The 72,089-nt window shown below is 41.1% G+C and overlaps 1 long non-coding RNA gene across 1 annotated transcript; it reads left to right on the forward strand.

The window, feature by feature from the left end:
• The first annotated feature begins 23,504 nt into the window (after nt 1-23,504).
• Nucleotides 23,505-44,687, forward strand: LOC140737967 (uncharacterized). The gene is made up of 2 exons (XR_012101270.1): nt 23,505-23,738; nt 41,504-44,687. It is a non-coding gene; the product is annotated as an uncharacterized lncRNA (long non-coding RNA).
• Nucleotides 44,688-72,089: the final 27,402 nt, after the last annotated feature.

Below are 72,089 nucleotides of genomic sequence, written 5' to 3' on the forward strand. Positions count from 1 at the left end.
CTTGGCCCAAAACGTCAGCTCTGCTCCTTTCCATAGATGTTGCTTGGCCTGCTGAGCTGTTTGGTTTGTTGGCTTTGGAGACATCAATATTTTTAAAAAGGCTACTTATCATTAGGGAGAAGATAAGTTTGCTCCATAGGAGCAATTTTGCAAGTTCTACGTCCCAAGTGGGAAAATATACGAAGTTGAACCATACATCACTTGATACACTTGCTTGATGAGAGAAACCCTTTCATCGCTAAAAAGCCATGCTACCTGTTGCTGTACTTAGGCTACTCAGTATCTTGATAACAGAAATATTGAATTGAATTGACTTCATATACAGAGGAAAACTCTGATTTCAAACCTCCGCTGCCCTGTGGCCATACCCACTTATGGGAAAGGCTTCGGGAGTAAACCCTGAGGACAAATCTGGAGCTGGAGTCCCTAAGGCAGTCCAACATTACTTTCAATCTGACTCTGGCAACTGCGACGTCACTGGTGCCCAGCTGTATCAGCCCTTGCCCTCCCCTTGGACAACATCAGTGTCATGGAAAGGGGAGACGTGCTGCTTGGGCAACTGCCGGTCTTCCATGCAACCTTGCCCAGGCCTGCGCCCTGGAGAGACTGAAGCAAGACTTTCCAGGCACAGATCCATGGTCTCCCGAGACTAATGGATGTCATCCATCATATACATGAGGAATAAAAATCTTTACGTTATGTCCTGGTGAGACCACACCTGGAGTATTGTGTACAGTTTTGGTCTCCAGGGTTAAGGAAGGACACCCTGGCTGTACAGGAAGTGCAGCGTAGATTCACAAGGTTAATTCCTGGGATGTCTGGACTGTCTTACGCAGAGAGGTTAGAGAGACTGGGCTTGTACACGCTGGAATTAAGAAGATTGAGGAGGGATCTGATTGCAACATATAAGATTATTAAGGGATTGGACAAGATAGAGGCAGGAAATATGTTCCAGATGCTGGGAGAGTCCAGTACCGGAGGGCATGGTTTGAGAATAAGGGGTAGGTCATTTAGGACAGAGTTAAGGAAAAACTTCTTCTCCCAGAGAGTTGTGGGGGTGTGGAATGCACTGCTTCGGAAGGCAGTGGAGGCCAATTCTCTGGATGCTTTCAAGAAGGAGCTAGATAGGTATCTTATGGATAGGGGAATCAAAGGATATGGGGACAAGGCAGGAACCAGGTATTGATAGTAGATGATCAGCCATGATCTCAAAATGGCAGTGCAGGCTCGAAGGGCCGAATGGTCTACTTCTGCACCTATTGTCTATTGTCTATTGTCTCTGTCTAAATGTGCAATGTTTAGTAATTTATAATAAATAGTATCTACAATAGGATAGTCAATATAACATAGAAATACAGTTGTGGCAGCATGAGTTAACCAGTCTGATGGCCTGATGGAAGAAGCTGTCCCGGAGCCTGTTGGTCCTGGCTTTTATACTATTGTACTGTTTCCCGGATAGTAGCAGCTGGAACAGTTTGTCATTGGGGTGACTCAGGTCCCCAATGATCCTTCAGGCCCTTTTTACACACCTGCCTTTGTAAATGTCCTGAATTGTGGGAAGTTCACATCTACAGATGCGCTGGGCTGTCCGCACCACTCTCTGCAGAGCTCTGCAGTTGAGGGAGGTACAGTTCCCATGCCAGGCAGTGATGCAGCCAGTCAGGATGCTCTCAGTTGTGCCACTATAGAAAGTTCTTAGGATTTGGAGGCCCACACCAAACTTCTTCAACCGTCTGAGATGAAGGAGGCGTTGTTGTGCCTTTTTCACTACACAGCCAGTATGTACAGACCATGTGAGATCCTCAGTGATGTTTATGCCGAGGAACTTAAATCTGTTCAGCCTCTCAACCCCAAATCCATTAATGTCAATAGGGGTTAGCCCGTCTCCATTCCTCCTGTAGTCCACAACCAGCTCCTTTGTTTTTGTGACATTGAGGGAGCGGTTACTACTTTCCCTTCCGCAATGCTTACAAAGTGCTCCTTCATGCCCCCCCTTTGGAAAATCAGATCATTTCCCCATTTTGCTGCTGCCAAAGTACAGGCAGAAGCTGAAACATGAAGTGGCCATAGTTAAAACTGTCCATTGTTGGTCTGACCAATTGGCCTCCATGCTACAGGACTGATTTGACGACGTCAGCTGGAAAGTCTTCCATGATGAGGATGTCTTCGAGTTCATGGATGGGGTCACAAGTTTAATCCAGAAGTGCATCGAGGATATTGTCCCCCGATTTCCAGGATGATGCTATGAATTCCCAAACTCTTTCAAGAGACTCTTTTGATGCTTTCTTAATGAAACTTAGAATGTTAGCAGATAATTCCATCACTCACTTATCATAAATTTGATGATTTGTGGAATTAGGAGTCCAAGCTAAAGGCATGGCTACCTTACGACAGAGTTAATTTCAGAAATTTACACATATACAAACCCGTGAAACTAACCCAAGTCAAACAAGTAATATTGGATGGTGAATGCCAGTGAGCCACAGGGTGACACAGACAAATGGCTCAGAAGTTACAATTATTACTGAAAAAGAACTGCCTTGCATTTGGGATAAAAAGTGTGTCCAATGTCAATTGAAAAATATCTTCTCCAAACAATGTACAATAGTAGTCCAGAGAGTGGATGACATTAAGTATGATGGTCAGGGTCGCATTCAGATTGTCAGTTGAAGGCAAGTACATGGTGCTAAGAAGAGCAAGTCCTGTGGAAAGATCACCAATCAAGAGATATCTACACCTTGATGCAAGGGCAAGTGCAGACACCTCACAAATATGGGAAAAGAATAATATATCAGTAGGTAAACTAACATAGAGGTTTCACCCCAATAAGATTATGTTGCTTTTCAAAGCAAGCAGCCACTTCAGCTGCATTGTTTTTAGATGAAGATACAAGTGTTTTTCATGGAACAGGGCAACAAAAAGACCAAATGAAAACATCTGTAGATACTGGAAATACGAGCAACTCACACAAAATGCTGAAGGAACTCAGCAGGTCAGGCAGCATCTCTGGAAAGAAGTACAGATGATGTTTGGGGCCGAACCCTTCGGCAGGACTGGAGAAAAAAAGCTGAGGAGTAGATTGTACAGAGGGATGGTCTGACGGAACATGGAGTTAAATGTGCAGAAAGAATAAGTAAATTTAGGAAGGACAACAAAATTCAAGGGGCATATAGCCCGATGGGAGTTCGGGGAGCTGGGTTAAGCACAATAGGCAGCGATTTAAACAGAGAGAGGAGAAATGGGCTAAAAATTCTATATCTGAATGCACAAAGTGTCAGAAATAAGGCCGATGAGCTTGAAGCTCAGGTGCGAATGGGTAACTATGATGTTGTTGGGATAACGGAGACATGGCTGCAGGGAGATCAGACCTGGGAAATGAATGTACAAGGGTATACGTGCTATCGTAGGGACAGAAATGTGGGCAGAGGGGGTGCGGTGGTCCTGTTGGTGAGGAATGAGATTCAGTCCTTTGCAAGGGGGGACACAGGATCAGGAGAAGTAGAGTCTGTGTAGATAGAACTGAGGAACAGTAAGGGCAAAAAGACCTTAATGAGTGTTGTCTACAGGCCCCCAAACAGTAGCATGGATATTGGGTGCAAGTTGAATAGGGAGTTAACATTGGCATGTGGCAAAGGTAATGTCGCAGTAGTTATGGGGGATTTCAACATGCAGGTGAACTGGGAGAATCAGGTTGGTGCTGGACCCCAGGATAGGGAGTTAGTAGAGTGCCTACAGGATGCATTCTTGGAACTGCTTGTACGAGAGCCGACCAGGGACAAGGCTATTCTGGATTTAGGGTTGTGTAATGAACAGGATTTGATAAGCGATCTTGAAGTAAAGGAGCCATTAGGAGGTAGTGACCATAATATGATAAGTTTTTATCTGCAATTTGAGAAGGATAAAGGCAGATTGGAGGTGTCAGTGTTGCAGTTGAACAAAGGAGACTATGGAGCCATGAGGGAGGAGCTGGCCAAAGTTAAATGGACGGATATCCTAGCAGAAAAGACAGTGAAACAGCAATGGCAGGTATTCTTGGGAATAATGCACAAGGTGCAAAATCAGTTCATCCCCCGGAGAAGGAAGGATTCAAAGGGGGGAAAGGGGCCATAGTGGTTGACAAAGGAAGTCAGAGATTGCATAGCATTAAAAAAAAAAATATGACAGAGCTAAGGTGAGTGGGAAGACAGATGATTGGGAAGTTTTTAAGGAACAACAGAACTTAACTAAACAGGCAATATGGGGTAAAAAATGAGGTACGGACACAAGCTAACCAGGAATATAAAGGAAGATAGCAAAAGCTTTTTTAGGTATGTGAAGAGAAAGAAGATAGTTAAGAACAATGTTAAGCCCTTGAAGAATGAATTGGGTGAAATTGTTATGGGAAACAGAGAAATGGCAGAAGAATTTAATAAGTACTTTAGATCTGTCTTCACTAGGGAAGACACAAGCAATCTCCCAGATGTATGGATGGGCCAAGGACATAGGGTAACAGAGGAAATGAAACAGGTTGACATTAGGAAGGAAACGGTGATGAGTAGACTGATGGGACTGAAAGCTGACAAATCCCCAGGTCCAGATGGTCTGCATCCTAGGGTACTAAAGGAGGAGGCTCTGGAAATTGCGGATGCATTGGTAATCATTTTCCAATGTTCCTTAGGTTCAGGATCAGTTCCTGAGGATTGGAGAATGGCTAATGTTATCCCACTTTTTAAAAAAGGAGGGAGGGAGAAAACAGAGAACTATCATCCTGTCAGCCTGACATCGGTGGTGGGGAAGATGCTAGAGTCCATTATTAAGGATGAAATAGTGGCATATCTAGATAGCAGTGATAGGTTTGGGCCGAGCCAGCATGGATTTACCAAGGGCAAATCATGCTTGACTAATCTATTGGAGTTTTTAGAGGATGTAACCAGGAAGTTAGACGGGGGAGATCCAGTGGATGTAGTGTACCTCGATTTTCAGAAGGCATTTGATAAGGTCCCACATAGGAGATTGGTGGGTAAAATCAGAGCCCATGGCATTGGGGGGAAGATATTGACATGGATAGAAAATTGGTTGGCAGATAGAAAGCAAAGGGTAGTGGTGAATGGGTGTTTCTCGGAATGGCAGGTGGTGACTAGTGGGGTGCCACAGGGCTCAGTATTGGGATGATAGCTGTTTACGATTTACATCAACGATTTAGATGAAGGCATTGAGAATAACATCAACAAGTTTGCTGATGATACTAAGCTGGGTGGCAGTGTGACATGTGATGAGGATGTTAGGAGAATTCAGGGTGACTTGGATAGGCTGGGTGAGTGGGCAGATACTTGGCAGATGACGTTTAATGTGAATAAGTGTGAGGTTATCCACTTTGGGAGTAAGAACAGGAAGGCAAATTATTATCTGAATGGTGTAGAGTTAGGTAAGGGGAAAATACAAAGAGATCTAGGAGTCCTTGTTCATCAGTCACTGAAGGTGAATGAGCAAGTGCAGCAGGCAGTGAAGAAGGCTAATGGAATGTTAGCTTTTATTACAAAAGGAATTGAGTACAAGAGCAAGGAAATCCTTTTGCATTTGTACAGGGCCCTGGTGAGACCACACCTGGAGTATTGTGTACAGTTTTGGTCTCCAGGGTTAAGGAAGGACATCCTGGCTGTAGAGGAAGTGCAGTGTAGATTCACAAGGTTAATTCCTGGGATGTCTGGACTGTCTTACGCAGAGAGGTTAGAGAGACTGGGCTTGTACACGCTGGAATTAAGAAGATTGAGAGGGGATCTGATTGAAACATATAAGATTATTAAGGGATTGGACAAGATAGAGGCAGGAAATATGTTCCAGATGCTGGGAGAGTCCAGTACCGGAGGGCATGGTTTGAGAATAAGGGGTAGGTCATTTAGGACAGAGTTAAGGAAAAACTTCTTCTCCCAGAGAGTTGTGGGGGTGTGGAATGCACTGCTTCGGAAGGCAGTGGAGGCCAATTCTCTGGATGCTTTCAAGAAGGAGCTAGATAGGTATCTTATGGATAGGGGAATCAAAGGATATGGGGACAAGGCAGGAACCAGGTATTGATAGTAGATGATCAGCCATGATCTCAAAATGGCAGTGCAGGCTCGAAGGGCCGAATGGTCTACTTCTGCACCTATTGTCTATTGTCTATTGTCTCTGTCTAAATGTGCAATGTTTAGTAATTTATAATAAATAGTATCTACAATAGGATAGTCAATATAACATAGAAATACAGTTGTGGCAGCATGAGTTAACCAGTCTGATGGCCTGATGGAAGAAGCTGTCCCGGAGCCTGTTGGTCCTGGCTTTTATACTATTGTACTGTTTCCCGGATAGTAGCAGCTGGAACAGTTTGTCATTGGGGTGACTCAGGTCCCCAATGATCCTTCAGGCCCTTTTTACACACCTGCCTTTGTAAATGTCCTGAATTGTGGGAAGTTCACATCTACAGATGCGCTGGGCTGTCCGCACCACTCTCTGCAGAGCTCTGCAGTTGAGGGAGGTACAGTTCCCATGCCAGGCAGTGATGCAGCCAGTCAGGATGCTCTCAGTTGTGCCACTATAGAAAGTTCTTAGGATTTGGAGGCCCACACCAAACTTCTTCAACCGTCTGAGATGAAGGAGGCGTTGTTGTGCCTTTTTCACTACACAGCCAGTATGTACAGACCATGTGAGATCCTCAGTGATGTTTATGCCGAGGAACTTAAATCTGTTCAGCCTCTCAACCCCAAATCCATTAATGTCAATAGGGGTTAGCCCGTCTCCATTCCTCCTGTAGTCCACAACCAGCTCCTTTGTTTTTGTGACATTGAGGGAGCGGTTACTACTTTCCCTTCCGCAATGCTTACAAAGTGCTCCTTCATGCCCCCCCTTTGGAAAATCAGATCATTTCCCCATTTTGCTGCTGCCAAAGTACAGGCAGAAGCTGAAACATGAAGTGGCCATAGTTAAAACTGTCCATTGTTGGTCTGACCAATTGGCCTCCATGCTACAGGACTGATTTGACGACGTCAGCTGGAAAGTCTTCCATGATGAGGATGTCTTCGAGTTCATGGATGGGGTCACAAGTTTAATCCAGAAGTGCATCGAGGATATTGTCCCCCGATTTCCAGGATGATGCTATGAATTCCCAAACTCTTTCAAGAGACTCTTTTGATGCTTTCTTAATGAAACTTAGAATGTTAGCAGATAATTCCATCACTCACTTATCATAAATTTGATGATTTGTGGAATTAGGAGTCCAAGCTAAAGGCATGGCTACCTTACGACAGAGTTAATTTCAGAAATTTACACATATACAAACCCGTGAAACTAACCCAAGTCAAACAAGTAATATTGGATGGTGAATGCCAGTGAGCCACAGGGTGACACAGACAAATGGCTCAGAAGTTACAATTATTACTGAAAAAGAACTGCCTTGCATTTGGGATAAAAAGTGTGTCCAATGTCAATTGAAAAATATCTTCTCCAAACAATGTACAATAGTAGTCCAGAGAGTGGATGACATTAAGTATGATGGTCAGGGTCGCATTCAGATTGTCAGTTGAAGGCAAGTACATGGTGCTAAGAAGAGCAAGTCCTGTGGAAAGATCACCAATCAAGAGATATCTACACCTTGATGCAAGGGCAAGTGCAGACACCTCACAAATATGGGAAAAGAATAATATATCAGTAGGTAAACTAACATAGAGGTTTCACCCCAATAAGATTATGTTGCTTTTCAAAGCAAGCAGCCACTTCAGCTGCATTGTTTTTAGATGAAGATACAAGTGTTTTTCATGGAACAGGGCAACAAAAAGACCAAATGAAAACATCTGTAGATACTGGAAATACGAGCAACTCACACAAAATGCTGAAGGAACTCAGCAGGTCAGGCAGCATCTCTGGAAAGAAGTACAGATGATGTTTGGGGCCGAACCCTTCGGCAGGACTGGAGAAAAAAAGCTGAGGAGTAGATTGTACAGAGGGATGGTCTGACGGAACATGGAGTTAAATGTGCAGAAAGAATAAGTAAATTTAGGAAGGACAACAAAATTCAAGGGGCATATAGCCCGATGGGAGTTCGGGGAGCTGGGTTAAGCACAATAGGCAGCGATTTAAACAGAGAGAGGAGAAATGGGCTAAAAATTCTATATCTGAATGCACAAAGTGTCAGAAATAAGGCCGATGAGCTTGAAGCTCAGGTGCGAATGGGTAACTATGATGTTGTTGGGATAACGGAGACATGGCTGCAGGGAGATCAGACCTGGGAAATGAATGTACAAGGGTATACGTGCTATCGTAGGGACAGAAATGTGGGCAGAGGGGGTGCGGTGGTCCTGTTGGTGAGGAATGAGATTCAGTCCTTTGCAAGGGGGGACACAGGATCAGGAGAAGTAGAGTCTGTGTAGATAGAACTGAGGAACAGTAAGGGCAAAAAGACCTTAATGAGTGTTGTCTACAGGCCCCCAAACAGTAGCATGGATATTGGGTGCAAGTTGAATAGGGAGTTAACATTGGCATGTGGCAAAGGTAATGTCGCAGTAGTTATGGGGGATTTCAACATGCAGGTGAACTGGGAGAATCAGGTTGGTGCTGGACCCCAGGATAGGGAGTTAGTAGAGTGCCTACAGGATGCATTCTTGGAACTGCTTGTACGAGAGCCGACCAGGGACAAGGCTATTCTGGATTTAGGGTTGTGTAATGAACAGGATTTGATAAGCGATCTTGAAGTAAAGGAGCCATTAGGAGGTAGTGACCATAATATGATAAGTTTTTATCTGCAATTTGAGAAGGATAAAGGCAGATTGGAGGTGTCAGTGTTGCAGTTGAACAAAGGAGACTATGGAGCCATGAGGGAGGAGCTGGCCAAAGTTAAATGGACGGATATCCTAGCAGAAAAGACAGTGAAACAGCAATGGCAGGTATTCTTGGGAATAATGCACAAGGTGCAAAATCAGTTCATCCCCCGGAGAAGGAAGGATTCAAAGGGGGGAAAGGGGCCATAGTGGTTGACAAAGGAAGTCAGAGATTGCATAGCATTAAAAAAAAAAATATGACAGAGCTAAGGTGAGTGGGAAGACAGATGATTGGGAAGTTTTTAAGGAACAACAGAACTTAACTAAACAGGCAATATGGGGTAAAAAATGAGGTACGGACACAAGCTAACCAGGAATATAAAGGAAGATAGCAAAAGCTTTTTTAGGTATGTGAAGAGAAAGAAGATAGTTAAGAACAATGTTAAGCCCTTGAAGAATGAATTGGGTGAAATTGTTATGGGAAACAGAGAAATGGCAGAAGAATTTAATAAGTACTTTAGATCTGTCTTCACTAGGGAAGACACAAGCAATCTCCCAGATGTATGGATGGGCCAAGGACATAGGGTAACAGAGGAAATGAAACAGGTTGACATTAGGAAGGAAACGGTGATGAGTAGACTGATGGGACTGAAAGCTGACAAATCCCCAGGTCCAGATGGTCTGCATCCTAGGGTACTAAAGGAGGAGGCTCTGGAAATTGCGGATGCATTGGTAATCATTTTCCAATGTTCCTTAGGTTCAGGATCAGTTCCTGAGGATTGGAGAATGGCTAATGTTATCCCACTTTTTAAAAAAGGAGGGAGGGAGAAAACAGAGAACTATCATCCTGTCAGCCTGACATCGGTGGTGGGGAAGATGCTAGAGTCCATTATTAAGGATGAAATAGTGGCATATCTAGATAGCAGTGATAGGTTTGGGCCGAGCCAGCATGGATTTACCAAGGGCAAATCATGCTTGACTAATCTATTGGAGTTTTTAGAGGATGTAACCAGGAAGTTAGACGGGGGAGATCCAGTGGATGTAGTGTACCTCGATTTTCAGAAGGCATTTGATAAGGTCCCACATAGGAGATTGGTGGGTAAAATCAGAGCCCATGGCATTGGGGGGAAGATATTGACATGGATAGAAAATTGGTTGGCAGATAGAAAGCAAAGGGTAGTGGTGAATGGGTGTTTCTCGGAATGGCAGGTGGTGACTAGTGGGGTGCCACAGGGCTCAGTATTGGGATGATAGCTGTTTACGATTTACATCAACGATTTAGATGAAGGCATTGAGAATAACATCAACAAGTTTGCTGATGATACTAAGCTGGGTGGCAGTGTGACATGTGATGAGGATGTTAGGAGAATTCAGGGTGACTTGGATAGGCTGGGTGAGTGGGCAGATACTTGGCAGATGACGTTTAATGTGAATAAGTGTGAGGTTATCCACTTTGGGAGTAAGAACAGGAAGGCAAATTATTATCTGAATGGTGTAGAGTTAGGTAAGGGGAAAATACAAAGAGATCTAGGAGTCCTTGTTCATCAGTCACTGAAGGTGAATGAGCAAGTGCAGCAGGCAGTGAAGAAGGCTAATGGAATGTTAGCTTTTATTACAAAAGGAATTGAGTACAAGAGCAAGGAAATCCTTTTGCATTTGTACAGGGCCCTGGTGAGACCACACCTGGAGTATTGTGTACAGTTTTGGTCTCCAGGGTTAAGGAAGGACATCCTGGCTGTAGAGGAAGTGCAGTGTAGATTCACAAGGTTAATTCCTGGGATGTCTGGACTGTCTTACGCAGAGAGGTTAGAGAGACTGGGCTTGTACACGCTGGAATTAAGAAGATTGAGAGGGGATCTGATTGAAACATATAAGATTATTAAGGGATTGGACAAGATAGAGGCAGGAAATATGTTCCAGATGCTGGGAGAGTCCAGTACCAGAGGGCATGGTTTGAGAATAAGGGGTAGGTCATTTAGGACAGAGTTAAGGAAAAACTTCTTCTCCCAGAGAGTTGTGGGGGTGTGGAATGCACTGCCTCAGAAGGCAGTGGAGGCCAATTCTCTGGATGCTTTCAAGAAGGAGCTAGACAGGTATCTTTTGGATAGGGGAATCAAGGGATATGGGGACAAGGTAGGAACCAGGTATTGATAGTAGATGATCAGCCATGATCTCAGAATGGCAATGCAGGCTTGAAGGGCCGAATGGTCTACTTCTGCACCTATTGTCTATTGTCTATTTGAAGGTGGGGGGGGGAGGGGAGAGAGAAACACCAGACAATAAGTGAAACCTGGAGGGGAATGGATGAAGTAAAGAGCTGGGAAGTTAATGGTGAAAGAGACAGAAGGCAATAGAAGAAAGGAAAAGGTGAAAGGAGCATTTTGAATGTTGCCTTATAATCTTGCCATCCTTTCTGTTAATACATTCCAGACCTTAACATTCCACTGTGTTAAAAATTACTCATTTCACAACTTAGTTTTTGACCAATTATTTTACTTCCATGATTTTTGTTCACCATTGCAGTTTGTTCTGAATGTCACTTGCCCCAGTTTCTTGGCTCGTGAACACCTCCTTCTCCATTTCTCCCATCAACCAAATTCCTCTCTCCATGCCTCCTGAAAAATGCGAGCATCCATTGTTTTCAAGGCTATGACACACTTTCTAAAGTGCATAGCTTAGACTGTCTACCGTGATCTGTACCTTGTGTTACTACGGGTGCAAATCAGCATACCTTTGATGTTCACATCAACACAATGCAGCATAAAAGCTGGAGGTGCAGTGGAGGTCGGTCAGATTCCGATTCTGATTTAGATTCAGAATTATTTATCAAATATATATCGCATCCGGCAGTAAATGTCATTTGCAGTAAGAACCAACACAACCTAGGGATGTACAGGTGACAGACTGCAAGTGCCGCTAGGTATTCCAGCACCCCTGTATCTGCCTTTCTCCTTCCTCACTGGACTCAACATTGAGTGCAACTACAGCTCACAAACTAACCGCAATGAAAAATCAAACACATGTTGTATTTCATTCACCAGCATTACATGCAAGGTGACAAAAGCAACAACTCCACTGATCTAAATGGGGCTATCAACCTTTATTCAAATGGGAAAGATAGTTAAATGTTTTGGTTAACTTCGTATATATTCTTCCTGTGTGAATCCTCATAGTATCTTGCAACCTTGTGACCTCTATCCCAGTGAATATTTATATATCCTTCAAGAGAGTAAACATTCACAAGGCATCAAGCTCCAGTAGTATACCCAGTCAGGTATTTGAACCTGTGCTGAACAACTGGTTGGAGTATTTAAGGACATTTTTTAACCCTCACTGCTGTGGTCTAAAGTTTCCACCTGATGTGAGAGGATAGTAATGATTCCAATGCCCAAGAAGAGCAGGGTGAACTGTTCAATGACCGTCACTAAGTTGCACTCAATTGCTTCAAGAGATTGGTGATGGCTTGAAGTAACTTCTGCCTGAGCAAGGAGCTGGAACTGCTGCAGTTCACCTACTGATACAATGGGTCTACAGCAGATGCAATCTCACTGGCTCTCCACTCAGCTATAGAGCATCGAGGCAACCACAAGACATATTTCAGACTACTGTTTATCAATTTCAGCTTGGCATCAAACACTTCAACATCATCATTCCCTTAGTTCTAATGATCAAGTTTCAAAATCTAGGCCTCCACACCACCCTCTGTAACTGGATCCTCAATTCCTTATTGGGTGACAACATTCAATGCGGGCCAGTGATAATACTTCTCATTAGCTGGACCACTCTCTCCACACTCTATACATACTTGGCAGTATGGTTAAGCACAGCTCATATGCTGTCTACATATTCACCGATGTTATTGGTAGAATCTCAAATGGCGTTGAGGAGGCTTACAGGAGTGAGGTAATTCAGCTGGTTTAGTGGCATCAAAAGAACAACCTCACTTTCAGTGTCAGCAAGACCAAGGAAGTGACTATGGTTTTTAGGAAGGGCTAGTCAGCAAAACACACATCTGTTCTTATTAAGGAGTCAACAGATGAAGTTTTAAGTTCCTGGGGATTAATATCTCAGAGGATCTATCCTGCACTCAACACATTGATGCAATGTGCAGCTCTATTTCAAGTTTTACAAATTTCTGTAGATGTACAGTGGAGAGCACTTTGGTTGCATTGGCTGCATCACTGTCTGGTATGGGACTTCCAATGCTCAAGATCACACAAAACTACAGAGAGTTATAGGCTCTGCCCAAAGCAAGTTGGGACTATACATACACAGCAAAACATTGAAGTATGCAAAGGATCTCAGATCTGACTCAAACGTAAAACAAAGTCTTTGAATTAAAAGAGAAATTGCTCAAGTATTGTTCTTGTACTGGGAAATATTTAGAGATCTTCAAAGGAAGAGAAAAATGTTGCCTTTAACCATGTTCTGCAACACAGTCTGTATCCTTCCCCATCTTATCTTCCATCACCTCTCTCACTACCATTCAGGAGTTATCCCTGCCACTTATCTTACACACCTTTTGGGTTTATCCAGATGATTTTGCTGAAGAGTAGTAACTCTAATGTATCACTATCATCTGGTATATTAAAGTAAGTTTATTAACAACCTTGGATTATTTTTACTTACTTGCAGTTCTGACCAATAATGATATTAGTGGTTTTCAGGATTTGCAACCATTTCCACAGCACTCTTGTAAACAGATAGCCCATCCACAATTTTGTAGAAATTGAACATAGAATGATTTCATGGAACATTGAACATAGAACATTTTTGAACACAGATGTCTTTATTCTTCCTGAGAGAGGTACATTTTTTGACATCCTTTTCCACCCTAAAGCATTCTCTTTTGCATTGAAGACTTGCACCAAGCATCCTCTTTCCGCAAGTAATTTTAGAAGTTTAGTGGGATATGTGTGTGATTCTTCATCATCCACAGATCCAGCCTCCCCAGTTAATTTCACATTATGATGAAAGAACCTCATCTTAAAATTCTCAAACCATTCACTTTAAAAAGCCATCAGATGGTGTAATGGCATCAGCAGCGAACTTTGAGGCAAATGGTCCTGGGTTTGAATCTGGCTGACTTCTTGTATGCTTTCCATCCATGCTGGGTTGAGTGTCAAGCTAGCAACTTCACCTCATCAGAAACAGCAAGGTTGCCACCTGATGCACCACAAGGCTCAGAGAGGAACAGCATTTAATATTAAAGGGCATTTCACTGTCCCCCACAACCAAAAAGCTAAGGACTTATTGAATGCTATAAGCTTCAATAGATTTTCATTTTCAACTACTTTTAGGGTAACTTTAACTTTAATGTCTTCCACCTCACTGTGAAACAGGGACACCTCTTTTTCCCTCATTAGGGAGAGAGAGAGCCTGTGGTATGTTAAATTACCAGGTGAACGAGTAGTTGTGGGATACTGCAAGTCTGTGTCATTATTGATGCTTTGCTACACGATTGAGTGCTTGCTGGGGGGTGATGATGCTTTTTTGCTGGTAGGAGAGGGGGGATTGTTGCCTTGATGCTGCTTTTGTGTGGGAGAGGGGAGCTTTGGAGTTCTATCATTTAACTGTAGTTCATTCCTGTGTTTTCATGGATGTTTGCGAAGAAAAAGAATTTCAGGATGTACATTGTATACATTTATCTGATATTAAATATACCTATTGAAACCCATTTTTATTGATCTAATCCAGTCTAGCTTTTTTTTAAAAAAAAGTGTCTGAATATCAGACACACTTAAAGCAGCGAAAGTTGCCTTTCAATGAAGGAAGCTGGTAGCTGGTCCTCAGATTCTATCAGCCTCGTGTCTGATCAACATTTGAAGCCAAGCTACATCATGGAAATGACATGTGGTAGTAACATTGAACACAGCCCATCCTGTTGTCCACAGCTTTTGCTGGCAGAATTTCAAATGATGACAAGGAGGCGTACAGGACTGAGATAGATCAGCTGGTTGAGTGGTGTCACAATAACAACCTTGCATTCAACTTCAGTAAGACCAAGGAAATGATTGCAGACTTCAGGAAGGGGAAGTCAAGGGGACACACACCAGTGGAAAAGGTGAGCAGTTTCAAGTTCCTGGGTGACAACACCTCTGAAGAGCTATTTTGGGCCCAACATACTGATGCAATTTCAGAAAAGGCACAACAGTAGCTATATTTCAGTTTGAGGAAATTTGGTGTGTCACCAATTACTCCAGCAAATATTTGCACATGTACCGTGGAGAGCATTCTAATTGGTTGCAACACTATCTGGTATGGAGGGGCCACTGTGCAGGGCTGGGAAAAGCTATCAGAAAGTTATAAACCCAGCCTGGTCCATCATGGGCATTACTTTCCCCAGCATCAAATACAGCTTCAAAAGGTGATGCTTTAAAAAGGCGGCATCCATCGTTAAGAAACCCCCCTCCTTATCACCAGTACATGCCCTCTTCTCATTTGCGACTAATGTCTGTGATAATAAACCTGATTCTGATTTTGAACAGTGAAGCAATGCCAGAAAGACTCCTATGAGTACCCGTTTATTCTTCAGTTTAATCTTTTCACAGAAATGGGGTCACATCCATAAGATTCAATTGATTAATTTGTAACTGTAGTTAGATAGGAAGCAAACAAAAAGTAGACTTAAGTTGTCACGCGCATTACCACTTGTGGTGAACTACATATACCTGTCTGGACACGCCCCTCTGCTGACTGCACCTGTGGCTCCTCCCACAGACCCCTGTATAAAGGTGATTGGAGGCACTGCTCCTCCCTCAGTCTCCAGGATGTTGTGTGGTGGTCTCTTGCAGCTAATAAAAGCCTATCGTTCACCTCCCCTCTCAGAGAGTTATTGATGGTGCATCACCACTGAAGAAGTGGATAAAAAAAAATCTAAGCATTTTGCCAAGGAGACAAAGGCAACTCAGTCTCTACGCAGTTCCACTGCAGTTGGGACTCTGATCAACTGCTGCTTGGGCTTCCCAACCAACAAGAGATTCATCAGTTAAATAAAGACAGAGCTGTTAGCTCCCCAAAGCAAATATTTCTGCACTCCTTGTGGGCCAGGTACAGCAGAAGAGTTTTTCTCAGGTCTCTCAATAAATCACTTATATTAAATTCATAAGCCACTTCCCGTTGCTGAGTAGCAACCAGATTATATGGGAAAGTGGATCAATAGGATTAAAACACATTTATGAAAAGTAGTTTTTTGAAGGACAAAAGCAATTCTTGATTTTCATACTCTGCCTCATTCAAAGCAAAGATAAATTAGTGAGGCGCTTATGTGTTGAGGCATGATGCAGCACAATAACAGCACTGAGTATAACGAGCTGTGGGACTAAGTCGCTTGCATTCAAAGATAACCTAAAGAATTGATAACACCAAATAAGGTAGACTATTGATAATGTAGAACCCCTCCACTATCAGATTTCTATGAGGACAATGAACCCATGTACACTACACCAGTGTTTAAAATTATATAAACTGCATATATAAAATTAAATAAATAGTGCAAAAAGAAAAGACAAAAAGAAAAAATATCTGAGGTCGTGTACATCGGTTCATTGGCCATTCAGCAATCTGATGGTGAAGAAATATACATATACAGTATATATATTTCTTATTGAAATTTATAGTTCTTTTTAACATATGTATTGCAATTTACTGTTGCTGCAAAAAGATTAATTTTCATGACATATTCCCGTGATATTAAAACTGAACTTGATTCTAATTCTCATTCTGTTTAAAATTAGTACTCAAGGAAACTCTCTTGCAGTCGAAACCAAATTGCAAATTTGATGTTAGAACAGGGAAATCTTTTGAGATACTGCAACATGCACATTTATGTAAAACCACAAAAGTTGAAAAAAATCTAGTTTGAATTGTAAACACACATTTTGGTCAGAGGATTAGATCAATATTCTAAACCTAGGGAGGAATATAAGATGAAGATGATTTAATATATCCTTTGGTACAGAAGTTATGATGCATGGATAATCATAAACGTGGAGTGCTGTTTGGAATATTGGTGAGGTAATGCTTTAGTTTTCAGATCACGTGCAGAACAACGTGTCTGGATTGACAATGTGTATGCAAATATTGATTTTGAAATGTACCTGAACATTGCAGAATAATTTAACATTAAGAATTTTAAAATATTCAGACAGAAGCTGAAAACTAATTGTTATACAGAGCTTGAAAGCAACCTTTAAACCCATCCACACTATTCACATTGGGTAGTAAATGGTAAAAGCAGAACTCGAAATACAAAGCAATGAAAGAAAATTGGTCCAAGTACTGAGAGTTGAAGATTCTCTGGGAGAACTTTGCATCGTGCTTTTCCTCAGCATGACCCCACCTGAACACTGATTTCTTTTTTTGTCATCCAAAATGATGCAGTTAACATTTAGGCAATGTATCATAACATGCAGTAGATAATTATACTTGCCAATTCCATTACTTTTTAGATTTGAGCCCCTTAAATTGCATAATCAGTCAGAAAACCAGAAGAGGGAACCACTGCCTTAAAGGCCCAGAATAATATCTGTAGTATGCACATACATATGTAGCAGAAAGAATGTCTGAGATCGTATTGATAAGGATTGGTAGCACTTGCACCATCAGTTTGTTGAAAATATGAAGAGCAGGTGGATCATGATAACAACCAGAGTGCAACCATAATGTTCCATTATTGCTGTCAGTTTTCAGCTGAATGGTCCATTAGCCTCACAGTTCACTGTGACAATAGGGTTCTTACAGCAAAGCTAGTTAAAGGGATCATCAATTATTTGAGATTTCTTGTTTGTTTTTCTCTTTTTTTCTTCTTGCAATTCAGCAGGGGTTCGTTGCTTATTAAATTTAGTTCATATTGAAGTTTTCAATGAGTGCTAATGAACAAACCTCTCTTGGCATCATCCATCAGCTCTCAGGGAGGAATGGGAGGGAGAAGGCCATAACCATCATTGTTTCCAGGGGACATTGCTTTTCCATGATCCTCAATAAGGAATAATGTATAAGAGATCTGTTTTCCATACGATTCACTGCACTGTCGTCGTAACTGTTGAAGCAACAAACTGTTACCTCAGGAAAGGGAAATTCTGTCTTTTACTTATGTTTGCTAAAATGACTTATACAATGGACTTTTATGCATCAGTATCCTTTCACATTGGAGGTAAAGTTTTTTTTTAAATATTTCAGTTGGTCAGTGACTGAAGTATTAAGAAAGTTATTGATACTCTCTAACCAATGAAAGTTGACCTCATTTAACTCACTAAGTAGATGGAAGGAGCACATAACTATGCAAATATTACTGGCTTCCTTTGTGCAGGGTATCATTGACTGAATATGAGTTCTTGGATGCTGCATATCAGGGTTAGAAATTTAAAAAAACCAAGATGCTAGAAATCTGAAAGTAAGGAGAAAATGCTGGAAACACTCAGTATCTTTGGGAAACAATATTTAATGTTTCAAGAGAGAAAGCAAGTTAGTTTTTTTTTAGTAGCTACTACCATTTTCAATGTATCAATGTATTTGAGCTATAATGGTACATCAAAATGGTAGTTAATGGGTGATCAGGGCATCATTTGATACCAAGCAACATATGTACAAATGCTTTTCATCTAACAGATCAGATCATTGATTTGAAGAAATATTACCTCCACCATCGATACAGCACTATAGGAGTCCTGCAACGCCCAGCAACATGGAACTCCAGGCTGCAGTGTTCTGTCAATTCCTGAACTCGCCATGAAGGCAAAGATAGCCTCTACCCTGACAACATGTTTGGGTAACCTCCAACCTCACAGCATGTACATTGATCTCTCCAACTTCCTGTAATTTGTCGCCCCCTCCACCTTCTCTCCTTATCTATTCCCCACTCTAACTCCCGTCACACCCCTTTTCTTCTCTTTTCTGGCCTATCAGCTTCCTCTGATAACCCTTCCCTTTCCCCCATGTTCCACACTCCTTTCCTACCAGATTCCTTATTATTCAGTCCTTTACCTTTTCCAGCTATAACCTCCCAGCTTCTCACTCCGAATCAGTGACAGCTGCTTTCATTGGTGTGGGACCATTTCCAGCCTTTGACTGAGGGAATGACATTGAGAAATTGTGTGTCTTCATCCCTACCTTCTTGTTTTTCATGGACTGTGTAGATTGATTGCATATCCTATCCACCTGAAATTAAAATGGATGCATAGGTCGCATGGATGCAAATAGATCCCCATTTACAACCATCTGTTTATGGGGAATTGAGATGAGAAAATGAGGATTGGGTTTGACAAAACTGTTACTGTTCGTAGTTTAGTGCTCTCCCCACAAACAAGCATTTCAAAATTGCACATTCCAATCATGACCAGTAATATTTCCCCCAATGTTAAGGTTTGTAGATAAACCAATCACACCGATCTGCATGAATAACATACGTTCTGTGTAAAATTGAGCAGGCATGTCTAATGACCCAGAATGATACTTATGGTGATTTTAATGCATTTTTAGTATTAATCCTCTATTTCTTTTTAATGTGAACCCTGGAAACTACACTGGCATTGTTTACTTAATACCAGCAGAAGAAAAGCCCTGGTGAGGTAACCTAATGAGATTTCCTGTGCAATTAGCTAATTAGTTTTCCATCTAACATAGATGGGCCTATGTGGAATAAAATAATGAAGAAATCATTTGGTGATATTAAACTTAAGTTTGAAGGAACGTACGTGTCTACTTGCAACACATAGCACCTATTTCTAATTATGTTGCCCTTGATTTAGGTGTAAGATCTATCTAATGAGAAATTGGATCGGATATTTTCAAGCAGAGCAGATGTTTTCCTAATGTCACTCATACAGATGACAATATCCTTATTTTGCACAATATTTATCTCTGCTTTACCAACAGAAACTGATGCAGTAAAACAATGAGCATATCCCTCTGCAAGTGAATTTAACTGCCTGACTGGGAGAATATTTTGCTTCTTCCTGCCTTGGTTTCAACGGCACAGGCATTTGTTACACCATTGGTTCTTGTAGTAATTTACTGCAGGCTTTCAATATATTGCACAGCACAGATATGCTGTAACCTCTGTCTGAAATCAAGACTCATAGTGGCTTGCAAATTCTCAAAATATGAGAATCCAACTGTGAGGTTGATTGCAGGGGAGGGCTGTGTTTGTAGCCACGCATACTGCAGACATGTTGACTGTCACCAACTTTATGGCAGCCTTTTATGCTGCAGTTCTGTTGCCGATATTGCAGGGCATCCTGAAGACTACACATCAGCTTCCAATATTTCCCAGCAGGAATGGCATGACAGCTGAGATCCAAGTACGCAGTTTTCATCATGTTGAACATATCCACCATTAGGAACTATTCAGATAGCTTTCTGCAACACCCATTTTATGCTCCAACTGAGGATGAAATCCAGTGTCTGGGAAGTAGGTTTACAGTCCTCATGCCAATTGGAATTTTTAACTGTACAGGAACATTCATTTTACTAGATAACTAAAGCTTCTGCCTTTATCATTAGTTATCCAGTTTGTAAATGACCCAATACTGTGGGTGGCAGAGTAGCAGAGTGGCTATTACCTCACACTGCCTACAATCATCGATCAGGATTCAGTTCCTGCGGCTGTCTGCAAGGCATTTATACTTTCTCCCTGTGACCACGTAGGCTTCCTCCTGGTGTTCCAGTCTCCTCCCAGATTCCAAAACACGGATGGTCAGGATTAGTGAGCTGTGGGCGTGTTATGTTGATGCTGGAAGTATGGCAACACCTCAGGGCTGCCAGCTCGATCCTTGCTGATTTTATCTGATGAAAAAAATTACATATTTCACTGTAAGTTTTGATGCTTCAACATACTTGTGATAAATAAAGCTAGTCAATATGATCATTCCCACAATTCTGATTGAGAAGTTGCAGAACCTTGGACTCAGTCCCTCTCTCTGCAATTGGATCCTCAGTTTCCTAACCAGAAGACTACAATCTGTGCAGATTGATGATAACATCTCCTCCTCGCTGACCATCAACACTGGTGCACCTCAGGGGTGTGTGCTTAGCCCACTGCTCTACTCTCTATATATACATGACTGTGTGGCTAGGCATAGCTCAAATACCATCTATAAATTTGCTGATGATACAGCCTTTGTTGGTAGAATCTCAGGTGGTGATGAGAAAGCGTACAGGAGTGAGATATGCTGACTAGTGGAGTAGCGCTGCAGAAACAACCTTGTACTCAACATCAATAAGACAAAAGAGCTGATTGTGGACTTCAGGAAGGGTAAGACGGAGGAACACATACCAATCCACACAGAGGGATCAGATGTGGAGAGAATGAGCAGTTTCAAGTTCCTGGAGGTCAAGATCTCTGAGGATCTAACCTGGCCCTGACATATTGATGTAGTTATAAAGAAGGCAAGACAGTGGCTATACTTCATTGGGAGTTTGAAGAGGTTTGGCATGTCAACAAATACTCTCAAAAACTTCTATAGATGTACCGTGGAAAGCAGTCTGACAGGCTGCATCACTGTCTTTTATGGGGGAGGAGGGGCTCCTGCACAGGACCAAAAGAAGCTGCAAAGGGTGTAAATCTAGTCAGCTCCATCTTGGGCACTAGTCTACAAAGCACCCAGGCCATCTTTAGGGAGTGGTGTCTCAGAAAGGCAGCATCCATTATTAAGGACCTCCAGCACCCAGGGCATGCCCTTTTCTCACTGTTACCATCAGGTAGGAGGTACTGAAGGTTGAAGGCACACACTCAGTGATTCAGGAACAGCTTCTTCCCCTCTGCCATCCAAATCCTAAATGTCATTGAACCCTCGGACACGACCTCATTTTTCTTTTAATATGCAGTATTTGTTTTTCACACATTTTAAAATCTATTCAATATACGTATACCATAATTGATTGATTTATTAATATTTTATTTTACTTTTTTTCTCTGTTCTATATTATGTTTTGCATTGAATTGCTGCTGCTAAATTAACAAATTTCATGTCACATGCCAATGATAATAAAACTGATTCTGATTCCCTCATGGTATTACATTTTCCCACAGAATACTTCTATCTATTGGACATTGAAATATAACATTAAGGAAAAAAGATGACCTGAATATTGAGCTTAAAACTTCTTAGCTCTAGGTACCCCTGTTTGGTCGTACAGTTGAAGTATCCTATGTGATGAAGAGAAAGAGTCATAGAATCAACAGCATTGAACAGCTCTGAACCAGCAAACGCCTGAAAGGCCCCCTTCTGTTTCATAATAAGTTGTAATGAGGAACTGCTCATTTCAGTTTTTTTGCAGCATGGATTACAAACAATATATCTGAAACAATGCTTTAATTCCACAGAAATGAATCAGCTGATACAAATTTCTATTGGAGCAAGAGGGATGTGGAGGAATCTTCAAAGGCAACTTAAGTCATAAGGAAGATGCAAAGAGGCTTCCGGGAGATGTGAATATTCTAAGCGAATGCCCTTGGACATGGAAGATTAAGGACCTTCAGTTTAATAGAAAATTAAAAACAAAGCTGAGTGTTTTTGTTTTAAATAGGGAAGAGTTGAAAGGCAATTGATTGATATTTAAAGAGACGTGGTTGTCTCTGCACATAAGTTGCTGAATATCAACATCCAGGCACAGCAGGTGACTGGGAAGACAAGTGTATGTGGTATTTATTATATGAGAATTTAAATGCCACTCTAAGAATGTTTTACAGGAACAATGTAGTTTCCTGGTGAAACCAGATTTGAGATGTTCTAAGTGAACCCGTTTCTCTGAATAAGGATCTCTGCGCAACAGAGGGAGTGCAGTGAAGATTCAGTAGGTTGATTCTACTGAAGCATTGAAAAATTGTCAGGGGTAGATACAGGAATGATATTTCCCCAATCTGGGGTGTTATAGAATCAGGGCCACAGGCTCAATGTAAGGGATCTATCATTGAGGGGTGGAATGTGAAGAAATTCTTCAACCTGAAGATAATGAGTCATTGGAATCTGCCCAAGAGAAATGAGTGCATTCAAGACAAAGAGTGATAGACTTTGGGATATTAAGGTAACCCAGAGATATGAGGTTAGTGCAGGGAAATGTTGCTGAGGAAAAGATCAGCCATGATCTTATTGAGCAGGAAAATGGAAGGAAATGTTGGAAACCTTGTTCTATGGATCTAACAAAGAGAGTTCTCATTCTTTATGCAGCTTACACAAATATTGCTAGAATGACCCACAGCATTAAATCAATGCTAAAGCATCATCATAAACCATTTTCATGCCAGCTTTTAATGGTTTGGGAGGCAGGAAAGATTAAAAGCAAGCACACAAAATGTTACTATGCAACACAAGGAAAGTGGCAATGGCAGATGTAAAGGTGAATAAAGGTCATTGTTGAGGCAGAATAAATGAAACACAAAAATATCGGGAAAAATAAGATTTGGTTGCTGAATGCCTTAAATAAAAAGGTAGAAAATGTGCATTATCAGAATGCATTGAACTCCCTGTTAAATCTAGAAGGTTGCAATGTTCCTTGTCCAAGGATGCTTGAGCATGTAAAGTCATCCATTTTTCTAACCACATCCACCATAAATCAACCACGTTTCAAATATGATTTCACCAGGACACTCCAGAAAAACATCCTTTGTTTTGCACTCAAATTCTCACATAATAAAGGCCACATATGCTTGTCTTCTTAATTACTTCTTGCACCTGCACGCTAATTTTCAGTGATTTATGTGCAATCATGTCTGTTTGAACATCAGCCAGGTGTCTTTCAGTCCTTCATCATTTAAAACAAAAAAAAATCTCACCTTTGTTGTCGCTCACAACCCAGTTCAGACGAAAATGTTAGGTCATCTGGTTTGACAGAGAAAAGCAAAGTCTGAGAAGTCAAAGTGCAGCTGGGATGGACATTTAAAGTGACAAGTAAATGGCAATTTGATGTCAAGTTTGCAACCTAAACAAAGATTGCAAAGAGGGTAAAGGAAGGACTCTGGATGGAAAAACAGAGGTATGTGAAATGTAATCAACAGATTCAAAATCTTTATGGTCCTCCCTCTATCTATGCACTTGCTTCTGATTTTTTTTCCGGCTCTAATGACTTATCTTTCACCTAATTATTTCTCTGTCCCTATGCTTTGCTTGACTTGCTGATGTTCTGTTTCTATATCAGTTTTTTTTTTAAAAAGCATTCGTAGTGTTTTGGTTTGCTTCTGTTAAATAGCAAATTGAGAAGGTGTTGGTGGGGAAAATGTGGAATCATGTTTGGGACCAAAAAGGCAATTAGGGACCTATTCTTCTGGCCCTGGTGTTTGCTGAGTTTTGAGCTTCACAGCACCTCATTAACTCCATGTTCACTGAAGTGTTGAATTCTATACTTGTGGGAATGGAATGAGGCCACTTTTAGATGGAATGTGTTGCTTAGCAAATTGTAGAGCAGGTTTCTGATTGAATTTCAAGAAATGCTAGTTATCGCCCATTATATTATTTTCAAATGTATGTGGGATTCAGGAGTGGAATATAATTACATTCAAGAGTAAAAGTAACACATTGCTTGCTAATATGGTCACATTAACATTATTATTTTAACCCATTTGAGCTGGTTGTGTAGCCATTTTCTCACCAGTGTACTGTACTGGCCTGTACCAGCTATCCTTTACCTACATTTTCATACTGTCAGAAAACACATTGCAGACAGATTTAACATGTGATGTTGCCATTGTAAGCATACACAAATAACTGGAGGCACCATGCACAAAACTTTATGCAAGATTTGGTTGTACAAATGTATGTGCTACTGGATTAGTAATTTAAACGTCTGGGCTAAAGATCCAAGAAGATGAATTCAAATCTCACTCTACTTCTTGCAGAATTACAGTTCAGTTAAATAGCTTTTAAATAATTAAACCTGGAAATAAAATACCAATCTGAAGACTACAAAACCACCCAAATGTGCTAGGAACCCAACAGATTTAATAATGCATATTCTGCCATCCATGCCCATTTTATACACGACCATACTCAGAGAAAAGTAATCTAGATTCCTGGGTTAATGGTCCAGAGGAATGAATTCAAGTCCTACCCTGGCACTTGGGGAATTTGATTTCAGTTAATTACCTTTAATTAATTGAATGCTGAATAAAAAATGACTGATCTGCTGGCCACATAACCATTAAGTTGTTGTAAAAGCTTTCCAGAAACAACTCAACAAACTGTTCTGTTCAAGAGATTTAGTTTCTATTCAGTTTCTGCCAGTGGCAGTCATCTTATGAACAAATAAAAACTTCATTCAAATGACCAGAGATATCGAGAGAGAGAGAGCGAGAAAGAGAGGGTGAGAGCTAGAGAGAGAGAGAGCACAATGTCGAAAGAGAGAGTGAGAGATCTAGAGAGGTAATGAAAAGGAATATGAGCCAGTGAGATAGAGAACATAAGAGATGTGTTCATAGAGCACATTGGATAAGAATTTTAACTAAAGTTAGCTAGAATTTTCTGGAAGTCTGAGTTAAACTTCACTTCAATTCTTCATGGGGTCCACATTACAGATTTGAAATTTAAAAACTGTAAAGCCAGACATTAAATACCAAGGCCTTTGGAACAAGAACTAAAGAGGCACCCTAAAGGCAACTAAATGCAAGAGAAACAAAGTTCATTTCACTGGTCCTGAGCCAGTTCGTTTGAAGTAACATTCAGGAGACAGGTCCCACGAGAGAACATCATGTAAGTGAAATGGGGTTTGCATCTCTGACAGCAGCGAGTACCTTTTGGGAGGTTTTGTTCCCTGGACATTAGATTGGTGAAGATGTAGTGTCGGACAGGAACAACATCACTTTTTATTTAGCAACAATGAAGTTAAAGTTGACGACATGTGGATTTTCTCATATAATATGGAAAATTTTCAGCTGTAATTTAAATGAAAATCAGAACTGTGGTTTGTGATGCCATTGTTATGCATTTGCAATTCGTTACTGCTGTTGCCAGAAGGGGCCAACCAGTTCAAACTGGATGTAAGTACAGCACTGCTGGCCAAGAAAAGCACCTGTATAAGTACGCACCTGATTAGTTCCTTTGTGTAAAGACCCATTCTTCTTCTGCAATTATGACAATGTTAATCACTGCAAGGGTTTGATCAGTGAGCAGAAGTTATTTGCAAAGGGGAAAACTTTAAGGAAGGTAAAAATTCAATTGACAGAGTCGGCACATTCATGGCTCTGATCAAGTCAGTTACCCAAAATGTTAAACATCGATTTATTCTTCATTCTGGTGTGGTGAGTATTTCCAGAATTGTGTTTTTTTTTCTTAGATTGTTCCTGGGAAAATAAGCTAGAATATTTGTAAGCAATTTTAATTATTTTGGTTCACATTGCAATTATTTTGCTCATTTTTCCCATCTCCATTTCTGTGTCAATTGTTCTCATAGGAAAACCTAAAATAATAGCATACAGGAAGCAAGAGGTTTCTGCAACTATTCAGTATCGGTTGGTGTCTATGAAGAAAGCAAATACATTGATGTTCTAGTAAGAAATACTTTGACAAAAGCTTAAGGCCCAGTGGATAGATATGCACTCTGGTCCAGCAATACAAAACCTCTGCAATACAGCAGAACCTCTGCCAATAAAGCTTGTTTGAAAATGCTTGCTTTAATTACATATGGGGTTGAGCTTGTAGAACCTAGCTTGGTTATAATGGTTAAATTATGCTGAGCATGGCTTATGAGATTAACCTTTGGCTTTGAACTAGACTCTGGTTTTTAATCAACTTTTATTTTAGTTATGGTGTCCAGGGCTTAATACATATTTGATAATGAAGAGTACAAAGATTATGACTAAAATCCTACAATAAATAACATTGCTCTGTTTTTATAGTGAAAGTGATAATGAGATTGTAGAAGTACATGAGCAAGATACGGAATTACTATTACAGGAGACAAATATTCTGCAGTAAACTTAAAGGATATATTAAAGCTGCCGTCAATGTAAAGTCACCAGAAATTGATTCCTTCATGCCTGGGGGTCATACTGTAGGTTGTATTAGAGAAATTAAGCTCATTTTTTGTGAGATGGGGGTTGGAGAGGGAAAGAAATCTTTGGCAGAAGAGCTCCCATGCAGCAGAAACTGCTGAGGGTAGCAAAATGTTTATTTATAGTCTATGGAAACAAATGTGCCAAATATTCTCAGAGGGATCCTGGTGAAGGCCTTCTATAATAGATATAATTCTCGCTGTAAGAAAAGCTTCATTTTTACAATATATCTGCTAAGTATTTAGCCTGCCATGTTCTGGCTTATAACAATGTTGCTGCAAAACACTGACCACTTGCATCTAAATTCCCTCATCTCCTTTCCAATGACTTGATTTTATCAAAGGCAAGATTTGTCTTTGATTCATTTGCCTATTGCATGTTTGTGCATTCTCAGATTACCTGTCTCCTCTCTTTTATTCCTTTCACATCAGGTTCCACATGATCTCAATGAGTATGGGGACCTCAGACCCATAAAGTCAATACAACACAGAAAGTACCCAATCACATTCAAGAGCCATCCAATTAGCCCCTTTCCTTTATCCTTTTAATCCTGAGATTTCTTACTCCTCCAAGCACTTGTCTAATTCCTTTCTAATGACCAAGATTGAATTTACCTCTGCCACATCTTCAGGCAGATCATTAGTACTTACTGTGAATCAATAAAGAGGCAAAGAACGTTTGGCCAAGTGGCAAGTTGTACTGAGATGTTGGCGATACCACCAGAGTACCAACAGAAACAAGGTAACTTACACAGTCAAGTCATAACGCTATCTATGGGAATCTGTATATTGCATTTGCAAAGTGGTACCTAAAGAGAGAAACAAGACTAGGACTGAGCAGGCAAATGGCCCATTCCTTCACCAAGCAGAAGCAAACAAAGACACATTCAGAGCAGAGAAATGGATTTTACTGGATTATTTGTTAATTGTTTCTTGTGCAGAGGAAAATTCTGATTAACGCAGTAGTGAAATGAGGAAATTCAGGCAGTAGGGGTTTGAGTGCTTATATACTCTATAGCACACTTTTCACAGAGGGACGACTATTTTGCATTTATGTAAAGTGCCGATCAAAATCATCCAGGCAGATGAGTTGGCCTAGCCACTTACCCTTCATACACTTCTTCCCTAGATTGCTAAGGGACATCTTCAAACTCCTGCAATAAAATTCACCTCTACTCTGTACAGAACACAATGGATGGCTTTTGAACTGAGTAAGAGGGTGACTGGTTCAGACACTTGAAATCCTGCTTTAAAATCCTGATCCAACAGCTGTCACCATATTTGGATTGTTAGGAGTTTAAAAGCATTGCTGGCAATTTATTCTTCATTGGTATCTTAAGATCAAAATTACACTGCCTTGCCTTGTCTTATTTCCGGGTGAGAGGAGCAATCTTGAACCCTTCTCTACAGAAAAGGACACAGCTGAGAAAGGTTAACAGAATTCCCATGCCAATTGTCAAGGGAAAACCAGGAGTTTGCAAACAAAAAATATTTAAAAAAACAAAATCAGGGTCTATTTCGACATTTAATTTCTTGCCCAAAAATTGAAGTATTTTGGCAAGCAAGTTCAAAAGGAACTATTTACTGATTCTCTTCCCCCTCATGTCTCTCTCCCCATCACCCCAGGAGCTCCAGTTTGAGCCAGGGACCTTGTGACAAGCCAGGAGTTCAGCCCACTACCCACTTAGCTGTCTGACTGCACCAGCAAATTACACCAAAGCTATGTACATCACTGAATGATGTGGGGAGTGGAAGCCGCCAAAAAGATTGAGAGATTCTACCTCCCAGAAAGCAAATGGTGTCTTTCATGAGCAGGCAGCCAAAAAGCGGCTTGTTTGATGATCAGCGTGTCACCTTGTTGAGCAGGTGACCATTTGACCAAAAGCCAATATAAACCCTGGTCTTTCCACCAGTAAAACCTGAACCATAACTTGGACAAGGAGAAACAAGGTACTTCGTCTAGTTTATAAGTCAATAAGTAAAGGTGCCAAAGGTAATCAGAAGGCAGGAGAACAGGATTGAGAGGGAAGATAAATCAGCCATGATTAAATCGTGGAGCAGACTCAATGAGCTTAATTCTGTTCTTATAAGACAATAAGATACAGGAGCAAATTAGGTTATTCAGACCATCAAGTCTGCTTCACCATTCCATCATGGCTGATTTATTATCCCTCTCGACCGCATTCTCCTGCCTTCCCCACATAACCCTTGACACCCTGACTAATCAAGAACTTCCACTTTAAATATAACCAATGCTTCCACAACCATCTGTGCCAACAAATTCCTGACTCACTACCCTCTGACTAAATAAATTCCTCATCTCAGTCCTAAACGGACATCCCACTATTTTGTGACAATGCCCTCTTGTCCTAGACTGTCCCAGAATAGGAAACATCCTCTCCACATCTACTTTATCTAGGCCATTCAATATTTGGTAGATTTCAGTGAAATCACCATCCATTCTTCTAAACTCTCATGAGTACAGGCCCAGAGCCATCAAACGCTTCTCATACATTAACCCTTTCATTCCTAGAATTATTCTCGTGAATGTCCCCTACCTTCTTCAACGCCAACACATCTTTTCTCAGATAAGCATTCCAAAACTGCTCACAATACTCCAAATGCAATCTGACGAATGTTTTAATAGACCTTAGCATTACATATTTGCTTTTATATTCTAGACTTCTCGAAATGAATGTTAGAACTGCATTTACCTTCCTCACCACCGCCACAATCAACAAGCTAACTTTTAGGGAATCCAGCACGAGGATATCCAAGTCCCTTTGTACCTCAGATTTTTAAAATTTTCTCCCCATTTTGAAACTAGAATGTCTTTATTCCTTCTATCAAAGTGCATGACCACGCACTTCAGTACATTATATTCCATCTGCCAAGTCCTATTGGCCTATTCTCCCAATCTGTCTACATCCTTCTACAGGCTCCCTGCTTCCTTAACACTACCTGTCTCTCCATCCATCACATTAGCTGCAAACCTCGCCAGAAAACCATCAATACTGTCATCCAAATCATTGACATATCACGTGAAAATATGTGGTTCCTTACACTGACCCCTGCAGAACACTACTAGTCACCTGCAGCCAACCATGAAAGGCCCCCTTTATTCCCACTCTTTGCCTCCTGCCAGTTATCCATCCTTCTATACACGCTAGTATATTCCCTGTAATATCGTTAGACTCTTAACTAGTTAAGCAGCGTCATGTATGGGATCTTGTCAAAGTCTTTCTGGAAATCCAAGTAAACAACATCCATGGCCTCTACTCTATCTATCCTGCTTATTATTTCCTCAAAGAATTCCAACAGATTAGTCAGGCAAGATTTCCCCTTAAGGAAATCGTGCTGATTTTGGCCTATTATATCACATAAATCAAAGTGCCTCAAAACCTTATCCTTAATAATGGACTCTAACATCTTCCAAACCACTGAAGTAAGGCTAACTGGCCTATAATTTCCTTTATTCTGCCTTCCTCCCTTCTGAAAGAGTGAAGTGAGGTCTGCAGTTTCCCAATCGTCCTTTAACCATTTCAGAATCTAGTGATTCTAAAAAAATCATTTCTAATGCCTCCACAATTTCTTCAGCTACTTCTTTCCAAACAATGGTGTTTAGTCCATTGGGTTCCGTTTTTTTTTTACTTTCAGACCTTTAAATTTCCCAAGCACCTTTTCCTTAATAATAGCAACTCCACTCACTTCTATTCCCTGATGCGTACAAACTTATGGTGACTGCTAATGAGTTCCACAGTGAAGACTGATACAAATACTTACTAAATTCGTCTGCTATTTCTTTGTCCATCATTACTACTTCTCTAATGTTATTTTCCAGTTTTCTGATATCCACTCTCACCTCTACTTTACTCTTTTTGTATCTGAAAAAATATCTTTCTGAGTTAGCGGAGATACTTAAGTGAATACTTTGCTCCAGTATTCACTACAGAAAAGGACCTTGGTAATTGTAGGGATGACTTAAATTGGACTAAAAAGCTTGAACATAAAGATATTCAGAAAGAGGATGTGCTGGAGCTTTTGGAAAGCATCAAGTTGGATGTGTCAACCGGGACTGGATGAGAAAAACCCTAGCCTACTGTGGGAGGCGAAAGAGGAGATTACTGATCCTATAGCAATGATCTTTGCATTATCAATGGGGGATGGGAAAGGTTCTGGAGGATTGGAGGGTTGCGAATGTTGTTCCGTTATTCAAGAAAGGGAGCAGAGATAGCCTAGGAAATTATAGACCAATGAGTCTTACCTCAGTGGTTAGTAAGTTGATGGAGAAGATCCTGAGAGGCAGGATTTATGAACATTTGGAGAGGCATAATATGATTAGGAATAGTCAGCATGGCTTTGTTAAAGGCAGGTCATGTCTTACGAGCCTGACTGAATTTTTGAGGATGTGACTAAACACATTAATGAAGGAAGAGCAGTGAATGTAGTGTATATGGATTTCAGCAAGGCATTTGATAAGGTACCACATGCAAGGTTTATTGAGAAAGTAAAGAGGCATGGGATCCAAGAGGACCTTGCTTTGTGGATCCAAAATTGGCTTGTTCACAGAAGGCAAAGTGTGGTTGTAGACGGGTCATATTCTGCATGGAGGTCAGTGACCAGTGGTGTGCCTCAGAGATCTGTTCTGGGGCCCTTACTCTTCATGACTTTTATAAACGACCTGGATGAGGGAGTGGAGGGATAGGCTAGTAAATTTGCTGTTGACACAAAGGTTGGGGGTGTTGTAGATAGTGTGGAGGGCTGTCAGAGGTTACAGTGGGACATCGCTAGGAAGCAAAACTGAGCTGAGAAGTGGCAGATGGAGTTCAACCCAGATAAGTGTGATGTGGTTCATTTCGGTAGGTCAAATATGATGAAAGAATATAGTAATAATGGTAAGACTCTTGACAGTGTGGAGGATCAGAGGGATCTTGGGGTCTGAGTCCATAGGACACTCAAAGCTGTTGCACAGGTTGATTGTGTGGTTAAGAAGGTATACGGTGCTGATGCACCATCAATAACTCTCGGAGACTGGAAGTGAACGATAGGCTTTTATTAGCAGCAAAAGGGGAGCATAACATCTCGAGGACTGAGGGAGGAGCCGTGCCCCAATCGCCTTTATACAGGGGTCTGTGGGAGAAGCCACAGGAGCAGTCAGCAGAGGAGCATGTCCAGACAGGTATACATAGCTCACCACATTCATCCCCACTTTGTTTTAAAAGAGAGTCCCCACAGGGTGAAGTTTCTTACAAGTATATTTACAGGTCAAGTCTATCAGGCAGTCGAGTCTGTCGCTGCAATCTACGTAGCACCGGTGGTGATTGCATCAGTGCTGGTGGTGATTGTACCAGTGACGGTGGTTGTGCTGGCTCCAGCCTGACTTGAGGTACCAGCCCGTTAAGCATCAATAATCCCTCATGCGTGTAAGTGGCGCCCGGTATGGGAGTGGCGTGAGGAGTCTGTGTAGGGCTTTGCGTGCGCGGTGTCTCGTGGGTATATACATCGGTGGGTACAGGGTTCATAGTCACGGTGGAGTGTTCAGGGTAGGGGTCTGGTGCTCCTGCGGGTGCCAGGTCATGGACGGAGACCGTGTCCTCCCGCCCATCAGGTAAGACCACGTAGACATACTGGGGTTCGCATGAAGTAGGTCAACCCTCTCGACCAGCGGAGAGTATTTATTGCTCCTCGCATGTTTCCGGAGTGGCACTGGCCCTGGGGACGTCAGCCAAGCCAGTAGGGTGGTCCCAGTGGCAGACTTCCTGGGAAAAGAAAAGAGTCGCTCATGGCAGGTGGCATTGGTGGACGTGCATAACAGGGAGCGGATGGAGTGGAGTGCCTCGGGGAGGAGCTCCTGCCAGCGAGAGACCAGCAACCCCTTTGACTTAAGGGCTAAGAGTGTGGCCTTCCACACCGTGGCATTCTCCCTCTCCACCTGTCCATTCCCCCAGGGATTATAGCTCGTGGTCCTACTAGTAGCAATGCCCCTAGCCAGCAGGTACTGGCACAGCTCGTCACTCATAAATGAGGACCCTCTATCACTGTGGATATAGCAGGGATATCCAAACAGAGTGAAGAGCTGGCGCAGGGCTTTTATGACGGACGTGGTAGTGGTATCAGGGCAGGGGATGGCAAAGGGGAACCGTGAGTACTCGTCGATTATGTTAAGAAAGTAGACATTGTGGTCGGTGGAGGGAAGGGGGCCCTTAAAGTCGACCCTCAGTCGCTCAAACAGGCGGGTGGACTTGATAAGTTGAGCCTTTTCAGGACGGTAGAAGTGCGGTTTGCACTCAGCGCAGACTTGGCAGTCCCTGGTCATCGTCCTGATTTCCTCAAGGGAGTAAGGTAGGTTCCAGGCTTTCACAAAATGGTAAAGTCCAGTGACTCCCGGGTGGCAAAGATCTGCATGGAGGGCATATAGTCGGTTGAGCTGTGCGCTGGCACACGCTCACTGGGATAGGGCATCAATGGGGCTCATTGAGCCTTCCAGGCCGGTACAGGATATCATAGTTGTAGGTGGAGAGTTCTATTCTCCACCGCAAAATTTTACCATTTTTGATTTTGCCCCGCTGTTGGTTGCTAAACATGAACGCAACTGACCGCTGGTCAGTCAGCAAGGTGAACCTTTTGCCGGCCAGATAGTGGGGCCCTGAATGGTGGTGAGGGAGGAAGTGTAAGGGCAGGTGTAGCACTTGTTCTATTTACAAGGATAAGTACCAGGAGGGAGATCAGTGGGAAGGGATGGGGGGGACGAGTGGACAAGGGAGTCGCGTAGGGAGCGATCCCTGCCATAAGCAGAAAGGGGGAGAGGGAGAAATGTGCTGGGTAGTGGGATCCCGTTGGAGGTGGCGGAAGTTACGGAGAATTATACGTTGGACCTGGAGGCTGGTGGGGTGGTAGGTAAGGACAAGGGGAACCATATCCTGAGTGGGGTGACGGGTGGATGGGGTGAGGGCAGATGTGTGGGAAATGGGAGAGATGCGTTTGAGAGCAGAGTTGATGGTGGATGAAGGGAAGCCCCTTTGTTTAAAAAAGGAAGACATCTCCTTCGTCCTGGAATGAAAAGCCTCATCCTGAGAGCAGATGCGGTGGAGACGGGGGAATTGTGAAAAGGGGATAGCATTTTTGCAAGAGACAGGGTGGGAAGAGGAATAGTCCAGGTAGCTGTGAGAGTCTGTAGGCTTATAGTAGATATCAGTAGATAGGCCGTCTCCAGAGATGGAGACAGAAAGATCAAGAAAGGGGAGGGAGGTGTCGGAAATGGACCAGGTAAATTTGAGGGCAGGGTGAAAGTTGGAGGCAAAGTTAATGAAGTCGACGAGCTCAGCATGCTTGCAGGAGGCAGCGCCAATGCAGTCGTCGATGTAGCGAAGGAAAAGAGGGGCATGGATACCTGTAAAGACCTGGAACATGGACTGTTCCACAAAGCCAACAAAAAGGCAGTCATAACTGGGACCCATACGGGTGCCCATGGCTACACCCTTGGTTTGGAGGAAGTGGGAGGAGCCAAAGGAGAAATTATTGAGAGTAAGAACTAATTTTGCTAGACGGAGGAGAGTGGTGGTAGAGGGGAATTGGTTAGGTCTGGAATCCAAAAAAAACCGAAGAGCTTCAAGACCATCTCGGTGGGGCATGGAGGTATATAGGGACTGGACGTCCATGGTGAAACTAAGACGGTGGGGGCCAGGGAACTTAAAATCATTGAAAAATTCACCTGCCCTTACACTTCCTCCCTCACCACCATTCAGGGCCCCAGACAGTCTTTCCAAGTGAGGCGACACTTCACCTGTGAGTCGGCTGGTGTGGTATACTGCGTCCAGTGCTCCCGGTGTGGCCTTTTATATATTGGTGAGACCCAACACAGACTGGGAGACCATTTCGCTGAACACCTACGCTCGGTCCGCCAGAAAAAGCAGGATCTCCCAGTGGCCACACATTTTAATTCCATGTCCCATTCCCATTCTGATATGTCTATCCATGGCCTCCTCTATTGTCAAAATGAATCCAAACTCACGTTGGAGGAACAACGCCTTATATACCGTCTGGTTAGCCTCCAACCTGATGACATGAACATTGACTTCTCTAACTTCCGTTAATGCCCCTCCTCCCCTTCTTACCCCATCCCTGACATATTTAGTTGTTTGCCTGTTCTCCATCTCCCTCTGGTGCTCCCCCCTCTCCTTTCTTTCTCCTGAGGCCTCCTGTCCCATGATCCTTTCCCTTCTCCAGCTCTGTATCACTTTCGCCAATCACCTTTCCAGCTCTTAGCTTCATCCCACCCCCTCCGGTCTTCTCCTATCATTTCGCATTTCCCCCTCCCCCCACTACTTTCAAATCTCTTACTATCTTTCCTTTCGGTTAGTCCTGACGAAGGGTCTTGGCCCGAAATGCCGACAGCACTTCTCCCTATAGATGCTGCCTGGCCTGCTGTGTTCCACCAGCATTTTGTGTGTGTTGTTGTTTGAATTTCCAGCATCTGCAGATTTCCTCGTGTTTGCAGAGAAAATCTTATTTTGTTTAACAGGGTTATTTAGACCTTTCACATTAAAACTAAGTATATTAACAAAAGAATCCATCAAGTATCCTTTAGTAATGTATAAAAGGTTATCACAGACATGCAGATAGCGAATAAATAAAACAGTAAAAACATCCAATCAGCTTTCTGGAAGAACCCATTCCCCCCCCCCCAAAGAGAGAAATCAGCCAAGGGAGGCTATTACCTCTCAACCATCAGGCTCTTGAGCCAAAGGGGAGAACCACTCAACTTCATCAGTGTTCCCTCAAACTACGGACTTACAAGAGTCTTCATCGCATGTTCTTTATATTTATTGCTCATTTATTTGTTGTTACTATATTTTATTCTTTTGTATTTGCACAGTTTGTTGTCTTTTGGACATTATTTGTTTGTAATGTTGGGTACAGTATTTCATTGACTATTGTGTTTCTTGGATTTACTGTGCATTAACACAAAAAAATGAATTTCAGGGGTATATGTGGTGAGATACATGTACTTCAATAATATGTTTATTTTGAATTTGAACTTTGATCTTTTACTTGAACTGGGAAACAAAGAAAACAAATTCACTTTATATTGGAGAGAAGTGGTGGAGTGTTGGGTGGAATAAAGGAAATATCACCAAGAGGGCAAGAACAGATTTTTCTGCAGTGATAAGCTGCTTTTGCAGACATTAGATTAGTTAATAAATCCAGTAAAAGAGAGAAAACATAATCAAAAGAACATGTAAAAACTGAAGTGTTTGTCAGTGCTATAGTAAATACCAAACAGAAGAAACAGTGTTAATTGAGAGAGGGAGAAAAAATAAGTTGTAGTAATTGTCAGATATCCTGCAGCAGATGTGGTTAATACAAAAGAGAAAGAAAATTACCTGAATTTAATACAGAGTCTAGTATGCTCAGTGATAACTTGAGAAGCTTCAAAAAGTGTTTCCAGGATTGAATGGCTATGAAGAGCATTAGATGACTCTTGAGCTATATTCACTAAAATTCAGAAGAGTGAGACATGAACTCATTGAAACCTATCAAAAAGTGACAGGCCTTGATAGATTGGATGTGCAGAGGATGTTTCCAATGGTGGGAGACTCTAAGACCAGAGGAAACTGCCTCAGAAGAGGGACATCCATTTAGAACAGAAATAAGGAGGAATGTCTTTAGCCAGGGAATGGTGAATATGTGGAATTCTTTGCAACAGACAGTTGTGCAGGCCAAGTTGTAGCAAATGCTTAAGGCAGAGTTTGATAGGTTCTTGATTAGTCAGGGCATGAAGGGACATGGGAAGAAGGCAGGAGACTGGGGCTGAGAGGAAAATTAGATCGGACATGATGAAATGGCGGAGCAGACTTGATGGGCCAAGTAGCCTGAATCTGCTCATATCTTATGGTCTTGTGCTACAATGTAGAAGATGGCGAGTACCATTCCTTAAGCTTATGTTTGATTTTGTATTACAGCTGAGGGCATCAGATGAATATGTAGGAGTAAAATGGATTGGAAAATTTAAGTGAAAACAGAAAATGCTGGAAATACTTCAAAATAATGCAGAAGGCCATTTTGTGATTGGAGGTCTGTGACTAGTAGTGTACCACTGGTCAGTGAAGGGACCCTTACTATTTGTTATACATTAGCAACTTGGATATGACTGTATAAAAGTTATGATTATCATGTCTGAACATTTTGCAAAAATTTGTGGTATTGTTGTTAGCGAGAAGGGTAGTCTTAGGCTGCAGGATGATAGAGATCATTTAGTAAGATGGACAGAGCAATGTCAGGTGGAAATTGATCCCGAGAAGTATAGGGTGCTGCATGTTGGGAGGAGTAGTAAGAGAAAGGTATACACAATGAATAGCAGGACACTGGAGAGTCTAGGTACTTAATGTACAAGTCCAAAGATTGCTGATGCTGTCAGAACAAGTAGATAAGAAGGTGATTAAGGTATACACTTGACTTCCTTAGCCAGTGGATAGAGTACCAACGAAGGGAGATTATGATTTATAATATATTGGTAGGCCACAGTTGAAGAACTGATTACTGCTTTTATCATCATTATAGGAAGGATGGAATGCATTGGAGGTGCAGTAAACAATATTGCCTAAGATGAAGTATTTCAGTTACAACGAGAGACCGGGTTATGCTATGAAAAGAGAAATAATGTTAGTATTTCAAGTTGACAATCCTTAGAATTGGGAAAGAAGGAAAACAATTTAGTTATCATTGCAGAGACACACAGATTATCTCTGATAGAGTGAGATCAAGATGCTGAGAAGATATGTTGTAAATGAGGTAATCTAATCAATGGGTTAATGGGAATGGCTACAGAGAGAAAAAAGTAAATAAAACAAAGCAACAGCTTTGATTTTGACAATAGCTGAAGAGTGAAAATACTGGAGTATCTGTGATACATCTCACTCATATGGAGTGAGATATGTCAGATATAGTTGATTGATGGCATGAATGGTCAGTTCTGATCCCGTCGAGAAGTCTACCTGAAGTTGTAGAATTTGACACTGAAAACTAAGGCAGCTCAATGCACAGAAGAAAGATGGAGGTGCTGTTCCTCAAGCTTTTGTCAGCCTTCTTCTGGATGCTTCGTGGAGCACCTGCATTCATTCAGAAAGGATGACTGACCCAGGATCTCCTGATGTCTGCCATTTTGCTTCTCCATTCTGCCAATGCCTTCTATACTGTTAGAACAGTGCACAGTTTTGCAAGGATGACTGTCCTGGTATGGAATGTAGGTACAGTGAAATGATATAGCTGAGCTGGTTGGGATCAGGAAAGTAAAAACTTCAGAGGAGGTACAAAACGTGAGTAACATCACATAATTGGGAAAGAATTCGAACAGGAAGAAAGGATGAGATCTAGGTAGCAAGATGCAAATTCTTTTGGGCAAGAGCATGCTGAAAAAAGTGATCTTCCTCTTCAGATCTGCTTGTGAATCTTGGGAGTGGGTGGGTGGGGGGTAGGTAAACTAAAGTTTAAAAAAAAAAGTCTAGAAGACAACAAGGCCAATGGCTATGGGGGAAGATCTAAGGAAATGAGGTCCATGGCTACCTGGTAAACAATATTCTGAAGTATAATTGCAAGGTCATGTTCCAGTATTTCCAGAACCTTCTCTTTATTTCAGATTTCTAGTATCTGTAGTTTTATTGACTTTTGACTTAACCATTTCCCATTGCAATAATTTTGAGGACAAATAAATGAAGTTACTCCACAAGACGAAAAGACTATAAGACATAGGGGCAGAGTTAGGGTATTCAGCCCACTGTTCCATCATGGCTGAATTATTATCCCTCTCAATCCCATTCTGCTGCCTACTCTCCCTAACCTTTGATGCCCTGACTAATCAAGATCCTCTCAAATTCTGTTTTAAATATACCCAATGTCTTGGCCCACACAGATATCTGTGGTAATGAATTGCACAGATCCACCATAATTCTTGTTTCACTGTATTTACTAACTAATATTCTTTATCCCCAACTTTGAAGTCTCCTTTGACCAAATATAATCCTTTGAACCATTTTAAATTTTAAGCACACAAAAATCTTATCATCTTTTTATTTAAGAATATAAACAATGGATTTTTAAATTTTTTTTAGTTCTGATGTCACTCTTATAAATACTTGCCTTAGCTTCTCCAATAAATTAGTGTCTCCTTGCATGGTACTCAAAGCTCCTTGCTCTTACTCTCAAGTTTACTATAATGTCATTAATTTTGATTTCTATATCCAAAAATTGACACTGATTTATTAGCATATCTGATTGTTTTGGCAACTTGTTAAGCTTGTATGAGCATTTTATATTCTTCTGTACACCCTTTAGTAGTTCTCCTTCCCTCAACATCTGATATTTTTTCTTCATAGATGCGTATCAGCTAACATTTAATTTTATTAAAATTTACTTTGCACATAATTATCAGCTCAACAAGTTTTCCACTGTCTTGTTGTGTTGCTTTCCTCCACCTTGTTTAATTAACTATATTTAATATTAGCTGTAAATGTTGATGTTGAGTCACAAATTCCAATGTCCAAATGATTAGAATTAGTGGTCCGAGCGTTGATCTTTGTAGAACATTGCTTTCTGATATGTCTGCCAAGTGGAATTTTGAGACTTTATCCAAATTCTGCTTTTGAGTATTTAGTTATCTGAGTAACCATTAAGCTGTTCACCAGCCAATTCCATTGGCCACAGGCTTTGGCCACAAGAAATTAAGAAATTGAAGCATGAATAGAAGACAATACCAATAAATAATTCATCAATGTAATCCAATGTTCTTGCCCAATGTTTGTATTCACTGACTCCATCAGCATTCAAATGCCTATCAGTCTCAGCCATGAATATATCTAATGTCCAAATATTGTCATCCCCTGGGAGCAAAGAATTCTAAAGATTCATACCTCTACTGTGCAAAGATTTTCTTCTCTCTAAAATAGCCAACTGTTTAATACTGATGTATTGCACTGCTCTAGACCCTCTGGCCAAAGGAAACAGCTCTTATATTCTACCTTCATAACGCCTCACAGAATCCACTATGTTTCAATAAAACCACTTATTTTACTTCAAATAGTTTAAAGTACCACATTAACCTGTACAATGACTGCAGAAGGACAACTCCCTAGCCCCATTAATCAAACTATTGAAACTATAAACTGATATGCTACACTGCTTGTATGGTAAGTATATCCTTCTTTACAGAGATCAAACCTGCACATAACATTTTCTCTTGGTCCATTTCTGACACCTCTCTCCCACTTCTCGATCTCTCTGTCTCCATCTTTGGAGACAAACTGCCTACCAACATCTTTGTAAACCTACCTCTTCCCACCCTGTCTGCTGTAAAAATGCTATTCCATTTTCTCCGTTCCATCGTCTCCACTGCATCTGTTCCCAGGGTAAGGTTTTCCTTTCCAGGACATCAGAGATACCTTCTTTCTTCAAATAACTGGCTTTTCTTTCCTCCATGATGCTGCCTTCACCTGCATTTCCTCCATTTCCCAGAAGTTCATGCTCACCCCATCTTCCCACCGTCTTTACGGGATAGGGTTCCTCTGGCCCTCACCTACCACTCCATGAGTCTCTGTATCCAACACATCCTTCTCCACAACTTGTGTCACCTTCAACAGGATCCTACCATGAACCAAATCTTTACCACCCCCCCCCAACCCCCACCCCTCTCAGCTTTCCACAGGAATCACTCCCTCTGTGATACTCTTGTCCAATCATCCCTCCCTTCAATTGTCCCACGCTCCTGGCAAGCTACAGAAATGTTACACCTGTTCTTTCACCTCCACTGAAGGCCACAGATAATCCTTCCAGGTGAGTCAACACTTCACCTGTGTAACTGTATGTGGTGAGACCCAGTGTAAGTTGCAGGACTGTTTTGTCAAGAATCTTCATTCCATCCACCAAAGTGGAATTCCACAGTGGCCAACCATTTTAATTCTTGCCCTCATTCCTGTTCCAACATGTCCTCCTCATTTGCCACAATGAAGTTACTCTCAGGGTGGAGGAGCAACACCTCATATTCTGTCTAGATAGCCTCCAACCTGATGGCATGAACATTAATTTCTCCTTCCAGTCATTTCACCCTCCTGTTCTCTCTTCTATTCCACACTCTGGCCTCTTGCCCCTCCTCCTCACATGCCTATCTCCACCCTTTCCTCCTTTCCTCCCATGATACACTCTTTTCTCCAATGAAATTCCTTCTTCTCCTGCCCTTTACCTTTGCTGCCCACATGAATTTATTTATCACCTTCTAGCTAGTCCTCCTTCCCCACTCCCATCTTTTTTATTCTGCTGTCTTCCTCTTTCCAGTTCTGAAAAGTGTCTTGGCCCAACTCATTTCTATGGACGCTGCCTGATCTGCTTCTGGATTTCCAACATCTGCAGAATTTCCAGTGTACATGGCATTTCAGGTGCGGTGTCATGAAATCTTTGTAAAATTGCAGGATGATCTCACTATTCTTGCACACTGTCGCTCTTTAACAAGTAGCTTACCATCTAAAGAAAATCTAGTATCCCATTAAAAGTCTTTTAAAATTCAGAGTGCTTCTACAGATTAACTAAGGCCTACATCTTACTTTGCAAGTGAAGAATTCCACTAGATTAGTTAATGTGTTTAAGATTTTCAAAATCCAAGACTTTTCTGTATCTCTAGATTATTTTCTGACATTTTCCTGTGCACATCTTTAGCAGATATTAAGATGACTGGTGTACAGGTTTCAAGTTTTGTTCTTTCACTCTTTCAGGATAAAGGAACAGAATTACTGGAGCATCACTCCTCTGGCACTAGACCACTCTGCTTTGGAAAATTCATCTCTTCACACTCTTCTATTCCTTGCAGGCTGTGCAGGTGCAGTATCAGGATCTGCTCCAAAGAAAAGTCCAGAAACCAAAATATTAATGTTGTTTCATTCTTTATGGATGCTGCACGATCTGTTGAATATATGCATTATTTCTTTATAATCCAAATCTAATGATTTGTCACTAGACTCACATGGAGAAGGCAAAATGAAAGACCACTCTCAAAATCACAATAAGAAGACCATAAATGGCAGCAGGGAATTACTACAAAGAGCCATGGGAAACTATTAACAGTGATACAAGGACATTTTGAGTACATTTTCAAAATTATGATAACCTGTTGTTGCATTTTTCACGCAGAAGGAGCACTGCACTTCAGTGATTCCGAGGAGGATGCCCCAGCTCTAGAACTACAAGAAGCAGACCAAACCTATACACAGAGGAACAAGGGCATACAACATGATTGCACTCCTATCTCCATTGCAACATCAATTATTTGCATCTATGCAGCTCACATCTATGTTTTTAACATGCAAACTGATCAAAGAAACCCACCTAGGAGGAAATAAGAATCAAAAGAAAAGAACATACACACTAGATGTTTAAATATCAAAACCCCATAAGCCAAATAACTTACAGCAATAAAAAAGTACCATAGCTTCAAAGAGATGGCCCAGACTCCACAGAAAACTGCTGGTTAACTATCATGTTCACAATGATGCATTCCATATTTGCATACCTGCTCATTGCAGAAAAGAAGTACAAAATACACAGAAGGTTAGAAGTTGGCCACCTAGCCCACTCACTCCACCCTTACACATTGAGTCTAGAGTTGTTTTATAACTAGATGTAGACCAGTTCTATTTTGATTCCATTTTGGTTTTACACCAGCTGTACATGGTACATCTCAAACGACCACATTGAAGACGATGGGGCCGCTGACATCCATAAGCTGACATAAAACATCAAGAAGAAATTATTAATTTCAATAAAAATTTGTTTTAAATTCATTAACATAGGTTTAATATTGCAATTAATTTTAATATAATTAATTTATTATGGCCATTTAACATTTTCATGTTAGTTAGATCAATTTCCCATTGTTACTGGTTTTCTCTGATTATAAGAGGCATTAACTAACAGTGTGGCAAGCATTTAATGGCCATGGAACTAAAGCTTTGGTTGCTGGAAGGCAGGTGACTACCAGGATTAATGTGATTAAATGCTAAAGATGATTAGGCGGGCACAGATGTTGGTTAGATGGGAGAGCATTTTGTTTCACCTTATGTGACTGTAGCTCTTCTTACTGGTGCACAGCCTTTAGTCATAGTTTGAATACAGCTAACGTTTAATCAAATCACAATTTTTGGTGAGGAAGTATATTAACTATGGTCAGAAAGTGTCTCATCTCAGCTTTGGTTGTACATTTGATGTAGAAGCTAGAATACACAATTTTGACCCTCTGTTAGTAATAGGGCAAAATCTTCAATGACATTATAATAAGACCAATGAACAATGCAAAGATATTTATAACACTTATATTGAGGAAGCAAAGGGTTAAGCTGCCAGGCGCTGCTGAAACCTTCAGCTGAATCAGCAGTCAGACTTCCAGGGGCTAACTGTTAATTATAGATGTGGAAAAGCTGCAATCCATCCTGCTTAAATGAGTGATTTATTGCAGGATGCTGAGAATACAGAATATTTAGCCTTCTTAGTGGAAACCTTCAAGATTTTTTTTGAAGATTGCAATTTAGATTTATAGCACAACATTTACTTGTAAGGTAATCCATGATGGAAGTCCTGCTCATATGCTGGCAATATCCAGTGAAAAAGTTGTTCCAACTGTGAATTAAATTAATGCTTAATATTGAGCTTATTATATTTGTGTATAAGCAGTTACAACCCAAAATCACAAGTAGACTGTATATCAAAAGAACCTTGTTTCTAACTTCATTATTGATCCAACTAATCAAATTTGTCCTACTAATACCTCAGGCAAAGTCATACTAAATTACAAGCTATCAAACTTTTCATTGCATGTGATTTCTTATTCAAAATAGTATTGAAAATGTTACAGATACAGGACCATATTTAGTATTTAGCTCCTGTTTCTTCAGATGCATGTAATTTAGCTCAACAAAACCAATGTAGAAGTTGTACTCAATATTAGCATATAGGATAGCATGCATTTATGTGATTTAAATTCGGCTTAGTATGTTAACAGATGATCTGCCATGTTGAAAATGAACGGTAGAACACGTTTATCTAACTGGTTGCATCGCCATCTGGTATGGCAGGGCCACTGCACAGAATTGGAAAAGCCCCAGAAAGTTATAAACTCAGCCAGTTCCATCATGGGCACTAGCCTCCCTACCATCCGAGACACCGTCAAAAAAGTGATGCCTTGAAAGAGTGGCATCTATCATCAAGGACCCCCATCACCCTGGACATGCTCCTTCTCATTGCTTCCATCAAGGAGGTAATACAAGAGCCTGAAGGCACACACTTCAACCTTTCAGGATCAGCTTCTTCACCACCGCCAGATTCATGAATGGACAATGAACATTACCTCGGTAGTTTTGCCTGAGGTATTAGGAGGATAACTTTAAATAGTTAGATCAATAATTAAGTTAGAAACCAATTTCTTTTGTGCTTGTGACTTTGTGTTTCTTTTTTCCTTTTTGCACCACTTATTTAATTTAAATTATATATATGTGCTGTATATAGATATTGTAATTTATAGTTTATTACGTATGGTACTGCTGCTGCAAAACAACAAGTTTCACGACATACGCCAATGATTTTAAACCCAATTCTGAATCAATAATACAATTACTTTGAACATTAAATAAATAGAAAAATGGCATTGTAATGTTACATTTAAGTATTCGTGGGGAATTTGATTCATTTCAAATTAAAGGAGGTTAGGTTTAAGATTACAATAAGAAACAGTCCAACAGTTATAGTTTTGGAACAAAGATGAAACTGTTGTTTGAAGTGGCTTAGTAAGCCATTCAATTATATCATTAGTGGTTTAAGCTCAGAAATCAAAACTAATCTTACCACTTACACCCATAACCTGAAGAAAATGATTTAATAAACACAATTGCTTTTTATTTCTACAAAGAATGGACTTTTCTTCATTACTATAAAAGGAGGCACTTGCTCTCTGCAAATCTCTTCCCCCAGCCTCATCCACTGAGAATTTGCTGTGAAGTATTGCTGCCAACTTCAGTGGTGAGAATTGAGAGTAAAACATGGCCTTCAGCTTGAAAATTCCCATCAGAGTATGCATGTGTGCATGCACATGTACATGTATGTGTACAGAGGTGAATGGATGAAGAAATCAATGTAGAGTAAGTCAAGGGAGATGTTGGAAGCAGATGTTATGGCAATATTCAAGTTTATTGTTATTCAGCCATACACATGCATACCGCCAAATGAGACAATGTTCCTCTGGACCAAGGTGCCCAACATAGTATATATGACTTACACACAGCACATAGTCATATCACAACAAATAATTTAACAAATAATAAGGTGCATATATGATACAAGTTAAAATGCAACTGATGCTTCATATGTGACGAGACCTGGGTGTTGGCAGGAGTTCAGTAGTCTTATGGTCTGGGGGAAGAAGCTGTTTCCCAGCCTACCAGCCTTTGTCCTAGTACTAAGGTACATCCTGCTTGATGATAAGGGGGTCAAAGAGATTGTTGGACTGTTGGGAAGGATCATTGACAATGCCAAAGACCCTGCATATGCAGCACTTCTGATAAATATCTCTAATGGTTGGAACAGAGACCCTGATGAACCTCTCAGCAGTTCTTGCAATCCTTTGTAGGGGCTTGTGGTTGGTGCCTTGCAATTCTCATACCAAAGGGCGATGCAGCTGATGCTCCTTTGGAAATGGTGGAGGTGGGAGGAGAAAGAGGAGCCTCACTCACCTTGGAGCTCCTCAGGAAAGAGAAATGATGCTCTGCTTTCTTAACCAAAGAGATGGTGTTGAGAGACGAAGTGAGGTATTTGGAAAAATGCATGAATGGGCCAAGAATGTAGGGTTATGAATCATGTACACACAGATTTGATAAATTTAAATTAGCATCAAGGTCAGCACAGACACAATGGAACCAAATGGGCTTTTCATGTGCTCTACTGTTCTATGTTCCATATAAGCCTCACAGCAAGAAACTGCTGGGAAAATGTAGACAACAACTGTCAAAAAATGTCTTAAGTTTCTAAAATAATTAATATTTTATGAAATTATTAAATTAATGAAATGCACTAGGAAGTTTGAAATAATGAAATCACAAAAACAAATGCATTCAAATGAGATCACTAGGATTTATCTTAATCTGCTTGCAACTAATTCTTATCCTTCACTGATAAAGACAGCCAATTCCTACAAACTGTTGAAGGCTCTTTGAACTGCTGCCCTTGTGTAAATGTAGGAAATACCTGGAAATTTACATTCTAATACTGCAGCATCAGAAATCAGTGCTGAACAATAGCCAACAGGTTTCTTAGCTTAACATTCATGCATAGAAACCCTAAACTTGCTGGTAGTTATAAAGGGAATACTGATTAGAACTATTGGCTTTCCCCACAAAACACAGCTCTTAAAGGATCAATTGCAGTACGCCTAGAAAATAATGATTCTCAGTGAGTTAAAAGTATCGGAATCAAGCTTATTATCACTCACCTATGTTGTGAAGTTTGTTTTGAGGTAGCAGTACAGTGCAAAGACTAAAAAATAGTACAAGTTACTAGTATAAATTAGATATAAAGAGGAAAAGTGAGGAGTTCATGGATCATTCAGAAATGCAACCAGTTAACATACTTTCTAACATACAACTGTACAAATTCACAAATGTTGTTGACATACAAAATCTCCTCAAACTCCTAATGTAGCATAGCTGCTGATGGGCTTTCTTCAGGATTGCATCAAAGTATTGGGCACAGGATATACCCTTTGAGAAGTTGACACCCAGGAAGTTGAAACCATTTACCTTTTCCACTGCTGACCTTTCTATGAGAATTAAAAAATGTTCCTTTGACTTCCACTTCCTGAAGTCCACAATCATCTCCTTGGTCTTGCTGATGTTGATTGCCAGGTTGTTGTGACACTACTCAACCAGACAACCAATTTTAATCCTCTGCAGCTTCCCATCACTATCTGAAATATTGTCAACAAAAAACAACCAACAAATTATCTTTAATATTTAAAATGCAGTCAATCTAGACACCAGTTTTCTTACTAAACTAGTAATTTTATTGCTTAGCTAACCTTCAGAAATGAGAATTAATATATTTCACTGCAATGTTAAATTCAATTTGGCTCTATGGCTATTAAAGCGTAAAATGATTAGTCAAGTATTAGAATTCTTTCTTAAATAATTGCTGCTACAATTTATTTTGGTAGAAGAAATAAATGTATGGAATATTTTCTAAACAGGGAGAAAATCCAAAAATCTGAGATGCAGAGGGACTTGGGAGTCCTTGTGCAGAACACCTTAAAGGTTAACTTGCAGATAGAGTCAGTGGTGAGGAAGGTAAATGCAATGTTAGCATTCATTTCAAGAGATCTAGAATACAAAAGCAGGGATGTGAAGCTGAGGCTTTATAAGGCACTGGCGAGGCCTCACTTTGAGTATTGTGAACAGTTTTGGGTATTGGAGAGAGGGTTCAGAGGAGGTTTACAAGAATGATTCCAGGAATGAAAGGGTTATCATACAAGGAACGTTTGATAGCTCTGGGACTGTACTCACTGGAATTTAGAAGGATGGGTTGGGGGGGGGGGGGGGATGTCTTAATGAAACTTCTCAAATGTTGAAAGACTTAGGTAGAGCAGATGTGGAAAGGATGTTTCCACATGGTGGGGCAGTCTAGGACAAGAGGGCACAGCCTCAAGAGAGAGGGGCATCCATTTAAAACAGATGTGGAGGAATTTGTTTAGCCACACGATGGTGAATTTGTGGAATTTATTACCACAGGCAGCTGTTGGGGCCAGGTCATTGGGCGTACTTAAGGCAGAGTTGATAGGTTCTTGATTGGACATGGCATCAAACATTATGTGTAGACAGGGGAGTGGAGCTGAGGAGGAATAAAAAAATAATCAGCCATGATTGAATGGCAGAGCAGAATCGATGAGCCAAATGGCCCAAGTCTGTTCCTATGTCTTATGGTCTTATTTATTTCACTTCAGATACAAATAAGATCTTGGGCATGCTACAATATTTAGCAATATTTTGATAATAGTCAATTGTATAAGAACATAAGAAATAGGAGCAGGAATAGGCCATCGGGCCCATCAAGCCTGCCCTGACATTCAATAAGATCATGGCTGATCTGTCCGTAAACTCAGCTCCATCTACCTACCTCTTCCCTATAACCCTTAATTCCCCTATGTAAAAATCTATCCAACTGTATCTTAAATATATTTAGTGAAGAAGCCTCAATTGCTTCCCTGGGCAGAGAATTCCACAGATTCACCACTCTCTGGGAAAAACAGTTTCTCCTCATCTCCATCCTAAATCTTCTCCCCTGAATCTTGAAGCAATGTCCCCTAGTTCTCATCTCACCTACCAATGGAAATAACTTTCCTACTTTTATCTTATCTATCGCTTTTAAAATTTCATATGTTTCTATAAGATCCCCTCTCATTCTTCTGAACTCCAGAGAGTATAGTCCTAGGCAACTCAATTTCGCCTCATAGGAAAGCCCCTTCATCCCTGGAATCAAACTGGTGAACCTCCTCTGCACTGCCTCCAAAACCAGTATATCCTACCTCAAGTATAGAGATCAGAACTGCACACAGTACTCCAGGTGCGGCCTCACCAGTACCCTGTATAGTTGCAGCATGACCTTGAATTCAATCCCTTCAGCAATGAAGGCCAACATTCCATTTGTCTTCTTAATAACCTGTTGTACCTGCAAGCCAACTTTTTGTGATTCATGAACAAACACTCCCAAGTCCCTCTGCACAACAGCATGTTGAAAATTTTCACCATTTAAATAATAATCTGCTCTTCTGTTATTCCTTCCAAAGTGGATGATCTCGCATTTACCAGCTTTGTATTCCATCTGCCAGACCTTGGCCCACTCACTTAACCTATCTATATCCCTCTGCAGACTCTCCACATCCTCTGTACAATTTGCTTTTCCACTCAGTTTAGTGTTATCAGCAAATTATGTTATGCTACACTCAGTCCCCTCTTCCAAATCATCAATGTAAATGGTAAGCAGCTGCAGGCCCAGCACCGACCCCTGCAGCACTCCACTCACCACTGACAGTCAACCAGAGAAATACCCATTTATACCAACTCTCTGCCTTCTATTGGTTAACCAATCCACTATCCATGCCAATACACTTTCTCCGATTCCATGCACCTATATCTTATTTATAAGTCTCTTGTGCAGTATCTTATCAAATGCCTTCTGTAAATCCAAGTATACGACATCCACCTGTTCCCCTCTATCCACTGCACTAATTATGTCCTCAAAGAACTCCAGTAAGTTTGTCAAACAGGACCTGCCCTTTCTGAATCCATGCTGTGTCTGTCTAATGGAACCCCTCCTTTCTAAATGTTTCACTATTTCTTCCTTAATGACAACTTCGAGCATTTTCCTGACTACAGATGTTAAACTAACTGGCCTATAGTTGAAACAGCAACACACACAAAATGCTGGTGGAACACAGCAGGCCAGGCAGCATCTGTAGGGTGAAGCGCTGTCGACGTTTCGGGCCGAGACCCTTTGTCAGGACTATAGTTGCCTGTCTTTTGCCTACATCCTTTTTTTAAAAAAAGTGGCATGACATTTGCTGTCTTCCAATCCACCAGGACCTGCCCAGAGTCTAGAGGATTTTGGTTTATCTAGAGGATTACTAACGTGTCTACTGTAACCTCCACCAATTCCCTCAGCACCCTGGGATGCATCCCATCAGAACCAGGGGTCTTATCTACCTTCAAGCCCTCTAGCTTGCTCATCACTATCTCTTTATTGATGAGCAAACTCCCATCTCACCTCCCATTTCGTGCATAACATCGTTCTTTGGCATATTAATCGTATCTTTCACAACTATGGTTTTAAGCACATAGCTGCTAATGAATAAACTGTGGCTTTACTTAGAAGTTTCTATTAAACTAATCAATATTTTACTCAATGATAATAACACACACAATAGCCCAAATTTATTGTTGTATTTAGGAAAGATTCAGTCTTTAGCCTCCATCTTTCCATTGAGTAACACATCTCTAAACCAACTCCATAAATTTTTAATCAACTATTAAAAATAAGAATTAATTATTCATCCTCAATTGAATCAAGAATCAAATTTGGAGCTTTGTACTGAATGGTGAAGGGCTCAGCATTTTTCATGAATGATTGAACAGACGGTACAAGGTGCCGATAACACAAAAGCTCAACAGCTGTCTTTCAAATGCCAGAGTTTGAATCCAATGCACTTTCAAGCACTTTATTGTTGCTTGACTTTTCCAATAATTCAAATGGGGCAATAACCCAATAAGGGACAAATTCACTGGCTGATAAATCTCTTCAAGTTATCAAAACTGAGCTAGGAACTAGGAACATGCTAGAACACAAATGTTGATTGTCAATACATTGCACATGATAACTTGGATGCCCTGGAAGCATGTCATCCTAGGCTATGTCAAACCACTGTAAACCTAATAATGGAAACTGCTACAGAATTCTAACTAGTTAATTAATTTTTTACATACCAATTACAATTTTCTCCTGTCTGCCTTGAAATATTCTAGCCTGGAAATTCTATTACATGCCATGAAGCTCATTTGCATTGCACAATAGAATTTCATGGGAAAAATGAATTTCAAATGTGATCAGCATAGTCTGAAGTAAAGTTATCAACCTGAAATGATAACTGTTCCTCTCACCACATACCCTGGCTGACCTGCTGTGCATGTCCAACATTTTCCATTCTTATTCTGCTTTGTCAACATATGCAACATTTGTTTCTGGATGAGCACAGGTATCTAGATTGGTCCAGTGGCATGAAGCAGTGAATGAATGCCACCCCTGCAAAATGCATTTACAGTACACATGCATGGCCTTTGTATAGTACCAGGCACACACTTAGCAGCAGGCTTTACAACTGAGGCCTACTCCATCAGGACAAACACACAAGTCAGAGCAGGTCTTGATATGGTAATATTAAAGTCTAAATAGATTATTGAGCAACAATCTGCTGGAGCAGCTCAGTGTGTTAAACAACATCTGCGGGAAGGAAGCAACTGGCGATGATTCAGGTCAAAACCGTGCATCAGGATTGAGAGTGGAGAGATGAGGAGGCCACTATAAAAGGGGAGCAGTGGAGTGGCAACAGGGGAGTCTGAGGCAACTGATGGAATAGGAAGGTAGTAAGAGAAAAGCAAGTGGCATCACGTAAGGGAGGGGATCAATTGTCAACCTGGGAGACTATCACAGCTAAGTGAAGACCCAATAGCATGAACATATGAGTGTTTCCAATTTTAGGTTAACCTGCTCTCCAGTGGGTTATTTATCCCTCCGCCACTGATCCTCCTTGGGCCCTCCCATTTTCCTCAATGCCTCCCATTCCCCCCATGTCTGGTCTTCATTCCTATCTACTTCTGGTTTTTATCAACTCACTACATACATACAATTCGTTCACAGGCTAAACCCCGCGCACCCATTTTCCTCCACCTGTTTCTGGTTCTGGTTCTACCTACCCTGTTATCACCTTCTTTATTAGGGACGTTCAACACTGGTAGCACTTAGTGATCCTGCTTATCTCCCTTCTGCAGCTGTCTCCAGCCATCATAATCCTTTTCCCCACCTTGACACGTCTGGATCTCAATTTTGTTTTCTCCCTCTTCATCTGCCTCCATCTAAAATTTACCTGCCGTGCTCTTCTAGCTCGTCTGGCAATATTTGTTCATCTTACACTCCTCCTCAGTCCAACAGTAACTCCAGACTTACTACTCCCTTTCTCCTTTATACACGGGCCATCATGATTCTCCACTCAGTCCTGCAGCAGTGTTTCAAACTAAAACATCAACAATTATTTTCCTCCGCAGATACTGCTCGACTCATTGATAACCTCCAGCTGATTGTCTGCCATTGCAGACTCCAGCATCCACAGTCAAATGTCTCCACATGGATTGCTGTCCTCTGAGCTGGTTTGGAATAAAATTAAAAAGCTTTTTTTTTAAAGACAAGAAGCATTTTAATAATAAGCATAATATGTGAAATGAGCAAAATGAAGATGTGAATGCATCTTAGATATCTGCTGGGAAACACAGAAAAACAGCACCAACAAATAATGCAGTAATTTCCTATCAACATTGTGTTACCTTCATGAATACAGCAATATGAGACAGCCATAATTATCACAGTTTTTGCACTTTAGTAACAGGAAACAAGTTACTTGCGTCCCACAAGTGGATAAAAACAGACTCAAAAGTGTTAATCAGAAAATTGTGCTTTCAACAAAAACATAAATTTATTGTACTTTGAAAAATATTTTAATAAGTGTATAATTAAGACAACAAAACAAACAGTTCCTGGATACATCTTTCTTCCCAAATCAATCAGAATCAGATTTAATATCATCGGCATATGCCGTGAAATTTGTTGTTATGTGGCAGCAGTACATTACAATACATAATAAGAACTGAATTTCTGCAAAATATATCAAAAAGTTAAACAATTATTGACAAAAGCAATGAGGTAAACAAAGAGAGAACATGGGATTTAATATGCAAATATCCAGCATTACAAGTCTGCATTAGAGACTAAGGTCCTAGTTGTTCATTAGAAGTATGGCAGTTGCAGGTAAAGTTCAAAATAGCTGAATTTAGCACAGGAGAAGCTGTCACAGAAGGTAAACTAATCTTAATGGCAGGGTCACAGCTACAGATTGTGTAAATAAACCATCCAACTAACCGGCTAGATGGATTAGGAGAGACAGCTTTGTTGGTTCATGTATGCAAGTCTTTGAAGGTGGAAAGACCATTAAAAATGCATGCAAAATGCTCAGGCATTAGAAATAAACAATTAGAAAGTAATACCAAGACAATCAATGGCCTAGATATCTGCTGGGAAACACAGAAAAACAGCACCAACAAATACTTTCCCCAGGCAAGAAGTTGTAGCAGATAAAAAGAAAACTGAATAGTATCATTTCAAGCCCAGCATTTCATGAGAACGTATAATACATGGCTTGAAGGAGCAGAGAAGGAGTTTCTGAGGTAATGTGCAAAAATGAGCACATTTACATGGAATGCTAACACGAGAAAACAGCATTCATAATCAAGGACCCCCATGATCCATGCCATTCTCTCTTCTTGCTTCTACCATTGGGCAGGAAGTACAGGAGCCTTAGGCTCCACATAAATAGGTCCAGGAACAGTTTTTACCCTATACCATCAGGCTCCTGAACCAGCATGGATAACTTCACTCATCTCAACTCCGAACAGATTCCATAACATACAGACTCACTTTCAAGGGCTCTACAAATCATACACTTAGTATTATTTACACATCTCTTTTTGTTTGTACAATGTGTCTTCTTTTGCATATTGGTTTTTTTATGATAGAATTCATATATTCTATTGTTTTCCTTTATTTTCCTGTAAATGTCTGCAAGAAAATGAATCTGAGGGTAGTATATGGTGTCATATGCACAACTTTGAAATAAATTGACACTGACAAAAATGAGTTCGACAAATAGTTGGTGCTTGATGCTTAGTGTTGATTGGCTGGCTCAGGGGCATATTTTTGTGCAATGCAGTTCAATGATTTATAAGAATGACAAGGAAGGCAGTCTTAATTAGATGGGTCTTCCACAGAGCAGGCTAATTAGTATGTTTCTACGTTGTATGATATTGGGGCAACACTATTCAATCAGATGGTTATTAACATTGTTAATGCCTATAAATGTGCTCTTGGATTGACACTCTTAGTGTTCCGAAGATAGTTGAATACTAAACCTTATTTGGCCTGGCTGTGATTCCACATCATCCAGTTTGTATCGAGTATTCAACCGTACCCATTTTAGAAGTGATATCCAACTCTCCTACCCTATTCCTTTTGCTTCACACCTTTGCCTCTTCCACCTCTCACCTCCCAGCTTCTCACTCCAACCGCCCCCCCCCCATGACCCACCTTGTTTCACCTATCACCTGCCAGCTTGTACTCTTTTCCTCCCTCTACTTTCTCAGTGCTTCCTTCCCCCTTACTTTTCAGTCCAAATGAAGGGGTCTTCACATGAAATGTAGACTGCTCATACCACTTCATTGATGCTGCCTGACCTGCTGTATTCCTTGTATCGGTGTGCTTCTCTGGAATTGAAATTCTTTTTAAGACTTGATTGGCAGAGCAGGCAACTTGATGCCTTTATCCTGAGAAGATTTGGAGAAAGTATAGCAACTTAATTTGTATAAATGGAACATAGAAAACCTACAGCACAATACAGGTCCTTCAGCCCACAATGCTGTGCCAAACATGCACTTACTTTAGAAATTACCCAGGGTTACTCATAGCCCTCTATTTTTCTAAGCTCCATGTACCTATCCAAGAGTCTCTTAAAAAGACCCTATTGTATCCACCACCATCGCTGGCATCCCATTCCACACACTCACCACTCTCTGCGTAAAAGACTTACCCCTGACATCTCCTCTGTACCTACTTCCAAGCACCTTAAAACTGTGCCCTCTTGCATTAGCCATTTCACCCCTGGTAAAAAGCCTCTGACTATCTACACGATCAATGCCTCTCATCATCTTACACACCTCTATCAGGTCACTTCTCATCCTCCATTGCTCCAATCTATTCTCATCAGGTATACTCCCCAAACCAGGCACCATCCTTGTAAATCTCCTCTGCACCCTTTCTATAGCCAGGGTCCTATATAGCTGTAACATTACTTCTCGGCTCTTGAACTCAATCCCATGATTGATGAAGGCCAATACAACGTACGCTTTCTTAACCACACAGTCAACCTGCGCAGCAGCTTTGAGTGTCCTATGGACTCAGACCCCAAGGTCCTTCTGATCCTCCATGCGACCAAGAGTCTTACCATTAATACTATATTCTACCATCATATTTTTCTTACCAAAATGATGCACCTCATGCTTATCTGGGTTGATTATTAGTTTAATAAGAAAGTGACCCTCTCTGGGTTTAATAGCTACAACTATCAAAAGAGAAAGTACACTCTAGTCTTGGGTTCTTGGAGCCTCTACCTGAACACACCAACCCTCTCTGCTCCACTGGTGCCACAAAATCTTTCCACACCGCACCCCACCCCCCTCGCAATCCAAGCACCAAACACTAATCCCTGTGTGCTGTCACCATTCACTTTGACTTTGCCCTTTGGCAGAACATTCTGTTCTCAAAGGCCTTACCTTTGTCCTGCTTTTCCCTGGCACAATGGCGATATCTTCCATTGCCTCTGTCTCAAAGCTCACTTCTTTGGCAAGAATTCCACTTCCTGCACTGGTGTCCTCTTCTCCCATCCCCAACCTCCTCTGTTGAGATACCTATTCTGATTCTCTGCATGCTCTGGATCTTTTCATGTCGAATTGTCAATGAGATATCAGCCATCTTGACTTCAGCACTCCTCAGACCATAACCCTTCTAAACGCCCTGCCCTCTACTCTCTTCTCCAATCACAATTTGCCAATAATTCCGCAGACAAAGGGGGTGTTGCTGTGGTGCTGCAGACTGACCTTTGCTTTGCTGAGGCCAGGCAGCAACTCTCTCAGACACCTCGTACCTTCCCCTTGAAGAGGACACCACTCCAGATAATCAGAAAATTGCTTCCAGCCCCATCACTGATCTCTTCAACTCTGGAGAACTCTTATCCACTGCTACTAAACTTATAGTTCCCTTACCCCGCAGAGCTCGCATCTATCTTGTATCCAAGATCCACAAACCTGACTGTCCTGATAGGGCATTGTTTTTGCCTGCTGCAGCCCTACAGAACTCATGTCCTTATACCTCAACTCTATTCTACCTCTCTTGGTTCAGTCCCTTCCCACCTACATCCATGTCACTTCTCCTGTTCTCAACCTCCTCACTAATTTTCAATTTCCTGGTACTAACCACCTCAGTTATACCATGGATATCCACACTCAATACTCTTCTACCCCCCCATCAAGACAGCCTTGAAGCTTACTGCTCCTTTCCTCAATAAAAGAAACAATCAGGTGCCCTCCACCATCTGGCAGAACCGGTCCTCACCTTCAACAATTTTTCAACACTTTCTCCAGACTTGAGGGAAAAGCATGGGCACTCAAATGGCCTCCGTCTATACTTGCCTCTTCATTAGCTATGTAGAGCAGTCTATGTTCTAACCCTTCCCTGGTACTACTTCCCAACATTTCTTCCACTACATTGATGATTGTACAGGTGCCATTTCATGCACCATGCTGAGCTAGTCTACCTCATCAACTTTGCCTCCAACTTCCACCTTGCCCTTAAAAAAAGGTGGAGCTTAGGAGGACAATGGGGCCCAATGGTCACTCCTTTGCTTGCATCTTCGGAAGCAACTCTATTTCTATCTTGGATATCTCTTTTATCTCCCCTTTCAAGGTTCTTTTGGAGACCCTGACCTGAGTTACACACTGAATTCGGTTCTTTGCGGAAATGGGACCAGCTTTTGGGCCTCTCTTCGCTATGCCAAGGACGCGGCCTGGCAGAATAATATGCCTTCAGTGTGCCAGATTTTCATGGCTCTGGAGGCAGGTGGATTCAAGGCCAGTGCCGCTGTCAGATGTGTTGTGGGAGACAGAAGATCGAAAGCAATGAGCTGGCTGCTGGCTGTGTGCCTAGAGACCCGAGTTCTTTGGGCACAGAGCTCAGAGAAAGCGACACAACAGACTTAGCACCATAAATTATTTGTTTGTTATGCTCTCACTGTGAAACGGGGACACCTCTTTATTCAGGGAGAGGGGGAGAGTGGGAGAACTGGATGAACAAGTAGCCTTTGGGAGCCTGTGTCTTTATTGATGTTTCGCTGCATGTTTGAGTGCATGATGGGGAGGGCCGATGTTTTTTGCTGGTCTGGGAGAGGGGGGATGTTACTTTGCTACTGCATATGCATGTGAGGGGTAGTTGGGGTGCTTTGGGGTTCTAACATTTAATTGTCATTCATTCTTTGGGGCACTCCTCTGTTTTTGTGGATGTCTGTGAAGAAAAATAATTTCAGGGTGCTTTTTGTATACATTTCCCTGACATTAAATGTACCTATTGAATTCACTCACTCCATTTCTGTTACCTCTCTCCCTTTTCCCAATCTGTCTCCACCTCTGGATACAAACTGTCAACTGATATATATTTTTTAAAAAAACTATTGATTCCCATGGTTATCTTGACTATATTTCTTCCTGCCTTGTCTCCTGTAAAAATGCTATTTCCTTTTTTCAGTTCCTTCCTCTACACCACATCTGTACCCAATATGCAGCTGTCCTTTCCAGGACATCAGAGGTGTCCTCCATCTTCAAAGAACATGCTTTCCCTCACTCCACCATTGATGCTGCCCCCAACTGCATATCCTTCATTTCCTGAATATCTATGCCCACCCTGTCTTCCAGTTGCCTTAACACTGAGAGTTCCTTTGGTCTTACCTACCACATCATGAGCTTCTGCATCCAACACAACAACTTCCACCATCTCCAAAGACATCCTACCAACAAATATATATATAGACACACCCCCCCCCCGCCCTCTCCACACAGGGACCGCTCCCTTTGTGATTCCTTTGTCTATTTGTCCCTCCTTACTAATCAACCTCTCAGCACTTAATCACTGCATGCAGCCAAAGTGCTACACCTATCCATTCACCTCACTCATCTTTATTTAGGGCAGTAAACAGCCCTTTCAGGTGATGCAATGCTTCACTTGTGAATCTGCTGGGGTCATCTGTTGTGCCTGGTGTAACCTCCTCTACATTGGTGATACCCGTAGTGGACTGGGTTCACTTCATCAAGCACCACCACTACATCCACCGAAAGTGGAACTTCCCAGTAGCCAAACATTTCAATTCCAATTCTCCTTTCTGACCTGTTGGTCAGAAGTTGTGTCATGAGGTGGTCATGCTCAAGGTGGAGTTGCACAACATTGTATTCCATTTGGGGAGCATCCAACCCGATGGCATGAATTATAGACTTCTCATTCCGATAAAACAAAATTCCCTCACCTCCCCTCTTCTGTTCCACACTTTGGCCTCTTACCTCTTCTCACCTGCTGACATTTCCCCCTGCCCAGGTCTCCTCATCCATCCATTTCTCCTATGGTCCAATCTACTCTCCAATCAGATTCCTTTCTATCCAGCCATTTATCATCTGGCTTCACCAACCTCCTTCTAGCTATCCTCTTTCCCCTTCCCTCACCTTTTTAGTCAGGGGTCTTTCCCCTTCCTTCCCTGTCCTGAGGAAGGGACTTGACCCAAAACATTGACTGTTTACCCTTTTCCATAGATGTGGACTGACCTGCTATGTTTGTGTGTGTTGCTTTGGATTTCCATCATCAGCAGAATTTCTTGTGTTTATACTCCAAGCATGACAAGGAAATAAAGGAGCAGTAATCTAGGATGTGTAAATGAAATGTTTTGCAATGGAGATTCAGCTAATCTCAGATGGATTCTATCTGATTAGAAGAGAAGTGACTAGCATGTGTACATCATGAAGTAATAATAGGTTTCTTCTGATGACAATGATTGAATTATTAGACTAATAACCCAGGAGCCTGAATGAATGATCCAGGGACACAAATTTACATTTTTCCATGGGATCTGGTGAATTAAAATTAGTTAGCAAACAAATCTGTTGGCAAAAAAAAAATCAGGTACAGTGACGACGACCACCAAGGGAAGATTAAATTGTAATCACACCACTTGCAGTGTGAGTGGACTTTTAAATCCTAGCATGTTGGTCTGCTTAAGGTTTGGCTCCCTGTTATGATAAAATGATTTACAAAGTATAGACATCAGCAGATAAACATGCAAATATAACAATGGTGAATTTTTTTAAAATCTTCTCAAACTGGCAAACAACTTTAGCAGCAGATTACACTGAATTATCAAGTTGAAAGATTGGCATTTGAAGGATCTGGAGGTCTACTTTGACTTGCTGCTCACTCAATCTAAAAACTTTTGACATAGCAGTAAATTAAACAAATAGGATGCTGTGACGTGTTGCAAAATTATCTGTGGTCTAATTCTCAAGAGGACTGGCGAAGTGTGTGGTCCATGTGGATTATTAAGGAAGCATATTTAAGGTTTAGGAAGCAAGGATCAAACAGGGTTCTTGTAGCTATTAAGGAGCTTAAGGAGGAATTAGGAGAGCCAGAATAAGTCATGAAAAGGCATTGGACAATGGGATTAAGGAAAACCCCAAGATTTCTACACATATGTGAAGAACAGGATGATGACCAGAGTGAGAGGAGGACTACTCAGAAATTAAAGGAAAAACATGTTCCTGGAGTCGGAGGAGGTAGGAGAGATCTTTAATGAATACTTTACTTCATTGTTCACCAGTGAGAGGGCAAGTGTGAAGTCAACACAACATGCTAATATGCTGGAACATATTAACATTAAGAAAGAGGAAGCACTGGAATTTACAAAAATATTAGGATAAACAAGTCTCTTCTGGGGCTGGGTATACCCTAGGTTAGTATGGGAAGCAAGGGAAGAAATTGCTGCAGCTTTTGCGATCATCTTTGCATTCTCACTGGCCACAGAAGTAGTATCAAAAGTTTGGAGGGTGGCAAATGTCATTCCTTTGTTCAAGAATGGTAATAGGAATAATCCTATGAACAATAGACTGACGAGTCTTAGGTTCGTGGTGGAAAACTACCGGAGAGGATTTTTAGAAATAGAATTTTTGTGAATGTGGAGAAGCATTGTCCGATTACGAATTGTCAGCTCGGCTTTGTGAGAGACAAGTCAATCCTGACAAGTCTGATTGAAGAAATAAAAAAAAAACAAATTGATGAAGATAAAGCAGTGAATGTGTTGTATATGGATTTTAGTCAGGAGGCATGGGATCCCCAAAAGCTTTGCAGTGGGCATTCAGAACTGTCTTGCTCACAGACAGCAAAGGGTGGTATTAGAGAAAGTGTCTTCTGTCTGGAGGTTTGTGACTAGAGGTGCTCTGCAGTGATCTGTTCTGGAACCCCTGCTCTTCGTGAATTTTTTATAATATACAAATAGTTAAAGAAGTGGAAGGATGGTTTAGCAAGGATGAGTTAGTGGGTTATTAACCCACCCATCCACCTCCCCCCCCAAAACGACTATTTTATCATTTCCTGTTAGTCATCTGATGTACAGACACTCCTGTGCCCAATGTCACTTTATGAACATACATATAATCAACATATAAGCTAACATATGTCTTTATATTTGTGTATTCTATTATTAAACTCTATACCTTATTCTGTTTTTTTGTGCTGCATCAGATCCAGAGTAACAATTATTTTGTTCCCCTTTACATTTGTGTACTGGAAATGATGTTAAAGAATCTGGAATCTTGCAGATGATATGAACATTGGAGATGGTGTGGATAGTGTAGAAGGTTGCTCTAGGCTACAACAGGACATTGATAGGATGCAGAGCTAGGCTGAGAAATGAGAGATGCAGTTCAATCTGGTGAAGTGATACATTTTGAAAATTCAAGCTTGAAGGAAGAGTACAAGTTTAAGGGCAGGATTCACAACAATGTGAAGGAATAGATGGATTTTGGGATCCACATCCTTAGATCCCTCAAATTTGCCATGCAAATTGATAGGATGGCTAAGGTGGTATATGGTGTGTTGACTTTTATTCGTAAGATAATTGAGTTTAAGAGCCAGAAGTCAAAATGTGGTATCTTTATACTGGAGGGCAGAGCGTAGTCAAGATGGCACTAAACAGTGACTGCTTTGCTTGCGTCTTCAGAAGCAACCCTATTTCCATCTTTATTATCTCCATTTTTCCCCTTTCATGGTTCTTTTGAAGACCTTGACCTCGAGTTATATGCTGACTTCAGTTCTTTGCGAGAATGGGACCAGCTCTCGGGATTTCATGACTAGCTGTTATCCAACATGCCAAGGGCTCGGCCTAAGAGTTCGGCTCACCTTTGGAGGCCTAGGATCTTGGGGCTCTGGAGACAGGCAGATCAAAGGTCAATGTCCCAACAGCCCAGTGTGTCGAGGGAGCCAGAAGATCTTTGGCTGTGTGCCCGGAGACCTAAGATCTTTGGGCGCAGAGCTCAGAAAAAGTCTTAACATTGCAAACCAGTGAGTTGTTTGTTATATCTCCCCTCTCACTGTGAAATGGAGACAACTCTTTTTTAAAACTTTTTATTTTTATTGAACACAAACAAAAAACAGAAGCACTAAACATATACTAACAAAGCCAGGGAATCACACATAAGCAGCAACAAATATATAACTATTAACTTTAAATATTCAAATAAACAAGAAAATCCAGTCTAAATACTGTTGGACAGAAGGAACTACATCTAAAAGGAGTCACAAAACAGAAACATTTACAGAGATAACCCGAAACGTTGGCAGATTTGTACAGTCTTTACAGATTTCTGGTTATGGAAAGTTTTCAGAGTATTAATGTATAGTTTGAATTCTGACATAAAAAAATAAATTAAGGTTTCTTATTGCTGTATTTGCATTTATGGATATAAAATTTGCTGTAAATTATCAAAAGATTTATGATAAAGAAATGATCCCTGAGATTTTGTATTATTAGTAAACCCAAATAAGACATTTTCAAAACAAAAAGTAAAATCCACATTAATATATTGATCTATAAATTGACAAACATCAATCCAAAATGTTTTAACATATTCACAATCCCAAAGCAGATGAAATAAATCCTCTGGATATAAACCACAAAAAGAACAGTTAGTTTCAATATCAGAATTAAACCTTGTCAAATAAACATTGGCTGGATAATATCTATGTATAATTTTAAATGAAATTTCTTTAATTTTATTCCTCAATAAAAATTTATTAAATAAGCCCCAAATACTCCTCCACCTCAGATTCCCCAAGCGACTATTCCAAAAACTAACAGCTGTAGGAATAGAAGTAATGTCTTTCTGAAAGACACTTCTAATACCTTTATTATTTTTTTTAAAGACAGAGGAAAACAAATATTTCCTACAGTTGTACTGGATGGATCCAAGTTGGGTAATTCAACTACCAAATATGATGTATTTCTAAACAACATAATTACACCAGAGGGAATTGCATCCGTAACAACAGCAAATTCTTTTGGAGTCACAGGAAATTCAAAGGTGGATAACTCAATAAAGTATCGCTCAGTATAACTCAATAAAGTACTGCTTGAATTAAATAACTGTTTAACAAACAAAATATTGTTATCAAACCAATCTTTATAAAAGAAAGATCTATTCTTATAAGTTAGGTTGTGGTTATTCCAGATAAAGCAACTATGTGAAGAAAAATTATGTTTGTAAATGAAATACCAAGATAAAAGCGAATACCAAGTGAACACGTGGTGTTTGGAGTACTGCAAGTCTGTGTCTTTGCCATTCCCATTCTGATATGTCAATCCATGACCTCCTCCACTGTCAAGATGGAGTCACGCTCAGGTTGGAAGAACAACACCTTATATTCCATCTGGGTAGCTTCCAACCTGATGGCATGAACATTGATTTCTCTAACTTCTGTTAAAGCCCCTCCTCCCCTTCTTACCCCATCCCTTATTTATTTATTATTTTTTGTCTTTTCCTCTCTCTCTCTCTCTCTCTCTCTCTCTCTCTCTCTCTCTCTCTCTCTCTCTCTCTCTCTCTCTTTCTCTCTCTCTCTGTTCTTCTCACAATCACACTTTGCCTGCTCTCCATCTTCTTCTGGTGTTCCCCTGCCCCTTTCTTTCTCCCTAGGCCTCCCGTCCCATGATCCTCTCCCTTCTCCAGCCCTGTGTCCCTTCTGCCAATCAACTTTCCAACTCTAAGCTTCATCCCTCCCCCTCCTGTCTTCTATCATTTCAGCCCTTACCCCTCCCACTTTCAAATCTCTTACTATCTCTTCTTTCAGTTAGTCCTGATTAAGCATCTCAGCTTGAAACATCAACTGTACTTCCTCCTACAGAGGCTGCCTAGCCTGCTGAGTTCCACCTGCATTTTGTGCATGTTGCTTGAATTTCCACCCTCTGCAGATTTCCTTGTGCTGTGTCTTTGCTGTTGCTTTGCTCACGCTTGAGTGCTCGGTGACGGGTGTCAATGCTTTTTTTTGGCCATTGGTGGGAGGGGGAATCGTGCTTGCAGCTGCTTACACGCGAGAAGGAGGGGAGCTGGGGGGATTTTGGGGTTCTAACAGTTAACTGTCATTCATTCTTTGGGATACTCCTCTGTTTTTGTGGATGGTTGCGAAGAAAAAGCATTTCAGGATGTATATTGTATACATTTCTCTGACATTAAATGTACTTTTGAAACCTCTATAAAACTCTGGTTAGATATACTTGGTGTATTGTGCTTTGTTCTGATCACCTCATTATAGGAATGATATAGAAGCTTTAGAGAGGGTACAGAGGAGATTTACCCAGATGCTGCCAGGATTAGGGAGCATGTCTTATGAGGATAGGATGAGTAAACTAGAGCTTTTTTCTTTGGAGTGGACGATGCACAAGACAGTAATGTGTACAAGGTGATAAGAGGCATAGATAGAGTGGACAGCCTATGCCTTTTCCGAGGGTGGCAGTGGCTAATCGAAGAGTCATAATATTTAAGGGATTGGATGAAAGCATGGGGGGATATGTCAGAGGTAGTTTCTTCTTAAATATATAAACACATAGAATGGCAAGCATGTGGAACACACTGCCAGTGACGATTATTAGAGTCAGATACTTCAAGGATATTTAAGAGAGTGTCAGGTAAGGTACATGGACAATAGAAAATGAAGGACTGCATTATGTGGGAGAGAAGGGATAGACTGATCTTGAAGTAGATTAAAAGACGTTAGAATTTCATAGATTTCTTTGAGAATCTCCTATTATTGTAATGAGTAAAGCCCTCACCATGGTAATCTCTCTTTGCACTCTGATTCCTGAGACGGCAGAATATTCTAGTAAATCTTTATTTCACTCCATCCTCCCCCACTTCCCCAAGCAAAAGACAGAAAGTCTTCAGACTGGAATAGCACAACAAACTCCTGATAGGGTTTCACCAAAGCAAGACATCTGTACTTCCGCAATGAAGTTCAAGACACAATTTTCTTTTCTAACTACTCCTGCACCTGAATGGTTGTTTTAAGCAGCAGTTGTGCAATGACCCCAGTCCTTTTCGTAATCCAACATCATTCAAACAATAATCTGCCTTTCTGTTTATAGACCCAAACGGAATAACCTTATATTTAACCTTGTTAATTATCGTTTTTCCCAGTCATCTGACTTGTCTATGTCACATTGACATGGAACTACTTGCCTCCAAATATGACTGCAAATAGCATCCTTGCAGTTTTACAGTATTTTGTTTTTATTGACATGATACTTTAGAATAGAAGTGCTATTGGCTTGCAATCTTGCACTAAGGCATTTCCCAATCATTTTAAAATGTATTCAAATACTAAAATGATGAACTGCCCTTGATGTAATGTGACAGGGTCATCATAGTACACCCATTTTCCCATGTTCCTTAAAGAAAACATCTTTAGGAAGACTAAGCTTGCACTGCTGCCTGTTACTATTGATGCTGAGAATGTGGATGTAGTGAGGGCCTAAAAAAGTATCTGGAGTGCACCTGGATGATAGACTGAAGTCTGGAACCAACACAGAGGCTGTGTACAAGAAGGGGCAGAGTCGCCTCTGCTTCCTGAGGAGACTGAAGTCCTTTGGAGAGTGCAGGCCTCTCCTTCACATGTTCTGCCAGTCTGTTGTCGCCAGTATAATCTTCCATGTGATGGTGTGCTGAGGCACTGGCATCAACATGGATGATGCCAACAGGCTCAATAAACTGATCAGAAAGGCTGGCTCTGTTATAGGAGTCAAACTGGACACACTGGAGGTTGTGGTAGAACAAAGAACTCTGGAAAATCCTGGCAATTCTGGACAATGTTTCTCACTCTCTGCATGCCACCCTGGCTGAACAGAGGAGCACTTTTAGTAATAGACTAAGACAACTGTGCTGCTCCAAAGAGCACTATATGAGATCATTGTTACCCTTGACCATTAGTCTGTATAATGAGTCAACCTATAGCCGGCGAAGTGATGACACCCCCCCCCCCCCCACCTCCTGTAGAGGCATCTTATTTTTATTCTTTCTTACTTCTCTTCTACTATTTGTATATCTGTGCGCTTGTAATGCAACGGTGACATTGTAATTTCCTTTGGGATCAATAAAGTATCTACCTATCACATGGATTAGCACCACAGGCCTTCTGCTTCTTTCACCCGATTTTAAAATCCTTAGTCACCCATTATGTTCCAGTCTCACCATAGTGGTCACCTATTTGGTAGATATATTGATTTTGGCCAGTATTCCCTTTATCTGCGTTTCTAGATTTCTCTTTGATTGGCAGGTGTAATTTAAGGCCTGATCTCACAATGGATCAACAGATAACAAAACTGCAATTGTGAGGAAAATAGACTTCATCAACAAGAGTAATTTCTCTAAAGTGATGTTTTGCACAGTGATATTTCCCATCACTTTACTTGCCAGCACTAAAACAGGGCCAATTCACATTGAATGAATTATATGCTGAGCTTAAGAATTTCACACCCACCAGAAGGAAGGATTGCTTGCCATCATAAACCTTCTGTATATTAAAGGAATGGTGAGCCATGCAGCTCATACATTCCATCACAGTGACTAATAGCAATCATACTTCCATATAGATTCACAAGGAAACTGGGAAAACCAGCAAAAGAACACAGCCTCTACTATCAGACAAACAGCTTGTCAGGATTTGTGAGAGAACGCATGAAACTGCAAACACTCAAGAATGTGTATTAGTTAGCAGCTAAATATAGGTGGATTTTGTTTTTTGACTATAGAGAATTTATCTCAGTGGCTGGAACAAACCCATAGCAAAGAAATTTATGCTGTTATTATTTTACCCTAAGCCTACTGTGGATCCTTGCAAGTGAGATGATGTTGATTGACTGACACATTTGTAACTTCCTGCTAAATCGAGGCATGCTGAAAACTTCAAGCATCGGTACACTTTTGTCTTAGCATTATACTTTGACAATATCGTCTGTTAGTAGTAAATATTTGTAAAATCTTTGCTGCTTTATATTCAGTGTTCCCTTTGAATTATCAAGTTATTCTTTACACCCTTCCTCACTTCCACTTTTCACACTCATCATTAGGATGTTGCTTGGTCGAGCAAATTGTTTTACTTAAGAATTGTTTGAATATTTCTATAAAAGATTTAGCCAAAAATGTTAGTTTGGATGGAGTTCCTCAGCCCAGATCTCATTGTTTAGGTCGTATTGCATTAGATTTCAATAAGCATTGATTTGGAACACCGTGTGATAGGAATTTTACGGAACTTGGTGCAAAACATGGAAGCTTAAATAACTATTAACGGTGGCTTTTGATTCATTGCTTCTTAAATTAGCTAAGAGTTTGAAAATAAACTGGCGGGAAGGGAATGAGAAAAAAACGTGGTGTGGTGGGCAGATATCCTGTTTTGTACCTTCAGTAATAGTGAATTACACTCCCATCCAAACTTTTTGTTTTAAGTAATAAACTCTCATCCTTTCAAAGCATTCCTGAAAATATAGTATCTGCATTTAAAAGGATGTGCCAAGAATTGCCCACAATGTTCTTTTTAATTAACATCTTTCGGTATCATAGAAATAGCTACTAACTACTTTAAATCTGTACCCCACACTTTTAGACTTTCTGCCAAAGGAAAATGTTGCATTTCATTATACATCTCAGAGGTTTACACAACTCTATTACATCTTCCCACAAACTTCTTTTCTAAATGAAGTCCTCCTGGGTTATTTAATCTTTTCAATTCTAAGAAATCCCCTCTGCATCATTTCCAGTGCAATAACATTTTTATTGTAAGTACTTAATCTATGATCCAAGTACATTGCTCAAGCATTGTCTCCTACTTTTTGAACTGTGCTTTAACTAACAAAGTAAAGCATTCTCGTGCCTTTATTCCTCTTCACTGACCTGTCTGTCCTCAGAGTGTTAAAGCTGTGTGGATGTTCATTCCAAGGTCCTTTGTTCCTTGACACCACTATTCATTCTATTTCCCGTGCTTTTTTGCACCTGTCCAGGCCATTGCTTCCCATCGATATTCCCCTCCTCACTTTTCTGCTCAATGGATCAGATTTTCTGCATCTTCTTACAGTCTGAGGTTTTCCCACTCAGTGCCAAGGACACAGACAAAGTGTAACTTTTATTCCTTGCTAAAGATAAATAGAGCTTATTCCTTCCCATTTTAACATATGTTACACATTCAATATTTCAGACTGTTTTGTCTTAATCACACTCTTTTGTGAAGACTGGCGGAAAATGTTCATTAAGAGCCTTGCCTGTGATGTTTGCTTTCACATACAGGTTTGTGTTTCATCCTCTAGCAAACGGCCTTCATCTTCTTGTTCCTTGTTCTTTACATACAGTCCCTTGATTGTTATTTTTTTAAACTTATTTGCCTACATCTTTTCAGACCTATTCTTTTTAATTTCCTAATTTCCTTCAGCTTCAAAACTCTTCCAAGACTTCTGCTATTTGAAGAGCTCAGCTTTCATTTTTTTTGCCTCATCTCACTTTTCATGCCACTTGTCTTCTAAAAGATCTGATAATCCCACATTAGTTTATTGTGAGAGCATATTTGCTTGGAAGCTTTAGAATATCTCATTGCTTAATGGCTCCCCTTGCTTAAAGGCTAAGTTTTATTCAAGAGTTTGCTTCAAGTCATTCTGGTAAACTTACCCTTCATTCCTATATAACCATATAACAATTACAGCACAGAAACAGGCCATCTCGGCCCTTCTAGTCCATGCCGAACACTTACTCTCACCTAGTCCCACCTACCTGCACTCAGCCCATAACCCTCCATTCCTTTCCTGTCCATATACCTATCCATTTGTTTTTAAATGACAAAAATTGAACCTGCCTCTACCACTTCTACTGGAAGCTCGTTCCACACAGCTACCACTCTCTGAGTAAAGAAATTGCCCCTCGTGTTACCCCTAAACTTTTGCCCCTTAACTCTCAACTCAATTCCTGCTTTATCTTTATTCTTATCCACAATGATAAACCCAATAAATTATAATGACACCTCCGCAAGTGTTCTCTAAAAGACACACTTTCCATCTGACTAAAATTTTATCCACCAAAGTTAAACCTTGGAATTGCATCACTTTGTTTGGCTTGTTATATACAGCCAAGCAGTTCTACCTGAAAGGAATTTAGGTGTTCCAGTGTGCCTGTTCTTTTTGCACTGATGGCATTTAAGTTAATCTAAGGACAACAGACATTTCACACCAAAACCATCCAACTGTTCTTGAAGTGGTCAGTAATTTCCTTGCAAATATACTCTTTCTTCTCCCTTGTTCTTTTTGGTGGTGTATTTATGCTTCCTAAGCCCTGAGTGCCCTTATTTTGTTCAGCTGCACATAGTCAACATGGTTCGGCTGTTTCCTTTGCACTCCTCAGAGACAATTTTCATCTGGATTCATTAGATGGCAAACACAAAGGAAATCTGATTGACAACTAATTTCCATACCAAATTCAATTGTATCGTCTTGATTGTTGACTTTGTAGAAAACAGAACAAATCAGGGGCTAAATTTCAAAAAGAAATTTAAAATTAAGATTTAAAAAAGCATAAGAGGGATTATTTCCCAAATTAACTCAGTTACCATGCTAGGCACCATTATTAGTACAAATCTGTGGTGTTTACTCTGTTATTGAAAACAGAGAATATTGAATTAAACCCAACAGATTTATCTAATATGTTTGTATGAAAGATTAAGAATGGAATCAATTTTCCTTATTATTTCTCAAAATAATTAATACACAATGTGATTGATGTCTGAAAGTGTAGTGTAATATGTGCACAGTCCATAATTTCATCTAATTTAATGTTATTATTAAAAGTGAACAAAACCTGCAAGGACTTAAGCAATTTTAAGATTACTGTGATTATTAGGCACTTGGCAAGGGCCAATTAGGTTTAAGTGAAGCACCCATTTGTGGCAGTGGGACAGGGTTAGAGTAGAGAACTAAGGTTTTTGCTCAAAGTGCTTTGGCAAGGAGAGGCAGAGACTACAATGAGGTTCCTTTCCTAGAGTAGCAAGAATGGATCCAATATCAACGCACACAAAATACTGGAGGAACTCAGCAGGCCAGGCAGCATCTATGGAAAAGAGCACAGTTGATATTTCAGGCCAAGATCCTTCAGCAGGACTGGATTCAATGTCTGCCCCTTATGTACAGTGTGGGAGATCTGGGAGAGCTCCAGTCTTTCTGACTTAAATCTACAAGAAGAACATTGGGGTGCAGCTCCTTACAGACCGTGGGAAGGAACTGGAGCAGCAGCTGGATGACCTTCAGCTCATGTGGAAGAGTGAGGTGGTGGTAGCTAGGAGATAGTCACACCCAAGTTGCAGGAGGCCATTAGATGAGTGACTGTCAGGAGCGGGAAATGGTCTAGGCAGACAGTGCAGAATACCCCGTGGTTGTTCCCCTCCATATCAAATGTACCACTTTAGATGATGTTGTTGGGTTGACTTATCAGTGGAGAGCCTCAGCAGTGGGTCATTGGCATTGACAGAGCCAGGCTCTGTGACCTGCTTTGGCAGTTGTGCTTTTGAACCATCTACAACCTGGTGATTTTTGTAGTATCCTGAAGGATCAAGGAACTGGGCTCTCAAGAATGCTGGTACAGTTGTGGTGGCCATTGCTGTAGTCAACATGGGGACAGATTGAAATGGTGGGGCCCAGGCCCCGAGAGTAAAAGGAAAGCCAAGGTTTGGCAGATTTAAGAACATAGCACAATACAGCACAGTGCAGGCCCTTCGGCCCACAGTGTTGTGCTGACCCTTAAACCCTACATCCCATATAACCACCCCCCACCTTAAATTCCTCCATATACCTGTCTAGTAGTCTCTTAAATTTCACTAGTGTATCTGCCTCCACCACTGACTCAGGCAGTGCATTCCACACACCAACCACTCTCTGAGTAAAAAACCTTCCTCTAATAATCCCCTTGAACTTCCCACCCCTTACCTTAAAGCCATGTCCTCTTGTACTGAGCAGTGGCACCCTGGGGAAGAGGTGCTTGCTGTCCACTCTATCTATTCCTCTTAATATCTTGTATACCTCTAACATGTCTCCTCTGATCCTTCTCCTCTCCAGAGAGTAAAGTCCTAGCTCCCTTAATCTCTGATCTGGCCGAGAAGAGTTCATTCATCGTAAATGCCAGGAAAGCACTGGATATTTTTTTCAGAATTTTATTCGTTTATTTAGAGCTACAGCACAGAACATCCCTTCTGGCCCACAGAGCTGCATCACCCAGCAAACTAACAATATAACCCTCACCTAATCACAGGACAATTTACATTGACCGATTAACCTACTAACCAATCGGTCTTTCTTTGGACTACAGGAGGAGATTGGAGCACCCAGAGAAAACGCACGCACACACAGGAAATATACACAAATTTCATGGCAGTGTAGAAGTTACCAAAATTCTAGTACAATCCCGATCTGCAATAGCTTTGCACTAACTGCAACATGGCCATTCCCCCCACCACCATGTTAATTTACGGAGCTAGTAGGAAGTGAAAATGTGGGACCTGGATTTCTGCCTCTGCTACATGTCTGTATTCCTGTGAGGATAATGTAACCAATGGGTCAGAATTACAGACTGGTTCTGTACCTCTTTAAGGCAGGTAGTCTGACAAGGTAGTTTAAAGTTATAGCAAGTTTTAGTAATAAGCAGTAGAGGCAAGTCAGATCTCACATAAAATAAAGCTCCTGAATTATCAGAGTGAATGGAGTGCAATTAAGAGTGTAGGTAAAATTACTACACCGGTATAATGAAGTACATCAGTACCTCACATTTACATGGAAATTAAGACTTGCCATACAAATACCACAAACTCAAGTTAAGCAAAAAGCATTAAATAAAAGGCTAAAGCAGTGACTCACACAAAGACCTACACTATCCTGTAATGTACAGAAATAACTGCATAAATAACACATCACATGTTTACACATTGTCACAAAACCACAACCAAAAGATCAGCAATACTGCCACTCACCTTCCACTATGCACTAGACAATGCCCTGAGCACATGTGGGCACATTTTTAAGGCCACATGGGGAGGAAGGTCACACACAATTTTCCCTCCTGCTGGAAACAACAGACAATTTTCTGTTCTACATGACTACATTCACCCTCCCTCCAAAAAACTGATAAGTGTCCCACTGATACTCATTTACATTACCGATTGCAAATTGTATTATGAAATCCTCCCTATAGGTTCTACAAAGACCGCTAGGCACTACCTAATGTAGCCACGCTCTCTCCGCTTTGGTGATGGATGACAGACGTCAGAAAGTTGAATGGGTTGGAATAGACTCCAGCAGTGGTCTGAGTCGATCTCCAGGGTAGGGCGGGAGCCTTCTCTGCCTTCCTCCTCTTCCAACCCAGAGGAGTCCTGGTCCTGCCCAGAGCTCTCATGTTCTTCCTATTTATCTAGCACTGGGCTGTTACCTGACATACATTCTTCTGGCCCGTAGGGAGCCCAGAGACCCACCACACTCTGAGTCTGTCTCCTCTTCATTGCTCTCTGGCTTAGTAGTGACCCGTTCAGGTGCACATCTCTCTGGTTGCCCTTTGTCCTTAACTCCAGTGCCACATGGTCAAAATTCAGAGCAGTGGAGATATCTAGGCGGCGGTGAAGAATCCACTGGTACTACTGTATACTCTGGTTTATCAGGGCTCAGCTGTGGGGGATGGAAAGCCAGAGATCCTGAATCATGTGGTGGCTCGTGTATTGCCAATTCTGCACATACACTAACTGTCCTGGGTCCATTGTGCGGTGCCCCGGGCGCTGACTCAGCTGCCATTTCCAGCTGTGGCACAGCCTGGCCATCGGCCACCTGCAGTTGGTCCTGGTGCTGCTGGATCTGCTCGTCCACCCCTCCTCCAAAATCATCCTCTTCAGCCCTCAATATGATGTCTAAGGATATGTTGTGTGTCTGTCCAAAGAGGAGAAAGTATGGAGAACTCCCAGTGCTTTGCTGCTAAGACAGCCTCAGGGACATACTCCACCCATTTCTTCTTCTGTGGGGAAAGGGCACGAAGGAGGTCATGAAGCATCTGGTTAAAGTGTTCACATTGCCCATTGCCCTGGAGGTGATACTTAAATTGCTCTGCTCTTCCGATGTCATAGAGTTTACACAGGGACTGGACCACCTCAGCTTCGAGACACCTCCCTTAGTCTGAGTGTATCCGAGTTGGCACCCCATCCAGAATCCAGAGCCTCACCAAGCATTTGGTGACAGTGGCACCCGGCTGATCACGCGTTGCAACA

This window comes from Hemitrygon akajei, chromosome 13, assembly GCF_048418815.1.
Source record: "Hemitrygon akajei chromosome 13, sHemAka1.3, whole genome shotgun sequence".
NCBI lineage: Eukaryota > Metazoa > Chordata > Chondrichthyes > Myliobatiformes > Dasyatidae > Hemitrygon > Hemitrygon akajei.